The sequence below is a fragment of the Leiobunum rupestre genome, chromosome 6 (genome assembly GCF_980474605.1).
Source record: "Leiobunum rupestre chromosome 6, qqLeiRupe1.1.hap1, whole genome shotgun sequence".
NCBI classification, from domain to species: domain Eukaryota; kingdom Metazoa; phylum Arthropoda; class Arachnida; order Opiliones; family Sclerosomatidae; genus Leiobunum; species Leiobunum rupestre.
Window position 1 is genome coordinate 57,320,508 of NC_143389.1, and position 72,089 is coordinate 57,392,596.

The following is a 72,089-nucleotide window of genomic DNA, read 5'->3' on the forward strand; positions in this document are numbered from 1 at the left end:
CAAACTAATTACAAAAAATATATTTATAAAACTACCGCACTCTTAAAACCGAAATCACTTACGTAAAAATTAAAAACCAAGAAACCATGGGTTAAATTTCGGACATTTTAGCGCGCTTTTCGTAGAAAACGAGAGAGAAACGTATCCCAGACTACCTCCAGTGTTGCCAATGTTTGAGGAGCGAAAGTCCCACAATTTAGTTACAAAATTTTCACCCAAAACCCGAAAACGTTTTTAGCCACGCCCCCTCCCAAAACTCAGGGGAAAACATGCCAAATATTTTCTAGCGCGGGAAAAAAATTAAATTCAAAAAACAATTAAAAAATACAAATGTTTTAATTCAATTTAATTCACAAAAAGATATCTGACAAAAAGATAAGCTAGATAATGTTTTCGGAAATAGAGGTTTAAGAATTAAAGAAACTTGAATTTAACGATTAAATTAATCAATTTAATCAATTAGAAATAGCGAACTAGTTGGTCAAAATTATGGCGTTAAGAATAAATATTTTAAAACATATTTCTGGTAGATGGCGTTACTTTTACAATTTGAATCGCGAATTGCAATCGGGTATGGGTAGTATTACTTCCGTCTCTAAACGCGTCTCGGTGCACTACATACGTTCTTAGACCCCGCCACCGGTAGCTTACGTATCATCCCTCCTCCCCCTTTACGTATTAAACGTAGTAGATGCAGTCGCGCGTCATCGTTGACGTCACTGAACGTGTGAATGGCGGGCATTTTTGATCGAAGGGGGGCAGAAACCAAAAGGGGGTCGCGAATCGAGGCAGCTGTAACAACACTATATGATCTCTCCCGTCGCTTTCGTTCCAGTTTGAGCGGTCGTCATGGAAACCGTGACGCTCTCCGTTTCTCGCTCTCTCCGTTAGGCGGAGAAGCCAACGGCGCCGGGGGTACACGTATAGCCGTTCGAGGCAACTTCGGGCGAGCGTCGAGATAGATCGGGTTGCAGACGAACAACCTTGACCGAAAGCGCTGGCGGAGCGAGGGGAAGCGGTAGTAGCGCCGCCAAGCGGCGGATGCCATTGCGGCGCCGCGAACAGATAAATTCGTCACACTCTCTTCTCAGCCTCTACGTTCTTTCTCTCTCTCTCTCTCATCTCGCGGCGCGGATGAAACTTCTAGAAAGATTTGGAGCGTCCGGCGCATACAGTCGTTCGGCAGCGGAGATTCCAACACGCAGAGTTTTCTCATTTCAACGAGCTTAGGGGAAAAAAAACGAATAAAAATTTATAAAGGACATTAAGGAGAAAAATATATTAAACCCAGATTCGTGATTTTCCACCGGATAGCCGAACTGTATTTTAATATTATTATTTTTTCTTCGACGACTTCGATTTTTAACTTTACTTTTTTTTATTCTCGGATTATTTTCCCCGAATGGTTTCATTTCGATTTTTCTAAATTCGTTATTTTTGCGCGGGAAAATAACGGTCTGTAATTTAATTCGAATTAGTCAAGAAGTTGATAAACAGGAAATAAACAACTAAGAAAAAAGCAAGAGAAATCAAGATTTTTATTTCATCTTCCGATCATCCGTTGAAACGCCTCGCTATGACACAAGGCGCCGATTCACCTAGGAAAACTAGAACGGCCCAGAAGAAAACTGACCACTCCTGTAGTGGTCAAGAAGAAAAACTCGAATTGACTCTCAAAATTAAAGTAAGCTTTTTGTTTTATATTTAATTTTAAATTCTATACGTAGTTTATTTTTATTTGTGGGGTTATTTTGGTTGTTGGACGGCCAACTTGTTTTTATTTCACCTTGTTATTTCGGGCGCGACCTTTGACATTATGTTTTATTTTACGTGCTTTTTTTCCTGTCGTACGCGTGGGATAGTGACTTTGGGAAAAATCAGCGTGCTTGACATTTAATAATTTACCAAGGTATTCACTCTGGATATTTCGAAATTTCCATTAACATGAAATTTTATCCAAGATTATTTTTGACGGATTTTAAATTCAACGCTTTGTCACACAAATATTCTCCAATTTAAAATGTTTTTCCTAATTTCTACCGAGTCAATGTTAACGAAGTGAGGGTTAATTTTGATTATTTACTTTTAAATTAATTAAATTTTAGGTTTAGTTAAAACGTAGGTACTAAATTATTATTTTGTTTTGATAAAATAGCGTCGGTTATGGGAAATATCAGCCTATTTTAATTTAGAAAATGTTTAATTAGTCCACGAACTTACGATTTTATATAAAGGTATCAGGGTCACCGAGAGCGGGCCCGGGCCCCGGTGAAACAAGAATTCCGGGCCCCGAGAGAGCCGTTATTACATAACATACCTATATGTTTTTGCTTAGAAACCGTGGAAGGGTACAAATCCGGGCCCGCTTGTTAGCACGGGCCCTAGTAATTTGTACACTCAGCCCTTTATCTAGTCGGGCCTGAATGGTACTTCGAATAAATATATGAATTATGATGGCGAGTTATAACATAAACGGGAATTTTGATTATAGGAATATTTAAGAAAACTAATACCTAGTGACGTTAGCTTGATTTAATAAATATTTAATTCATTGAAATTGGTTCTTAAATTATACTTATATAACAGATGCTATTCAAGGCCTTATGAGAACAATTCTGAACAGCGGATCCCTCGCAACACTAACGCGAGTAAACGCAACATCACGTTCAATTTTTGGCGATAAAAATTTAATCAAACGCTAAACTGATCAATGTTGAGGTCACACGAAAAAATCTCTAATCAGACTGACTGTATGAAATGTCGATATGGTTTTCGGTGAATTGACTCAGTTATAGCTGTACCGGGTGTTGCGTTACCCCTTGGACCAGCCCGTGTTTCGGGAAATATTGCTTACAGGGACACGAAGCCTTTATTGGGAATAAATACTTACTGATTTATAATAATAATAATTTAATTCAATTCAAATTATTTTTATTTCCTGATGATTAACGTGTTTGCACACTTTTTACGGTACAATAGGGTTATAAACTTATATTATTTATATGTGGTTATACAAAAACCTTGTTTTTTGGGTCACAAAACGTAGAATACACATTTAGTATTTAGTTACGATCGTTTTAGAAATAAAATTATTACAATGACTGTTTAAATATTTAAAATAATAATAATAATCAGCTAAGCTAATACCCAAGGAGCCACACAGGCCTAAGTCCACTAGTGACTTGTGACATTTTTTCACGATTTTTAAAGAATATAAAATATTTACGTTTCAGAGGTGGAGCGCCATCTGGTAAGACTTGGGGTATATCAAAATCTACCTCTAATGGCGTTATACCCGCGAAATAATATTTTATCTTGTCATATGAGTATCGGTCGAAAAACTAGCCACTGGCTCATGGTCCAAGTGACCCCCCCCCTCCTCAGGGCGCCAAGAAAATTCCTTCCCCTCTGACGGAGCCTCTGGCTCGTTTGGCCTCTTCCAAGTAATTTAGCATTGCCAGACGTACGATAATTATCGTACACGTCGATAATTTCGAGCTAATTTTTGGTACGTACGATATTTTTCATGGCGTACTATATAGTACGCATTTTTCGATAATTCAACTTACGCGTACGATAATGTACGATTTTATTTTTTAAATTGACTGAAAACCAGTTAAAACTGCGACTTTTAAACATAAGTTTTCAATCGATCGAACTTTTAAGTGTTATTGAAAATTTTTATTTCACAAGTTAAACGACAATATTTCACACAAAATTAAAATTTAAAGTCGGTTTTCATTCGTACGATAATTTATTTCTGAAATCGATAATTTTTGTGCTCTGGTACGATCATTTGCGTTTTATGAACTGGCAACCCTGTACATTCCTTATCGAATCTGAAAGATTCTGATAAATTCGCGTATAAAATAACGTTTATTTCGGGCCGATTTCTCTCGTCGAATAGAATGTTCCAGTGGCAAGCGTTCGATAGATAAGCGGATTTTGGCGAAGGCGAAGAGGTAATTAAAACGGCCGACCTAATCGGGTTTTAGCTCATTAAGGCTCAGACAATTTAGCGAGTGAGCCGGATTAGATCACGCTAATCTTATCGGGATTAACTCTTTTTTTGTTCAACCGGATCCGAGAGACAAAATATAATTTTATTAACCGGTGTCGCAAATGAAACATTTCCCCGCAGCTGTTGTTGGCTTTACTCGCGTCGAACAACACGTTCGTTCCTATGACGTCAATCATCCCCCCCCTCCCGGTTTTAGCTACTGCTAAAAAAGAAGTATGTAAACAGAGAGGGGGGGGGGCTTATAATTGATATGGGACTTGTCAGTTAGGAAAATGTTGTAGGCGTTTATCTTAAACTTAGATAAAGATAAAAAAATATACCGACCAGTAATTTTTGAAGATTGGATTAAATTTTCCGCGTACGTAACTGCTGTGTTAAGCTAATTATTTTTACTCGGCGTTGAGTTTGCAAGTTCTTTCCCCACTGGTTTAAGGGGTTTTCCCCCGAGCTCTTCGGTTTCCTCTTTCCATAAAAACTTGTTGAGGTTAACGTTAATAGTGAGTGTAGGGAGCTGTTGGCTCGCGTGGCATGCAGGGCTTGCCACCACCCTCCTACGCATTCTAACCCGGCCACCTGAATTAAAGGCTTCAAAAGTCGCTGGATGACTTAGTCCTAGGGTGGTGCCTTGGGTATTAGCCTAGATTATTATTATTATCGGTTGGTAGACGAGCCCGATATATCGATTAATAGATTCGATTTATTTCTAAAGGGAACACAATGAATGTAATATTTTCCTAATGTATTTCTGGTTAGTTACCTAATAACGTGTATTTGAGTTATGGTTGTTCATACAATACCAGAAGCAAATGAACCGAACTTATCGAAATAGCGCTCAGAATCGGAGGGCGTTTTTATTTTCCTTATGAAAATGATGAAAAAATCGAGTCAAATGAAAGCTAATTTCCATCCCTGTATTTCGACGCCATAAATTGCACTTGGGAATTGTGGGTATAGCTATTTGTTTGTATAAAAAATGGTTTCATAAAAACAATAACGTTTTTTTTTCGGCCTATAGGAGCGCGCAAAATTTCAAATTCGAGGTCAAAATGTAACTTCATAAGGAAAACGCCTCCAACATGGGGAGTATAGCAATCTGATAACTTCGGTTCATTTACTTCTGACAATACCAAACAATACGTTATTATCGGAGAGACGGGACCATTTTTGAACTGTAGAAATTCGCTCCAAGTTTGGAGTTATTTTTAAGACACATCGGCTATTAGATTATTAGGCCACACTAAAATGATTTCACAAATATTAAAAGTTATTGACTCATTTAAATATCTAAATTATTGCAATTGATCCGTATCGTGGATTTGGTTGATTGCAATAATTAAGATATTTAAATGATTTAAAACCGAAACTCTCACAAATATTTTGGATTTATACAAAATATTTCTAAATTATCTTACTTATTTTAATTCAGTGGAAATGTGAAAGAATATACAAGGAATTACATCTAAATATGTAAACAATCGACTAAAGCGAATAATTTCCAAATTAATATATTTATTTCAATACAATTTTAAACGAATATACCCGCAGGTCTCACATAAATAAGGTATGAATTATGGTAATTAATTTCCAAATTAATTTGTCTATTTCAATACAATTTTAAACGAATATACACGCAAGTGTCACATAAATAAGGTATCAATTATGGTAATTAATTTACAAATTAATATATCTATTTCAATACAATTTTAAACGAATATACACGCAGGTCTCACATAAATAAGGTATGAATTATGGTAATTAATTTCTAAATTAATTTGTCTATTTAAATACAATTTTGAACGAATATACACGCAAGTGTCACATAAATAAGGTATCAATTATGGTAATTAATTTCCAAATTAATATATCTATTTCAATACAAATGTAAACGAATATACACGCAGGTCTCACATAAATAAGGTATCAATTATGGTAATTAATTTCCAAATTAATATATCTATTTCAATACAAATTTAAACGAATATACAGGCAGGTCTCAATCTTAGGTATCAATTACGGTAATAAATTTCCAAATTAATAATACTAATTTGGTAGAAAGTTAAACGAACACATACAAACAAATTAAACCTCAACAATGAAATGGAAGATTTTGAGAATATTGTTGGCTATTGCAACACCATTTGTAAGCGTAGTTTCGTGGAATCATTTCGCCCTTGGGATTTTGTGAATTGGACACGGTCAGTTCTATGAGATGCTTTTCCCCTGACTAAACCATGGATTTCGAAACTGGTAAAATCCAGTAAAAAGATGCTTATGGGTATTGAGGGGTCAGGTGCGTCTAAAAGTGTTTGAAGGCGCCTAGGCGTGGAGATGGAAAATGGTTTCAATTTACAATATTTTGTAGTTTAAAGGGAATATAACCTGCAAAGCAATCTTTATGGAAGACCCCTTCAATTTTTCAAATTTCCCTGTACAGTGGCGCCAAACATTTTTAGAGCGAAAGGCAAGAGCGGCCAGAGCTGCAAGCTTTGGTGTTCCACACCAAATACCTGTGGTTATATTCCCTTTAAAACTCGGTATTTTCGGTAAGTCACTTGGCTGATATGAAAACTTAGTCATCATTTCATATTTTCATAACGAAAATTCGCCCTCGTGTCATTGAATCATAAGATTTCATCTAGAACATCATCAACCAAAAATTAACCTTATTATCCTAATACAATTACCAGTAGTGGCGTTATCCATCATTTAAATTCACGATTTAGATCAAATCACGTGACTAATTTTAAATTTTAAATTGGCTTATAATAAAGGTTACCAATAGATGTCCCTCGAGCTCCTGAAGCCTAAAGTTCCGATTGAACTTGACGCGATTTTTTAGAGAGACGAGAGCAAACGATTTGGCGAGTAGTGTCACAGTGTGTTACACCATAAACCTATAATTAAGTCCCATAAGTTGTTCAGTTTGTGAGTGACGTAGAAATGTAGTCTTAATTACGTCACTATGATGACGAAGCAAAAACGCGTTTTTAGGCTAATAAATGCTTGTTCATTCTAGTAAACATTGAACACTCCGGAGGTAGAGAAACACGTTAAAACTAAATCTTTAATTGACCGTTGATTGAACCAATGGCGTAGCCAGGATTTTGTTTCGGGGGAGGGGGCTCATCATTGAAAAAAAAAGTAAAAAAAAATGGAACGTACGACCATACGTTTCGGGGGGGGGGGCGTGCCCCCTGTGCCCCCCTGGCTACGCCACTGAATTGAGCCCTGTCACCTACTAAACCACCTCTCATTAATTAATACATCTCAACTAATTAAAAGTTGTGTTGAGATAAAAAAAAACCTAAGATTATACAAAAGGAAACTGTATTCGGTTATTGGAATGAAAATCGAGGCGTGGGCGAACTTGATACGTTAGTTTCTCGGCAATCTAAGCGTGGGATATCCCGAAACCCCCCTCCAAATAAACACGAAAGTAGCGAGCGAATAACGCCCACGGATTCTTCTAAAAGGACTTGTCGCGAGTCGCGCTTTCCCGCAATACGCCGAATATTCCTAAAGATCAGAACGAGATGCAAAAACATGTTTACCACTCTTCTATAGATTAAGTGTATAACGACTGTAATAGGCGCTATTTGAATTCGCCTCGTTAATAAACAACGAATATTTCTGACGCGCTGTGGGATATACAGATTTACGTTGTAGCATAAGTAACATAATAACAATAAGTATGCCAATTTGGAAAAATTATCACCGAACTGATTTTCAGAGCTATACCAAGAATGTATACTGCAATCTCATTAGTTCTTAAAAATTACGTTTTTCGACGCGATTAACGCTGCTGCGAGGACGCAAAAAATAAGACCGCCTCCCCCCCCCCCCAATCCGGATGGTCAGTGTCGAAAAACGTTTTCTAGAAGTTGGAAGGGGCAAAGAGAAACGGAAAGGGGTCTGGAGAATGGTTTTGAATTTTAAAGGAGTGTAGCTTCTCCGAATACGTGTGTACTGTTTACTACTATGTAAATTGGCGGGATAAGACTGAAATTTAAACCCAGTTGAGGTTCTAAAAGCTTTATATGCTCTTAAAATGAGAATTTGAGCCTTTTGAAGATTTCAACTGACCAAAAAGTTGGTGGGGGCAATAACATTAGTTGCCCCCCCCCCGGCTCTTGCGGTGTCATACTTATCGTTATTATGTTACTTATTGTTGTAGGTAATGGCAAATATATAAGCCGCGACATTATTTATCGTCGTGGCAGAAAATGACAGCGGCGAAGGCAGGTACGTGTTTAACGCGACGAAGAATTATTGAAGCCGTTCCTGTAGTTAAGCGTTTTCAATATGACCGCCTCATAAGACTCAAAATGGCAGCAAACACCGTCTACGACTACGAAATACGCGGTATTTAGCTTTCAAACCACGAAATTGCGAACTTCTGGCTCGGTAAGCCGTGGATAAACAAACTACTGGACCCGTATCGCAACCAAAACCAGCCATTCCTAATATCGTTTGTCAGCGCTCCTACCGAGAGAATCGCGAAACGTTTCTACCCAAAAGATATTACACCTAACATAGTTCCATTATTATGTTATTATTCTTATATTAAAATATATTAGAGTATTATTATACTATAATATATTAATTATATTAAAATAATATTAGAGTATTATTATACTATAATATATTAATTATATTAAAATAATATTATAGTATTATTATATAAAATTAAAGTATATTATAGTATTATTATACATATTTTTCTTATTATTCAAGATTTAATCATATTATAGTGTACTATATTATATTATTATATAAATCTTTACAAAATCGGACACGGCGGCGCTTCTCTAAAAAGAACCAAGCGCGCTCTCTAGTTTCGGGTCCAATAACTTATTTGTCCAAGAAACAACTATAGTTTGCAATTAGTTCGCGTAGATAACGAATTAAAGCGTAAGCTTGTTTCTTAGGATTTTCAAAACAAGCCGGCCTCGTGTACATAACTGTTCGCGCTGTTTTCGGGAGAATCTTCAAGGCTACAACGAGCGGTTTGTGACCTTTTCGTTCCCAACTAATCGGGGTAAAAAGCGTACAATCGCGAGAGAGAGAAAGAGTTAGAGTGGCTTCTCGAAGGAGAAACAGTCGAAGAATGTAAAGGGATCAGTAGAAAAATAAATAGAAAAGAATAGAAGTGGAAAACACATTCCCGGACGGTGTGACAGCCCCCGACTCCGAACCGAGAGAACGGAGCCAAGAAACAGTGCCATACTTATACGTATACGTGCGCTACGGAGGATTTGTCCTTCGCGCCTTTCATTACGCGCTTACGAGAACAGCAACGTCGAAGAGCACGCTCTTGAAACCCTTCAGCCTCTCGAAGACGAAATACGCTTTAGAAATACGCGCTTTTTACCCGGGTTAACAAGGGTCGTATTCAAGTAACATCAGAAGTATATAAATAAACCTTAAGAAAGAAGTATACCTCTACCCATTCTGCTAATGTTACTCCCTCTGATTTTTCAAAATAAGCTAATAGTAATAACATAAGTAATATAATACCAATAAGTATGACACATTTTATTGTTTTAATGCTAAATTCCTGAAGTAACATCAGAAGTATATAAATAACCCTTACGTAAGAAGTATACCTCTACCCATTCTGCTAATGTTACTCCCTCTGATTTTTCAAAATAAGCTAATAGTAATAACATAAGTAATATAATACCAATAAGTATGACACATTTTATTGTTTTAATGCTAAATTCCTGAAGTAACATCAGAAGTATATAAATAACCCTTACGAAAGAAGTATACATCTAACCATTTCTTCGCTCGAAACACGTACCTTAGTTGGCTTCCACTGATTTTTCAAAAGAAGCTAATAATAATAACATAAGTCATATAATATCAATAAGCATGACACTTCCTATGGTTTTAATGTGAAATTCCTGACCGAACCAGTAATGGACCCGAGCTGAGTAGCGTGTTATCGTCCTTGGTAATAGTATATTTCGCTTTGAACATATTTAGACACTAGGGGGCTCTGTGCTGAGAACTAAACCTAGATTGGGAAATAGCTCTGGAAATAAGTTCGGCGATAATATATCCTAATTGACATACTTATTGTTATTAGGTTATTTAAGGTAGTTATGAAAATGAAAATGAAATAGTTTATTTAACGTGTTCAACAACAGTTACAAATTGAACCTACAAGGTTGAACACGGGAAGCGTGTGTATTAGAAATACATTTTTATAAAATCAGGAATACATTTTTATAAAATCAGGAATACATTTTTATAAAATCAGGAATACATTTTTATAAAATCAGGAATACATTTTTATAAAATCAGGAATACATTTTTATAAAATCAGGAATACATTTTTATAAAATCAGGAATACATTTTTATAAAATCAGGAATACATTTTTATAAAATCAGGAATACATTTTTATAAAATCAGGAATACATTTTTATAAAATCAGGAATACATTTTTATAAAATCAGGAATACATTTTTATAAAATCAGGAATACATTTTTATAAAATCAGGAATACATTTTTATAAAATCAGGAATACATTTTTATAAAATCAGGAATACATTTTTATAAAATCAGGAATACATTTTTATAAAATCAGGAATACATTTTTATAAAATCAGGAATACATTTTTATAAAATCAGGAATACATTTTTATAAAATCAGGAATACATTTTTATAAAATCAGGAATACATTTTTATAAAATCAGGAATACATTTTTATAAAATCAGGAATACATTTTTATAAAATCAGGAATACATTTTTATAAAATCAGGAATACATTTTTATAAAATCAGGAATACATTTTTATAAAATCAGGAATACATTTTTATAAAATCAGGAATACATTTTTATAAAATCAGGAATACATTTTTATAAAATCAGGAATACATTTTTATAAAATCAGGAATACATTTTTATAAAATCAGGAATACATTTTTATAAAATCAGGAATACATTTTTATAAAATCAGGAGTACATTTTTATAAAATCAGGAGTACATTTTTATAAAATCAGGAGTACATTTTTATAAAATCAGGAGTACATTTTTATAAAATCAGGAGTACATTTTTATAAAATCAGGAGTACATTTTTATAAGTTTTTGGTACAATAATCAGCTAAGCCATAGACAAAAGTCATCTAGCGGTTTTTAACGCCTTTAACTCAGGTGGCCGGGTTGGATTGCGTAGGAGGGTGGTGGCTACCCCTTCATACCTCGCGAGCCAACCACTCACTGTGCCACTATTACCGTTAATCTCAAGAAGAAAACGTAGTTCGGGACTAAATACGTCCTATAGGGACTATGTAATCAGTTGAATATGGTATTTATAGAAATATCCCTACAAAGTGTAATTTTTACAATTTACATCATAACCTTTGACCGCGCCTCGCTAGAATACGATTTTCTTCGAGTGATGACGTCACTCTGTATAATATTATACACTTATGCCATAGCTTATATATTCTTTTGGGATTAAAAACCGTTATATTCCACAGCTGAGTAACATGATCAAAGTCTGATAATATAATATCCCTTACCAGAAGTATATAAAATATTCTTACGAGAGAAGTATGTATCTCCCTATTCCACTAATGTTATTCGTTTGAAACATGCATCTTCGCCGGCTCCTGCTGATTTTTCAAAATACGAATGAAAAAATAGTTTCATTTTAATGACCTAGATGGAATATATTATAAACTTATGGTAACCGAGTTGGCATAGAAAGGTATAAAGCCGCGAATACGTGTACGGGGAACTTGTAGAAGTGTAGATTGTACAGAGTAAAGCTACTTCTAGACTCAGCTACAAGTTCCCCGTTCATAACTTGTCTATTGACGTCTGCCTTTTTAAATCAGCTGCCGATATTCTAAGCACCAAGGACATATTTAGGTCCTTAAAGGCCGTGAACTTCGTTATTCGGTTTACTCTGTCTTTCACTGGTAGTTGGCTGCTTGCATAGCTCATGTATCCTGCAGCGAGCCAGCTACCAGTGAAAGTCAGAGTAAACCGAACAACTATGTTGTCGGCCATTAAGAATTTAGATAATCAACATACGGCGCCATCTAGACGTTTCAAAACGGGGATGTTTTTTTATCCTGGTTCGAAAACGTATAATACTTGCAATATTGTACCAACAACCTATAAATGTACATATGTAGCATTTTGGTAACTGTTTTTTTTAAAGTGTTAAACTAAAGTTTTAGACTGATAAAAAATTAATTTAGTTGCAAATATTGATAACCTTTAAATTAAAAATATATTTATAGTAAATATAAGGCTTTTTAAAATAATATTATTAATTAAAGCGGGATTTGAATCTGGGTCATTCAGGAACAAAAAAATCCTAGAGGACGCTACGTGCGGATTTTAGGGCGGGGCTATATTGATAAGAGCATGGTAGCAGGAGCAAATGTTACAGTTCAAGGTTCTTAGGGACCTAAATAGATCTTGGTGACTTTCAAAACGATTAAAAAAGTTTCTTTGTATTTTTAACTTTTTGAAACATGACTATTCATGAAGCACAAACATGAAATAAAATAGTTAGTTTTCATATAAACCTAATTTTCGTTACTTACAATATTTCTAACACACAATAGATCAAAATAAAATTCAAATATACAACTAAACGCGTCATCTACTATTATACTTCTTTCTCTCTCGTTTCTATGGAATTTAAATAGTATCAGCTTCCGAGAAACTGCCTCAGATGACGCTAGGAGCGCCCCGAAGTGTAAAGTCTTACGTTCCTTAGACTTTGGAGTCTGTATGAAGATTTCCACCCAATTTTAAAAGTGTCTGCGGGCGCCCATGGATGGCGCCACGCTAAATACTTAAAATATTACAGCGTAAGTTGAAAGAAAAACAAGACCAACCTCTTCTTTATTAGAGTGGAGGTTAGCCTATTATTTAACTACTTTTGAAATATATATTATTTCCTAACCTAACACAACGCAAAAAAGTTAATTATACAGGTGGAAAATATTCATATTAATATTATACGTTGATATTAATGATGTTATTAATGTTAATCGACAATTTATCTATAAAAAAATACAAAAACTTTAACGGTGTTTTAATTTAGTCCAGAAAAAGGGCTTTACGATAAAAACAATGCCCTTGAATTGTTCAAGGTCAGCGTTAGACGAAAAAAGCAAGCGCAGAATCTAGTTTGCAGGATGAGTTGATAACGGTGAGAGAAGACACGTTGAAGGCTCGCGAGAATCACAGCGTAAAGGTAGAGACGGAGATGAGGAGAAGAGCTCCGGAGATTTATGCGAAGAATTATTTAAAAAAACGGACAGGCTTTCACCCTTTTCCGATAGAAAGGCTTAAAAACTAGTATTGAATTGAAACACGTTCGTGATCTAGGAGAAAATTGCCCGGGCCCAAAGGCGTTCTCAATTGCTGGCCTACAAGTAAAGGGGGTTTCAAGTGCGGGTTTCACCAAGAGTGCGTTCAAGTAAAATAAACATTTTCCAAGGGAATTTTAAGAATACAATCGATAAAATTAAAATAAAAGAAAATTCGAAATATTAAATAAAATTTGATAAATAAAATGAAATTTGATAAATAAAATGAAATTTGATAAATAAAATGAAATTTGATAGATAAAATTAAATTTGATAAATAAAATGAAATTCGATAAATTAAATGAAATTTGATAAATTAAATGAAATTTAATAAATTAAATTTAATTTAATAAATTAAATTTAATTTAATATATAAAATGAAATTTAATATATAAAATGAAATTTGATAAATTAAATGAAATTCGATAAATAAAATGAAATTTGATAAATTAAATGAAATTTGATAAATAAAATGAAATTTGATAAATAAAATGAAATTTGATAAATAAAATGAAATTTGATAAATAAAATGAAATTTGATAAATAAAATGAAATTTGATAAATAAAATGAAATTTGATAAATTAAATGAAATTTGATAAATAAAATGAAATTTGATAAATAAAATGAAATTTGATAAATAAAATGAAATTTGATAAATAAAATGAAATTTGATAAATAAAATGAAATTTGATAAATAAAATGAAATTTGATAAATAAAATGAAATTTGATAAATGAAATTAAATTTAATAAATTAAATTAATTATAATAAATAAAATGAAATTTGATAAATAAAATTAAATTTGATAGATAAAATTAAATTTGATAGATAAAATTAAATTTGATAGATAAAATTAAATTTGATAGATAAAATTAAATTTGGTAGATAAAATTAAATTTGATAGATAAAATTAAATTTGATAGATAAAATTAAATTTGATAGATAAAATGAAATTTGATAAATAAAATGAAATTTGATAAATAAAATGAAATTTGATAAATAAAATGAAATTTGATAAATAAAATGAAATTTGATAAATAAAATGAAATTTGATAAATAAAATGAAATTTGATAAATAAAATGAAATTTGATAAATAAAATGAAATTCGATAAATAAAATGAAATTCGATAAATTAAATTAAATTTAATAATTTAAATTAAATTTAATAAATAAAATGAAATTTAATATATAAAATGAAATTTAATATATAAAATGAAATTTGATAAATTAAATTAAATTTGATAAATAAAATGAAATTTGATAAATAAAATGAAATTTGATAAATAAAATGAAATTTGATAAATAAAATGAAATTTGATAAATAAAATTAAATTTGATAAATAAAATGAAATTTGATAAATAAAATGAAATTTGATAAATAAAATGAAATTTGATAAATAAAATGAAATTTGATAAATAAAATGAAATTTGATAAATAAAATGAAATTTGATAAATAAAATGAAATTTGATAAATAAAATGAAATTTAATAAATGAAATTAAATTTAATAAATTAAATTAAATATAATAAATAAAATGAAATTCGATAAATTAAATTAAATTTAATAATTTAAATTAAATTTAATAAATAAAATGAAATTTAATATATAAAATGAAATTTAATATATAAAATGAAATTTGATAAATTAAATTAAATTTGATAAATTAAATTAAATTTGATAAATAAAATGAAATTTGATAAATAAAATGAAATTTGATAAATAAAATGAAATTTGATAAATAAAATGAAATTTGATAAATAAAATGAAATTTGATAAATAAAATGAAATTTGATAAATAAAATGAAATTTGATAAATAAAATGAAATTTGATAAATAAAATGAAATTTGATAAATAAAATGAAATTTGATAAATGAAATTAAATTTAATAAATTAAATTAAATATAATAAATAAAATGAAATTCGATAAATTAAATTAAATTTAATAATTTAAATTAAATTTAATAAATAAAATGAAATTTAATATATAAAATGAAATTTAATATATAAAATGAAATTTGATAAATTAAATTAAATTTGATAAATAAAATGAAATTTGATAAATAAAATGAAATTTGATAAATAAAATGAAATTTGATAAATAAAATGAAATTTGATAAATAAAATGAAATTTGATAAATAAAATGAAATTTGATAAATAAAATTAAATTTGATAAATAAAATTAAATTTGATAAATAAAATTAAATTTGATAGATAAAATTAAATTTGATAGATAAAATTAAATTTGATAGATAAAATTAAATTTGATAGATAAAATTAAATTTGATAGATAAAATTAAATTTGGTAGATAAAATTAAATTTGATAGATAAAATTAAATTTGATAGATAAAATTAAATTTTATAGATAAAATTAAATTTGATAGATAAAATTAAATTTGATAGATAAAATTAAATTTGATAGATAAAATTAAATTTGGTAGATAAAATTAAATTTGGTAGATAAAATTAAATTTGATAGATAAAATTAAATTTGATAGATAAAATTAAATTTGATAGATAAAATTAAATTTGATAGATAAAATTAAATTTGATAGATAAAATTAAATTTGCAATAAGTATTAACATAAGTGTATAATATTGTATATTATTGTATATTATTGTATAATATTGTATAATATTGTATAATATTGTATATATAATATTGTATAATATTGTATAATATTGTATAATATTGTATAATATTGTATAATATTGTATAATATTGTATAATATTGTATAATATTGTATAATATTGTATAATATTGTATAATATTGTATAATATTGTATATATAATATTGTATAATATTGGAACAATATTATAGACTTATGGTATTAATAATATGTAAAATATTTTCTTTAAACTTAGTACTCTTAAAGATATTTATATTTGTTTCTATAGATAAACTATAAAATATAGGATCCTTTCGAATGGGTTATTTTTCTAAAGATATTTATAATACATAAAATCTTTAAAAAAATTAGGTATTATCTAAAGAGACGTTTCAGAATAACTTTCTTTAAAATATCTATAGATTACTTTTTTGAAGTATCTTAGAATTGCTGCTGAATATTTTAGTACTGGTATAATTGGCTAAACGGTATAAATACAAATAATTCGTTAGAGAAAGCATTCAGACAATTATTTTGGGATTAGTACCTTTTTTAGACACCAGATGTCACCTTCATTTTCCTTTTTGGATCAAATAAATATGGTTAACTAACTCTTATTAACTCTAAAATTCTGAATATTTTTACAAAATTTTAATATTCCTAAATCATTGCGGATATAGTGGAAATAAATATATTTAAAAGCACACAAAATTCTGAAGATTTTTACCCACATTTTAAATTTTAATTTTCCAAGTCCCAAGTCAAGTAAACAATAAACTTATTCGTATAAATGCTGATATATATTTTACTCATAGGCAGCTGTTTATTTTTATTTCAATTCTACGTTTACCATTTATTTGAAGTGGCGAATTTCGTACTAAATAACGCAACACCCTGGATAAGCGTTCGTAATGAAATATTTTTCAAGGTCACAACGATATATTCTAAGTCAAGGTCGCCTCCGCCTTAAGAAATAATAATAATGAAAAATATTAAGCTTGGGAGTAGGCCTTTTTAAGAATTTAAACCACGAATTCAAATTGAAAGTGGTCCTAATTTCTTATTTTTCCCCTCTTGATACCTTTCGACATTCTGAAGCGATTCTCTCGTCTGCAAGTACTCCACCCTCTCCGAGCGATACAGTTTTAGCAGACACTTTCAACATTTAAGTTTACATTTCTTTTATACGTATTAACCGTTATAATGTTATTAGCGAAGTTTCTCCACCCTTTTTTGGGTCCGGCCCAGACTACTTTTCAATTACAGGTTACATTTTAAACAAAAAAATCCTTGGAATCCGAATACTAATCCACCTAATTTTACCATGCCCAAACTAAATTTTCATACACTCGAAAATTTCAATAATAGGTAATATCAGAAGTTTATAATATATATCTTGGAATAAGTTTTTATCCTAGTAATAATAATTATCATCTAAGCTAATACCCAAGGCCCCACCTTAGGCCCAAGCGAGGGCCAGGTCACTTCCATTTTGGGTGCGTCTTAATCATAGTAAAATGATTAAATCATAGTAAAATGATTAAATCATAGTAAAACGATTAAATCATAGTAAAATGATTAAATCATAGTAAAATGATTAAATCATAGTAAAATGATTAAATCAGGGTAATCGTGATTAAATCAGGGTAATCAAGACTAGAAAATCTAATCACGATTTAAACGAGATTTAATCATTCTAATCATGATCTAATCTTTTAATCAGGATTTAATCATTTAAACGAGAATTTATCATTCTAATCATGATCTAATCTTTTTAATCAGGATTTAATCATTTAAACGAGATTTAATCATTCTAATCATGATCTAATCATTTTAATTAGATTTAATCATTTTAATTAGATTTAATCATATTAATCACGATTTAATAAATATAATCGGTCGAATCGAGAATTTATCATTAAAATCAAAACTAAAGTACGATTTAATCATACTAATCACGATATAATTTTTTTAATCAGGATTTAATCATTTTAAAAAGATTTAATCATTTTAATCAGATTTAATCATTTAATCATGATTAAACGTTATTTAATCAACTTAATCGTGATTAAATTGAATTTAATAAAAAAAATCACGATTAAATCGGATTTAATCTTTGGAGGGGTGCGTCATTAATCAAGTCAGCTAGCGACTTTTATTGCCTCTAAATCAGGTGGCCGGGTTACAATGCGTAGGAGGATGGTGGAAAGCATTTCATGACACGCGAGACAACAGCTCCCTACACTAACTATTACCGTTAACATCAACAGGTTTTTATGCAAAAAGGAAAACCCGACGAACTATAGGGGGAAAACCGCGTTACTTTTTACTATATTGCTAATGAATATTATTGGCTTGAAATATTAAACTTCTTCAGGCTTACGCTGATTTTTTTTAAAGTACCTTTCGGAATAAACAAATGTTGTGGAGGGAATCGGAAAACGGTTTTTGCAAGGATGATTTAGATCAACGTTATATATATTACTCCTTGTTTTTACCCTCGCTCGACTCTTGAGCTCGGTATGTCGTCTGCTACCGAGTGTAAGTATTTACAAAATACGGCGGATTAAAATTAATCCAAGCGATATTGTTAAATTTGTTATATCCAATGTTTAAAGTATAAAAGTATTTCGTTTACTTCACTAGTCACCAAAGGAGAGGATTTAAATATTTTAAGTAACGAAAATTTAGTACGGTTTCGATGATGGTTAACAGTTTATAGCCTTGTTAACTAAGGCTTATTATTTCATTGACAGTCACAGTAGTGTATCAGGTAAAGATTGTTGTTTATTATAAAATACTATCTAGCTAAAAATATCTAAGTATTAACAATACTTTCACAGAGTTGATATGAGTATTGCAATAATAATTCATTTATCATAAATATTAAATTTTCGTTCCATGGTTTAAAATATAATTAATTTAAAATATTAAAAGATCTGCTACTACATGGATCCATGTAGTAGCAGATCTTTTAATATTTTAAATTAATTAAATAATTCATTTAATTAGTATCCAAAATAAATTAAAATCAGTTTGAACTCCGATGTCACTAAGCCTCACCCGAGGTCCGTGTCAAATGTTTGAGGAAATCTTACCGGAAAATGCAAAAAGTACAGCTAACTTATTGTTTAGTTTTAGCGAAATTGGTGGTGTGTGACGTAGAAATATTTTATGGAAAGGCCTATTCGTTATTATAGTGATTATTTTAAAACTATTTCATCGAAAAAGACTTTGGACATGTTTCATTTCAATGGAGTCGATGGATACTTCTTTCGTAAGAGTATATTATGTACTTCTGCTAATATTTCCTCGTAAAAAAGACAATTGTAACCAAATCTTAATAAAAACTGCACAGACTGATTTTGACGAATAAAATTACTTGTAAAAATTAAGGTTTAAAATTAAAATTTTTACGTATCTAAATAAATTTCATCAACATTTCAGTCAGATTTTAAAACAGGAATATTATTAACAGCCCTGTAATTCCGAATCTGTAAAAAATACCGGTAGATAGATTACTGTCAATAAAATGAAATGGAATGAACCTTTGGTCGAACCTTTTATCAATTAGCATCACCGGCTATAAAGAATGTAAGCCGGAATCTTCTATCGAGTACAGTTATCTCTACCAAGCGAAATAATACGAAACCAGCTAATAGTTTATCCGAAAACCAGATGCTAATTTTTATTTTATACTTTTTTTTCCTCCAAAAATCTTTCAACTTTCTTTTGGCGGATTGGGGTCTGTTTCGAAACAACAAAACGACCTTGAAGTAACGGTTTTCTGGTTTAAAGAGAATAACACGCCACGTTGATAATCCGCTACACTGGCTCGAGCGTAATACAATCCCACCCCGAGCGGACCAGCTTTTCATTTTTATATTTCACGTCAAATGTCTCGATTTCTAAAAACGGTAGAAGACGCGCGATAAATTCGTAAGTAAGCGATACAGAAGAGCTCTCTTAAGTCCTTCTTTCCACGCTAATATCCGCTGGGAAACAATGAAAAAGAATTCAAGATAATAAAAGGGTTAAGAACCTATCTAGGATATTGTTTTGATGTCGAGGAAAAAACTCGAGCTTTTGTTTCAACAGTTTCCAGATAAATTATTCTTTGTTTGTTGATGGAAAAACAACGAAATAGACCTTTTTTATTGTTATCAGAAGCGTCTCTTTTACGATCGAAGTATTTATCTAACCAATAATGCTAATGTTATTGACTCGAAATATGTACCTTAAATACGTTTAAAAATTATTTCACCAGGTAATATACAGGGTGTTTCAAAAGGTGATGCCAAAAGTTTAAGGAGTTGTACGGGGTGAGTTGAGAAGTATGCCTGATTTTTCCCCATTTTCCTACGATGAGTTAATGGAGCGCCAGAGAGCTTCAAAGTGTGGCCTACTAGGCCCTGGAAGTAGGCTGCAACAAGCGCTAAACCAAGCAGCGGGGAAATGCGAACATTAAGGTTTGGGTACGTGTAATAGGTAAAAAAGGACTTTGTAAACAAATCGAGGTAACCAGCGTAAAAAAAGTAAACTTAAACAGTATTTAAAGTCCCTGCTGCTTTCTTTTGCGCTTGTTGCAGCCTACTTCCGGGGGCTAGTAGGCCACACTTTGAAGCTCTCTGGCACTCTTTTCACTTATCGTAGGAAAATGGGAAAAAAACAGGCATACTTCTCAACTCACCCCCTACAACTCCTCCAAATATTTGCATAAACTTTTGAAATACCCTGTATACTTTTTAATAATTGTAAATAATTATCTTGATTAGAATTTTGTCTGTAATCAAACAATTCTGTTGTAAATTTTTCTTTTTTCATCGTTATGTGGTGTGAATTTGATGCGTGAAAGAACACGTTTCATTTTAATGGCCTACATACTTATCTTGTAACAGAGATGTTATAGACTTCTGGTATAAAAGTAATGGAAAAGCCACCACTTTGTGTCTGTATCTAACTTTGGTTTGCTGAATAATTTCGTACCGTATCTTATATCAAATTGTTTAAGGCGCGGTAAATTTGACTATTGTACAATTGTTTCAGTAAACTAGGTTTTGGGGTGTTTATGTTGTTTGTAATTCCATATTGAAAAAAAAAATTATAAATGTGCTTTTTGGTTTAATTCGCTAAGATGGCGGTTACTGTTAGAAGAAGTAGATAGTAGTAAAACGAACTCATCCTGTCATGGCGGCTTCCGCGAATGTGGCGCCATCTCTAGATTCATCGCTAAACTATTAGACAGGTTAAGCCAGCGCTTAAAAACGCAGATTTTTCGGTACAATCTACAAATTCCCTACACGTTTCCAAGGATTAAATTACAAAACTCTTTGGATTCTAAAAACTGTCGTCTGCTAAATAGTGGTTCAACAATAAATCTAGAGATGGCGCTAGTGTTATTACAAAACTTCCTTTACTATAACAAGAATTTACTGTAGATGGAATCTCTAGTCTAGTTTTAACAACAAATGCATTGGGTTCGGTTTCATAAAATCCAACTAATACTCGTAAATTAAATGTTAAACCTAGACTTATTAACCTAGCAAATTAACTATTAAAAATTGGTTGGAAATGAGTTATTTTAATATAAACAGATAATTTTTCAAAGTAAAGCCCGCAAATTATTTGTTAACCCTAGGATTATTAAATCAAAATATATTTTTTAAATCTATTACTAGCAAATTAACTGTTAAACCTAGAATGGAATTGGTTTATTAAAATAAAAGGGATAATTTCTCAAACTGATACTCGCAAGCAAAATTACAGACCGCCCTGTATGTCATCATAAAATACAACAGTTCATTTGACATTTCGTAAGTAAAACCGCAAATCAAATGGCCGTTAACGACGCCTAACTGAACCCATTTCCACCAGGGTGCGCCCCAATCGGGTTCGATCTCCCTAAAATCGAATTCAACCTCTTTTTTTTTCCGGATAAATTCGTAAAAACTAGACTTTATAATTAAAGTTTTCTGTCATTAAAAATTACTTTCTTACGGGAGCGTAGTAAAAAAAAATAGAAAAATAAGTTATCTTTTAAGAAAAGCGAAATCTTAAGCGTTGCAATCTGGACGCTAAACGGTTTGCCCCAATTCTTTTCACTAACTCCGTTCCTGCGGATACTAGTTTCACGCTGTAGGAAAACCCGAGGCAGGGCGCGGACATTGAAAGCCAAGGATTTTCCACAGCATGGCCACAAAAAAAACCGAACTCTAGTTTTATTCCGTCTCTGTATCATAATCGGATTGGTATCGTTTGAAAAACCCCAGAGACTCGAGAGACCCTGAGTCCATTTTTTCCACCGCAAATTCGCCTTAAAAAGGCAACTTATGATTCGAGTTACGATGTGGATGTAATTGTATTTTTTTATAAATTAATTTCGAATAGAACGAATAAGAAATTGCTTACGGAGAAACCAACATTTAGATGTGCCTTTTTAATGATTTTATTTATACTAGTAATTTTAAAAATGTAATTTCTAAATACCGTTTCTTATATTGTTTATAAAGAAAAACTTAGATTTCTTTTTAATGCGTTTGATTTTACTAGATTTAAACCTTTTTGGTGCGAATAAATAAATAAATTTTAACTGATTTATTACAACAAACCCACTTCTAACACTATTCTAAGTAAAAAAATAAAAATATAAACAAAAGTTCAACTTAAAAAGAATAAGTAAAAAAAAAACAAAAAAATCGATTATATTTCGCTGGTTTTAAATAATTTAAAATTTTTAAATTGTAGACTGCTGGCGCCATCTAGTAAGGCTTTGGGTATTTAAAAATTGGCCTCCAATGGCGTTACGCGAAGAGATCCTTGAACTGTGTGTCTTTAATTTACGGTATAGTGCTGGTCAGTCTTTAGGCTTTGTTAAGTGTAAACAACGTCTGTAACTAAAAGACCAAACATAAATATGCCCAAGCCATCGTAACACCCAACCCACCCTAGGGCCCGAGGGCCCAACCCAATCACATTGTAGCATTCTGTGTGTGGACCTGAGAGCCCAACTTCCCGGATGGTATCCAAATATAAGAAAATGGCTCAGGGCTGAATTAATAAGCTTTTGTGGCTAAGATTTACGTATAGTAAAAGGGAAATGTGCAGTATTCATTGCTTTGTTTCGTACATGACGTTATTTGGGTTCGTTAACGGAATAAACAAGCTTCGTTTATATCAATTCAGTTTTTTTAAAGAAACTTTAAACTTGGTTTATTTATCTTAAATTAGTGACCCGATAATGAAGTTCCCACATACGTGCAAACGAACTTGGCGCTGTGTGTCACGCTGCCTGCTAAACTATCTCCGCCAGGTTTTATAAAGAGCAGCCGAGGAAAATTTTAAAGCTTTCTAAAGTGAAATTAAGGCTTACTTTAACCAAAATTAACAATGAATTATTAAATCTGAAAATAAAATAAAACGTAAAATTACGTATAATTTAATTAAAGGTATGTATTATCAAATTTGGGATAAATAACGGGTTTCTATTCGTATTTATCAACTTCAAACTAATCTGGATTTCATTCTTATAAAATATATCAAATTATCGCTATAGGTTTTACCATATATATAAAAAGTTATAGCTTTAACCAGTATGGCTGGCTGGTTCGTGTTCGTTCTTTCAAGATTCACAATAAAAAAAGCTTAATAAGTACTGTTCTATAATTATCCCATGGAAAGTGTAGACGAAGTCCTTTTATCGTGCGCCTCAGTATTACAGTGCCAACTTGTTCTCAGTCATTTCTTACATCACTTTCTCCAGCGAGTCGATCAAGGTTTTCATCTCAGTGTTATTCAATCGCTTCAAAATCTTTTAACACTCGTCGTTTACACTTACGCAACTATCATTTATAATATATAATGTACAATGCTATACTCAAAGTCACCGTTACCTTCGACCACTACCAAAGGCGGGGATTTTTCGGCATCCGCCGGAAATATTATATTATATAGTCCTTTAAATAAAGTGATATTTGTAAAATATTATTAGATTAGAATTAGTGAGATTTATTGTCTGTCTCTAATATGAAGTAAGAGCTTGTAAGGGCTTTTAATAAAATTATTAATTTAATAAAATGATTTTCCCCCTTAAAAAATAAATTTAAAGTAATAACATCCGCTTCTACATTAAAAATATCATGGCAACCCTGTTTTAAAAGCATTTACAACTAAGGATTAACGATTGGACTGAAAACGACTACTTTTTCTACGTAAATTAACACGATGATTTTTCCGCGCGAGCTTGAGTTCAAAGTCCGTAAGTTGCGAGATAATAAATTTTTTTATCTGCGGATGCTTCTATTTTAAAATTGAGCCATTTATTAAACGGATAATGAAGTTACTCGTATGTTTATGCTTTAGTTGACTCGGGTAACATTGATATCGAGTATAGCTTACAAAACCAAAACTAACTAGTAATTAGTTAAATAGTAATTAGGTCTTTTATAGACGTTTCTTTATTTCTGAAGACGCCGAACCGAAACCAGTATTTAAAAACAATTAGGGATTCCAACCTACATACATGAGTAATGAGAGGCGGACAGCTTATCTCTTCAAAACGAAAACATTTTTCAAGCTTTTCTTTTTGAACTATATAATAATAGAAAGAATGCTTTACTGACAACCTTGGCTTGGCAACCCGTAACAGCTGACTAAAACCCTCATGTTGACAATGGAATCCGGCAGCAATATAATCTCTGGTTCGTTTCGCCTCTCAAAACATTGTCATTTTAATATATTCGCTGGACCATTTGCTGCTAATGACTCCTAAAGGTGCACAGTTAAATCTCAGTGCGAAAGTCAAGCAAGTCTAAAATGTGTTATATTTAGATCCAAAAGTATTTTTACTTGGGGATATTTACTTTTTTAAATGGGGGGAAGTAAAAACGTCGACTTAAGTTTTGAGGAACCAATAAGATACCGGGTTGATTTGATGGACATTTAAGGGGAGGAGTTTACTCTTAGAGTCTGAGGGGCATTGGGAATTACGCTAAAAACAGGCATTATCACCATCGATTATCACTAATTACAGGAATTCATCCTCTACATGGAATGCATATCCTGCCGCATCGCGTATAGTAAGATCATAGAAACTACCACAGGAATAGAAGGCCCTGCCTTTGTACGTGCTTTACTAAGATGACACGGGCAAAAGGTTCTCCCTTCATTTCCGGTTATCTCTGGTCCAATCAAAAGTAGCTTTGGAAATGACGGCCAATTAGATTCAAGCGGAAATGAACGGAGAACCTTTTGCCCGTAACACTTTTCATCGACTCTTTCTATTCCTCTTGTAGTTTCTATGGTAAGATCACTCTGACGGCTTTGGCCCCGCCTACGATGGAAAAAAATCCCCTCTGCGCGCGCTCCCCTCTCACGTTGTTGTTTGATAAGTTAACATAGTGACGTCCAAAAAACCGTCCGCCACATCGAGACGAAAAAGTAGAGGTATGGATCGAGGGGTAAGACAGTCTCAGATAATCTGTACACCGAGTTCGTGGATTTAGCACTGTTAAATGTACATATTTTCAAGAGTTCGCGAGTTCCATTTAGCACTGTCAAAGGTACGGCAGTGTACACAGAGTTCGCAGAGTGTCTTACCCCTCGGTACGGATTCCTGCTAATTACAAATAAATAAATGAACTTGATTTATAACAATAAAAATTTAATACTAATAGAGCTATACTAATAAAGGTTAATAAAAAATAAGTTAAGTAAAATGTGAAAACATTTGAAAATTCGTATTTTGAACTTATTTCGAAAATAAGGTATCTCGACTTACTTGACTTTCGCTCTCAGGTAGACTTATACAAACGTATGCTTAGTGTAGCGTTGCAGTTGGGTTAGTTAGAAGCGCCAGATTTTCGGAAAACGGCTAGATGGTTAATGATTTAAAACACGAAAAAATTTGTTCTACTGTGTACGGTTTGTCATGATTTATATTAATATGAAGGAACCGTTTTAAAGTCTATTTATTACAATGACATTGAAGGAGTGCGTTTTTGACACTCTGCGCGAAGTGATATTATTACGCGAATGTTATAACGAGGCCTTGTCAGCGCTGATAAATTTGATCATGTCAAGGTATGAGAAAGCTGAAATAGCTGCGCCAATTATTTCCACATTTTTAAAACGATTTGCATACATGATTTCATTTTTTGGTTAAAGAGAATTGTTGTAAGCGTTTATTGACGTTACTTTCAAACGGAATCGTTTTTTAAAGGTCACAGAATCGTGATTAAAATGATTAAATAATGATTAAAATGATTAAATTGTGATTAAAATGATTGAATTGTGATTAAAATGATTGAATTGTGATTAAAATGATTAAATTGTGATTAAAATGATTGAATTGTGATTAAAATGATTGAATTGTGATTAAAATCATAAAATTGTTATTAATATGATTAAATTGTGATTAAAATTATTAAATTGTGATTAATATGATTAAATTGTGATTAAAATGATAAAAACGATTTCAAATTATTTGAAATTATTAAAAATGATTTGAAAATATTAAAAATGATTTGAATAGATTAAAAATTTGTGAAATTATTAAAAATGATTTGAAAAGATTAAAATTTATTGAAATTATTAAAAATGATTTGAAAAGATTAAAATTTATTGAAATTATGAAAAATGATTTGAAAAGATTAAAAATTATTGAAATTATTAAAAATCATTGAAATTATTATAAAAATGGTTAAACATTATGATTAAATATGATTTAAAGTATTAAATATGATTTAAAGTATTAAATATGATTTAAAGTATTAAATATGATTTAAAGTATTAAATATGATTTAAAGTATTAAATATGATTTAAAGTATTAAATATGATTTAAAGTATTAAATATGATTTAAAGTATTAAATATGATTTAAAGTATTAAATATGATTTAAAGTATTAAATATGATTTAAAGTATTAAATATGATTTAAAGTATTAAATATGATTTAAAGTATTAAATATGATTTAAAGTATTAAATATGATTTAAAGTATTAAATATGATTTAAAGTATTAAATATGATTTAAAGTATTAAATATGATTTAAAGTATTAAATATGATTTAAAGTATTAAATATGATTTAAAGTATTAAATATGATTTAAAGTATTAAATATGATTTAAAGTATTAAATATGATTTAAAGTATTAAATATGATTTAAAGTATTAAATATGATTTAAAGTATTAAATATGATTTAAAGTATTAAATATGATTTAAAGTATTAAATATGATTTAAAGTATTAAATATGATTTAAAGTATTAAATATGAGTTAAAGTATTAAATATGAGTTAAAGTATTAAATATGAGTTAAAGTATTAAATATGAGTTAAAGTATTAAATATGAGTTAAAGTATTAAATATGAGTTAATGTATTAAATATGATTTAAAGTATTAAATATGAGTTAAAGTATTAAATATGATTTAAAGTATTAAATATGATTTAAAGTATTAAATATGATTTAAAGTATTAAAAATCATATATAGTGATGTAAAACTCATTTTAATCAGGAATATTTTTTTAAATTGAAATCAAGAATATTTTTTAATCAAGAATATTTTAATACTTTTAATTCTGTTTATTTTTAATAATTTTAATCCAGTTTATTTGCTAATAGTTTTAATCCAATTTAAATTTTAATCCAATTTATATTTTAATAATCTTAAAACAATTTATTTTTCAATAATTTTAATCCAGTTTATTTTTTAATAATTGTAAACAAGAATAATTTTTAATCATTTGATTTATATTCATCATTTATTTTCTTTGTTAATTAATATTTTAATCATTTTAACCATCACTTATTTTTTAATTATTTTAATCAAGATTAACATTTTATTCATTTGATGATGAGTTTTATTCATTGAATTTTTGTAATTTTAATCATGACTTTTTTAATCATTTTAATAAAGATTAACCTTTTAATAATTTGACGATGAATATTATGACACAACAGCCAATAGCTCAGTGATCTACCACTCGTCTCGAAATGCAATCGAACTGCAAATTAAAAGAAAAAATATTAAAACGTCAGGCCACACGGTCAAGGTCACATTAGGGAGACATTTAATTAAAGGCCATTCCTTATTGAGTTCCGGTGTATATACGAAGTACCTCCACTACCTAACAATATTCAGATGAAAACATTTATTAAGTAAAATTTATTATTAGTCGAACAAATTGAGTGATTACAAGATGGGCAATCGTACAAAGTTCTAGTGAATGGTTTTGCTGGTGTTCGAAATACGATATTAAGAGCGCAGAAGCAATAATTTGGAGATAGAGAATTCCAAAAGAGACAACCTTTTCGAAAAGATTACGACCTCAAATGACGTCATATGATTAGAAACGCGAGAGAGGCAAACGGTAGAAAAAGATAACCCGAAGCCATATTGAATCATATTCAAAGATAGGAGTTCGTATGATACCGCGCCTAACAAATTTACATTAACGACATTTTTAACCGCAAAAAGTAATTATAAGTTACGCGATTTTTTTTCAAAAAGAAACTGGTTGTACTTCGCAATAAACCGCGTTAAATATACCGTTAAAAACGCCACTATTGTAAAACCCGTTTCACATTTAATGAGAGTTAATTACTCTACTAACAACGTTATTGTATAAGTTTATCAATGGATTCTCGAAATTACTCCTTCACTATACTTCGAAATTATTTCTAACATACACTCAAACTCAAAAGGAACAACGACTTTTACCTTATTTGGGGTGAAAAGTCTGTAGGAGCCTCTATTCCTACTATCTTATGCAAAATTCGAACGAGTGCGGCTTTTACAGTAGCGTTACTCCTAGATTAGACGAGTGTCTCAATCCCGATCCTGTACGCATCTCTGATTCGCTGTTTTTCTCGTCTACTTTCGTGGCGTCGTCTGCTTTTTGTGGTTATATAAACGATTTTTTAAAAACACGTTTTAATCTTGAATGAATAAGAACTTGACGTGTTAATATCTTAAACACCATTGAAATTTTCTCATGCATATTCAACTTTATTTTCTGTTCATTATAGTATCAAATGTGATAATTTTTGACTTTACTAAGTTCATGTCAATAAAATTTACAACTCTAAAAAATATTAGCTAAATTTAGGTTTGAAATTTTAGTATCAAAGGCTCAACCAAATCTGATGTTTACTAACTTTACCAAATGTGAGAATTTTTGACTTTACTAACTTGTAAGTTCATGTCAATAAAATTTACAATTCTAAAAAATATTTGCTAAATTTAGGTTTGAAATTGATGAAGACACTAATAGGCTAGTGTAGATGTAATATTTAAAACTATGATAATGATGTTAAAATATCTGTAAATTTTAATTTTTTAGTCTTTAACTGTCACAGTTTACTAATCTATTTTACAAAATGTACAACCCTGAATTTTAACTTTCCTAAATTTGTTTGAAATTGACAAAGTAGCTAATAGTGGAAAATGCAATATATTAAAAATTATATTATATTTTCCTAATATCTGTAAATATATGAATTTAGTCTTCCCTACACTGTCACAGTTTACTGACTTCGTTTTCTAGAAATTTTCACCCCTGAAATTGAAATTTAGCTACAATATAAATTTGTAAGTGAAGAAGTCCGCTAATAGCGGAAAATGCTATATTTTTAAGACATGATTCTGTACATATAATTTCTATTAGTCCTTCCTTAACTGTTAGAAATTATTGAGGTATGAACTCTTTTCAAATGACTGGTTAAAGACGATCTAGTATTAAATTCTTTAGAACAAAACCCGCAACAATAATTTTTATCCATCGTAGATCAATTAAATTAAAATCTTCGATAAACGCGACGGAGACTAAAATGCATATTCGTTAAACAGACGAAGCCACGAAAGCAGACGAGAAAAACAGCGAATCAGAGATGCGTACAGGATCGGGATTGAGACACTCGTCTAGATTAGTGGTTAAGGTGATTCCTTCATAGAAGATTCTACTAAAGTATGGGAAAACTACTAACATTATACAGTGTAGATTTGTCAGAGTGCGAAATAGGGAATTAAATTAAAATAATAACCTCCTATTTTCAAAAAAAATTATAATCCCTTTTGCTACATTGTGTTCCTCAGTTTTCTAAAGCAAATACCTTTAGAATTTTTTATTTAAGGTTAAATGTGCTAGTTTATTAAAATTAATTATACAAAGCTAGTTCGTTAAATTTACACATTTTTAAATTGATGATACCGAGCTACTTACATTGTTAGTTAAATTTGTAAATTTAAAATTTTGAAATAAGGTACTTCGTAAAATGTTAACATTTTTAAATTGAAAATAAGGTACTTCGTAAAACGTGTACAAGTTTAAATTGAAAATAAGGTACTTAGTTAAATTTGTACATTTATAAATTGAAAATAAGGTACTTACTTAAATTTGTACATTTATAAATTGAAAATAAGGTACTTAATTAAATTTGTACATTTATAAATTGAAAATAAGGTACTTAGTTAAATTTGTACATTTATAAATTGAAAATAAGCTACTTTGTAAAATGTGTACATTTACAAATTGACTATACCAAGCTACTTAGTTAAATTTGTACATTTTAAATTTTGAAATAAGGTACTTCGTAAAATGTTAACATTTTTAAATTGAAAATAAGGTACTTCGTAAAACGTGTACAAGTTTAAATTGAAAATAAGGTACTTAGTTAAATTTGTACATTTATAAATTGAAAATAAGGTACTTACTTAAATTTGTACATTTATAAATTGAAAATAAGGTACTTAATTAAATTTGTACATTTATAAATTGAAAATAAGGTACTTAGTTAAATTTGTACATTTATAAATTGAAAATAAGCTACTTTGTAAAATGTGTACATTTACAAATTGACTATACCAAGCTACTTAGTTAAATTTGTACATTTAAAATTTTGAAATAAGGTACTTCGTAAAATGTTAACATTTTTAAATTGAAAATAAGGTACTTCGTAAAACGTGTACAAGTTTAAATTGAAAATAAGGTACTTAGTTAAATTTGTACATTTATAAATTGAAAATAAGGTACTTACTTAAATTTGTACATTTATAAATTGAAAATAAGGTACTTAATTAAATTTGTACATTTATAAATTGAAAATAAGGTACTTAGTTAAATTTGTACATTTATAAATTGAAAATAAGCTACTTTGTAAAATGTGTACATTTACAAATTGACTATACCAAGCTACTTAGTTAAATTTGTACATTTTAAATTTTGAAATAAGGTACTTCGTAAAATGTTAACATTTTTAAATTGAAAATAAGGTACTTCGTAAAACGTGTACAAGTTTAAATTGAAAATAAGGTACTTAGTTAAATTTGTACATTTATAAATTGAAAATAAGGTACTTACTTAAATTTGTACATTTATAAATTGAAAATAAGGTACTTAATTAAATTTGTACATTTATAAATTGAAAATAAGGTACTTAGTTAAATTTGTACATTTATAAATTGAAAATAAGCTACTTTGTAAAATGTGTACATTTACAAATTGACTATACCAAGCTACTTAGTTAAATTTGTACATTTTAAATTGACGATACAAAGCTATTTCGTGAAATTTTTAAATTGATGTGTATCACCAATTTTATTACTATCTTTAGTGTGAGGTTTATCTTAGAAATCTTTGTACGAATAATTATTGCGATATTTTTATCGAATTACAAAACTAAATATTTACGTGATTTATCTAGTATTCTTGAAATTCATAATTGACCCCAGACCAGACAACCCCAATGTATGACTCCCCTTGGCTACAGAATTGGCCCATAATGAGGGGAACTACCTAAAATGAGCTAGAAAAGCAAGCGAATAATTTATCATTACAATCTCATTATTTTTCAATATTTATTTTTTTCGTAAATAAAATAAATTAAATTTCTTTAACAAAAATTGGCAGAACAAATACGAGTTGAATTTAGGGTGGGGTTCGATCTTGCCCTCGTAATGAGACAAAAACCCTGTTTGACGGTTAATGGGTGAACCCTACGGATGACGAAGAAGTAATTGCCTAAAACACACGAGTTAGAAAAACTTGTTTCTTTTTCACTGGCCAAAATCGGTACCGATAAAATAAAAAAGGCGATTTGTCGATTTCTTTAAAACCGCAGAAAATATCGTGATAACAAATCTTAGCTAAAATCGGGCCTCTTGAAATCGGTTGGAAAAATCTGCAGACGCCTCGTTACGACAGAATTAAGGAAAGCTTTGGGAAAAAGTTCCATAATCTGACGTAAAAAATAACTTAGATTTTGGTCCCTTTTTTTGATGTCTGCGCTACTAGCGATTGCGGAAAAAATCTACTGAAAAAATTAAACGTTGACTTGTCAATGGTTATGTCATTATTATACAAGTTGATTTTCTTCAATTGGTTATTTTAATTTTACTTTTTGTTTAATTTATGTTATTTTTATTTTACTTTTTGTTTAATTTATGTTATTTTTATTTTACTTTTTGTTTAATTTATGTTATTTTTATTTTATTTTATATTATATTATATTATTTTATATTATTTTAATTTTATATTATATTATATTAATTTTATATTATTTTAATTTTATATTATTTTTATTTTATTTTATATTATTATTTTTATTTTATATTATTTTTAATTTATAATATTTTTATTTTATATTATTTTTATTTTATATTATTATTATTTTATATTATGTTTATTTTATATTATTTTTATTTTATATTATTTTAATTTCATATTATTTTTATTTCATATTATTAATATTTTATATTACTTTTATTTTATATTATGTTTATTTTATATTATTTTTATTTATTTTATTTTATTTTATTTTTATTTTATTTTATTTTTATTTATTTTATATGATTTTCTATTTATTTTATTTTCTTTTCTTTTATATTGGGGCAATGAAAAGCGTGACCTTTCACTCGCTTTCCCATTGGCGGTAATAGCTTAAGCCCCCTAGTACTTAGTGGCGCCATCTAATCGGTGGCAGTTCTTAAAAATTCCCTCTATAAATATTTGCTAATTTTTAAAGATTTATTAGGAACATTACAAAAATGAAACAAATGTATTCACAAACGGGGTAAAAATAAATAACAGATTTAATCATAAATCATATTCCAGTAATATAGAATATGATTTAACGTAGTTTTTATGAAGAATACAACATAAAAATATAATCCATCATTGTCAGAAAATAGAGATATTAACTATTAAATAAAATAAAATCAATACAAATTGAATTTGGCCAAAAAAATTAAAACCATATTTTAGAAAACTTTAATCTAAAAATCTACCATTACATGTCTAAGGCAAACAATATTATTTGTACTTGGTTTTTTAATGGATTTTAAAAGCAGTCCATTTTAACAATGAATTAAATGTTAAATGTCTGGCTGCAAGCCAAACGTATGCCCCTTGGAAGGAATGGGGAACACTTTCCCGCAAATCACATCGCAACTGGGCCCAATCCTTTCAATAACTTTTAAAAGGAGTAATCTGCCAGTGACCTCAGCCGCGATATACAGAACAATATTTCTTTCACGTATACAATTAGGGAATATCATAAGTCACATAAAATACGTAAGTTCGACACTGAATGACAGTCTGTCGCTGAGTGATTGCGTAATTAATAAACTAGTAATAGCTCGAGGATAATTATCAGATCTTAGCAACTTTATGATTTATAATGTCATTGACGAATAAGACTTATATTAAAAAGTGAGCTTTGGGATAATATTGCGCGTCATACTTACGTTATTACGTTACTTTGGCTATAAATTAAGATTTTAAATTTTAGTAAAATACCAAATCGCTAAAAAATAACGTGTCATACTTACTTTATTATATTACTTCTGCTACAAATTAAGGTTTTAAATGTGAGAAAAAGTCAAACGGTCTATCATTAAAAAAATCATCCGTTGAATACTTACGCTTAATACGTTACTTATGGTAATACGTATAGACTAGATACCGAAATCCAAAACTGACTGAATACGGTGGTCTAAATATTTGGTAATTCTTATCCGTTAATGTTTCAAACGCCACCCCCCGATGTACACGAAACGTTTCCGATCGTTTGCGCAACCTCCCAAGAGAGCGCGTGAAATAATCACTACCACAAACAATTGAAATGCGAAAATTATACCGACTTCGAAAGGATAAAAGTAAAATCGATCCGAAGCGCGCTCGGTAATCAGTCCACAGTGGAATTTCGCAAATCGTTGGAAGCTACCTAGTTTATTTTTTTGGTAAACTATTTGCAATCGCCAGGCTATTGAGTGATTTATTTTTTCCCCTCAAACTGACACTCGATAAACGGTCCTAATGGCCAAAGGATATAGAAAATGACCCTGCTTTTAAAGAAGTTAACAGACCACTCCCGTACCAACGCGGACAGTGCAACAATTATTACGGAATTGCACCAACCAAAAAACCAACATATTTTTAAAGAATTTTCTATTGACTAGAACAAGCTGGCCAAAGGGGATTATCTAAAACTTTATCAAGACTCGTTCATTCACTCAGTTACATCCTGTGGTTTATTATTTACTACAACTGGGACTATATTGAATAAATCTTTCTTATCAAATCAGACAATTTGACAAATTCTATCACTATTCGGCGACTATGTAAAGGATGATATCAAAAAAATTATCCCCTGATCTAAGCTTACAGAAATCAATACCTCTACTTGGAATGCTTATCGCGCCAGATTTTCGTGGCAGGGGACTCGAGCGCGCGCAAAGGGATTTTTTTATCGTAGGCGGGGCCAAAGACGTCAGAGTGATCTTACCATACGCGATACGCCAGGATAAAGATTCCAAGTAGAGGTATGGATTCCTGAAGCTTTTTATTAAATTTAAAAATAAAACATTATTTGATATGAGGTCATAATTTTGTTGATGCGAAACGATGCTACACTTTGATCTTAGCTATAGGATGATGCCAAAAAATACTACACATTGATCTAAGCCAGACGACGAAGAAGTTTACTATTAAATTTAAAAATAAAACGTTATTTTATATTTAGTTTTATATTTCGTTCATTCGAAAGAATGCTACACTTTGATCTTAGCTACAGGGTGAATAAAATTATTAGTGAATAACGAAGTCATCTATTTTGTACAAATCAAAAGATTCTAGAGGTTTTCAAAAACTCTTTAATGTAATTACACCAAAAATGTACATCCTACTATACAACCTACTTCAGGCTAACCTTAGCGCCGCACTGGTCAAGCATAGACTAAGAAAGGTTTGGGCCTTTGGGTCAAGTCCACTGGATAAAAAATAACTTGAATAAAATTATATACAACCACAATAACATCATAGCACCGCATCATATCATTCGGGGGGAAAATATGTAAAAATGAAAATCTAAAAATTAGCCATCAACGAAAGCACCGATTTCGGAAAAAAAAGGGAACTACTAATTTATTAAAGTAAGAAAAAATAATCAAGTACATTTTGCACTTGGCCTAGTTTTCCCTTTTAGCTACAGCCACACCCAAAAATACAGGACTCTACTTGTCACATCACTTCCCCCCCCCCCTCGTCCCGTCCGTATATCGAACACAATTAAGGGTATACGTTACTTTTCTACGTTGTGAATAATAAATGAATATAAAATAATAAAACAGAGCGTGCGATAGTTGAGCGAGATATATCCATTTAGCAGTCTGTGTAACCTTGTCAAGGACGTCCGAGCCTCTCGTGTCTGCCAGACTTCGCCGAGGATCATATTTTCCCCATCCGTTAGGATGCAAAGCTTAATTGGAAAAAATATATATAAAAAACCGCTGTTTTAATTCGTTCTATACAAGTAAATGAGGTTTTGTAGATGTAAATCAATTTGGAAAACGGTGAGAGGGAAACAAACATTTAGACGTTCCATTTTAATGTTTTTATTTATACTAGATGGCGCCAATTTAAACTATTTAAGGGAATCACAGTATGTTTTTATTTATACTAGATGGCGCCAATTTAAACTATTTAAGGGAATCACAGTAGGTTTTTATTTATATTAGATGGTACTATTTAAAACCTTTTAAGGAAATCACAAATTTAGAGCGAAGTCCTCAGAGGTTCGATTTGAATGTTTTTATTTATAATAGATGGCGCCAATTTAAGCTTTTTAAAGAAATCACAGTATTAAACGAAGCCTTTGGATGTTCAATTTTACTGCTTTTATTGATACTAGATGGCACCAATTTACACTTTTTACCGGGAAGGGATTCGGGAATCACGCATTTAGAGTCTTTAGATGTTCGACTTTAATATTTTTATTTATACACTAGATGGCGTTAATTTACTTTTTTTTATAGAAAGTGAATACATGCTGATTCATTGCAACAAACTACTTCTAGTTATTTTTAAAGCGGTGTTTTATAAAGAAACTATAAACAAAAGTCGGCATAAAAAGAAACATGAAAAATCTAAAGGGCCACGCCGGCGTTTAAAAAATCTAGATGAAAATCCAATAGCTCCTCCTTTTCCGGTCCATCAGGTTCCGGAATCTTTCCAGGCCTATTTCCTGAGCTTGTATTATAGCCCCTTTACTATTTTGGACGGTATTTAGATTATTTAAAGCTGCTAAGTTTCAGACTGTCAGCGCCATCTGGTTAGGCTCGCGGTATTCGAAAAGCGTCCTCTAATGGCGTAGCCCCCGTGAAAGTATCTTTTCCTCTCGACAAACGAGTACCGGTCTGTTGAGAAAGCGGCCGAAGTTAAGCGTCAACGCTGCGACGATGTAGATAAGGCCGTTCGTTTGTCTCTTTCTGGAATACTAATTAATGTCAAATCGAAAATCTGTCTACGGAGGTTTTAGCACGAATTGTCCATTATTAACAACGCCCTCGCGGAAATCGCTTCCGGCGTACGCGTTGGCGGATATTCCGTAACGTCTTCAGTCTTTCCGCGAGATATAGCGGTTGTTTCGGGTTCCTTCGGAGGTTTCGACTCCGGGGAGGATTATCTCCCTTTTCGAGGGCTATGTAAAATCGCGGATTAGCAAACGATGGCACGCGGCCTGCAACGGGGGTTCGGTCTAGGCGCACTCAACCAACAGTGTACGCAACGCGTAACGGGAAGTGTCGCCGAAAATTAGGGCAACAGGCGCGACGTAAACTTCTATCGATCCGAAAGTGATCCTATAGACGATGGCAAACGGAAACCGCGTTTTAAAATATTAAGCGGTTGTTTTGGAATGAATTTTTAAAGATCGACTCCCTTCGCTCCAGGGAGGCAGATACCAATGTACTAGCGTCTACAACCGCTGTGACTGCGGGACCCACGTGACTGAGCTCGTGCCAGCAGCGCGCGCTTTATGTTCACCTTAATATGTATAAGTTTGTTTATTGCGTCTTCCGCCGACTGCCACCTATAGAGCAACAAACACAGCCCCCCACACACGGAGAACGCAACGCGTCAAAAGTCGTGCATTTTCTTGTGTACAATTTCCATTGGTTAGACGCTTTAGCGCCTGCTGCCATCGGAAGGGGAAAATTCGGAAATTGTCTTTCCCCCCGCCCGTAAAACGTTCAGCGTAAAGGCTCGTCCAATGAAATTTGTACACAACACGGCGTTAGCGTATTTACAGACTAACTGCGTTCTCCTTGTGTTTGCTGCTCCTAGGTGGCACTGTTAGTAATCACGTTAAAATGAAATTGGAACTGATTTTGTAACCATTTTAATTAATACCGGAAATAATTATTTAGGTGGGGGGGGGGGGGGGTGGCTTATGTAATTTAATGCACTCATAACCGGTAATTGGATTTCGCTTTGAATTTGATGAAATATAAAAAGCAGAAAACATTGTGGATTTAAAAATACATTTTTGTACATTTTTTAAAACGACAATTTTTGGTTTTTTTAAATTTTATCAAACTTATTCATGGTGCAAAGGTTTAATTTAATATTGGTGGTACGATTTTATAAAATCGTGATCTTATTTAAGGCGTTCCTATTAAGAATGTAACTTTTCAATACTATTTACGTGGAAGTTTTCTATAAAAATTGCGAATTTGAACCTTTTTTTCACATCGAGTTCAGATTTGTCCTTCAATAAGTAGTTGATATTTGGATAGGTTTACATCATTGACGTTCCTAAGAAGTGATTATTCTTAAATACGGTTGCTGGATGTTGAGCTTCAATATATTACCAGAAGACTAAACTTATTCACGTAAGTGTGTCAATTGCCTACCTTCTTAAATGTTTACTGAGAGTCATATGCTAAAATATATTGTTGTCGAACCTCTTTGGCTCGTGGTCGTAGTGAGGACACACGAGAGGGGGACGGTTATGGTGATTTTTGAAGTCTTTGTGGGATTATTTTTCGTACTAAGTGCAGAAAAGGGTAAAAAGATATTTTTAAATTTAAGCCAGAAATGCCTTCCCTGATACATAAACCTAATTTAACCGAACCTAACGCTAATCTTTAAGTCACTAGATGACTTGGGTCTGTGTGGTTCCTGGGGTAAGCTTGGCTTTTTTTGCTGAACTGCGCGTGTTTCCATAACGTTAATCTTGGCCACAGCCCAGGTAATTAAACAAAAACAAGGCGAAAACCTAGGCCTAGCAATGGAATCGAGAATTAGCCTTTTCAGTGTATACAGCGCCACGTACCCGCCAACGCGAGAAGCTCGTGAATAGCTGGATTTTCTATTAAGTCGACATTTTGTGATTTTAGCGAATGCTAAGCAGACGAAAATCCAGCAGTTTATGCAGTTCTCGCGTTAGCCGCTACGAGGCTCTATTTAAACTGAAAAGGCTTATTTCGTAAGTCACTATAAAATAAACAAAATAACGTAAACCGCAGCTGATGAAATATAAAATGATTTTTCTCCGCGTCACGAGCTTAAGGTTTTTAGTACTTTATTGGCACGCGCGTTTCGCGCGTGGACTTCAAATTCCAAAATCTTGATCGATTCGAGGGCGCGCTCTCTATCTTCAATAACTATTGCTAGTGACGTAGAAAAAACATTTACACGTGACCTCCCGTATTTTATAGAAACACCGGTGCTTCTGCTATTTCTGTAATTATTTCGACCATACTGACACACTTACGGAAGATGATGATAGACTTATGTTATTAGCATATAAATGGGCTTCTTTCTCGACCGTAGACGAGAGTTAGAAATGGCAGAAAGATAATATACCCCAACCCAAATTATTCCGTTCCCCCGAAACCCGGTTACCTTCACCACAGCCGGTTTCCTTCACCACAGCCGGTTTCCCCCCAACGGGCCAAATTTTCCCTCTCTCGCCCTGCATTGCTCGCCCCCCACTTTCGCGAAAGTATACCTTATATACTATGTTTAATTTCTCCTCATTCCCCAAATCATTTCACGACTATATGATCGCCTGTTTTCATTGTGCAGCCGAAAAAGCAGATTCTAGGTTCATCCTGAGCCCATTCTCAACTCGCTCTCTATTTTATCCTCAAGGACTTCTCGTTTGCTCAAATATTTTACTCCGATTTCTAATTGAGCCCCCCCCCCCCCGCGCAAGAATGACGTTGTTATTTGGACGTGAAAAGGTCAAAGAAGATACCAAGTTGAACCTCTTTTTTTGTCACCGCCAAAAATTTATTTTTATTTTTCAAAATTCGATTTAACTGACAAGGAGACTACCCGAGGTGGTTATCACCGATTTTGTTGAAACTCAGGGGTTAGGTAGACCTTATGGTAGTATGAAAATTGGCAAAGGGTAAAGTTGCAATGGGCTTTAGTTTTCCCATGGCAACCGAAAATGTTTTTGATCTCTTAAAACCAAAAAACTCCATTTTTAAAAAAGTATGGGATTTTCTCGGTTTCACAGGGTACTTAATTACTTAAAAAATTTGAAAAAATTAAATTTTCGAAACTTACCCAAAAAGATGAATTTGACCTATTTTGGGTAAAATTGATCAATGATTTTGGCTAAAATTGATCAATGTTGGTTAAAATTTAACAAAATTTGTGTAACCGAGAAAATCCCATGCTTTTTTAAATGGAGAGGTCAAAAACATTTTGGGTTGCCATAGGAAAGCTAAAGGCCATTGCAACTTTTCCAGAAGTAAATGAACGGAAGTTATCGAAATTACGCTCAGAATCGGAGAGAATTTTCCTTATGAAAATTATGAGAAAATCGGGTCAAATAAAAGCTAATTTCCATCCCCGTCTTTTGACGCGATAAATTGCACTTGGGAATTGTGGGTATAGATATTTCTAATGTATAAAAAATGATTTCATTAAAACAAAAACGTTTTGTTTTTTGGTAACTCCGGTTCATTTACTTCTGGTAGACCTTAAAATAAATTGATTAAAAATAATTTATTGGTTGAAGGGCTCGAGCTTTTTAAGAAGGGCTAATCCAATTATCTAGGAAATATTCAAACAAATTAAATTGAAATTATCCAAAACAACGTGGCTCGATTTTCAAATCTGAAATGTTTGATAAACGTGCGACGACATTGTCACGTTTCGAATTTAAGAAACTTCATAAAAACCAAGTACCATATTTACGTGACTAATTTTTTTTATTTAATTTATTTACTTTAAATTAAATCAAATACATAAAATAAATTAAATAAATTGAATACATTAAAGTAAATAAAATAAAGTAAATAAAATACACCAAATAAATTACTTATTACTTAAAAATATATTTACTTTACTTTACTTTAATTTATTTACTTCCATTTCATATAATTTATTTACTTCCATTTCATTTATTTACTTTAATGTATTCAATTTATTTATTTATGTATTATATTATATTTACTTTAAATTATAAAATTTATTAATGTATTATATTATATTTACTTTAATGTATTCAATTTGACTTATTTACCTTAATGTATTCAATTTGACTTATTTACCTTAATTTATTCAATTTGACTTATTTACCTTAATGTATTCAATTTGACTTATTTACCTTAATTTATTCAATTTGACTTATTTACCTTAATTTATTCAATTTGACTTATTTACCTTAATTTATTCAATTTGACTTATTTACCTTAATTTATTCAATTTGACTTATTTACCTTAATTTATTCAATTTGACTTATTTACCTTAATTTATTCAATTTGACTTATTTACCTTAATTTATTCAATTTGACTTATTTACCTTAATTTATTCAATTTGACTTATTTACCTTAATTTATTCAATTTGACTTATTTACCTTAATTTATTCAATTTGACTTATTTACCTTAATTTATACCTAACATAGTGATTAAACCTATAAAGATCAAAATTTTCAAAAAATAAGCAGATTAAAATCGAAATTTGCAACATGGGCGATTTGGAATGGGTTTTTCCAATTTTGCAGTTAAAAGACTTCGCTTTTATTCAATAGAAAAAACCAAAGTATTTGCACTCCACGAAAAAAGAAAAACCGTGAACAATTTTGATGAATGGACTTTTAGGATAGAAAATGTTCTCTCTCGAGCAAAAAGAGAAGAGAAGAGCGGCATCCTTTTAAAAATGGCGGACCACGAGTGGTTCCCCCCCCCCCTCCACCACCCCCAGCGTGCCCATCACGTGATCGAGAAGTGAAGATTCTTAACGGATGAGAGCTGTTTTGACAATTTAGCCAAAGGCGCGAGGAATTAATTCCGCAGACTTTCCCTTCCTCCGTTGCCTTTGGCTTTATATCTGGTCACGTTCGGAGTGATAGCCCGGGATAAAAAGCGAAATTCGGGTATCAAAATTTACGAAAAAAATCAAGTTTATTCCCGTTAGGCAAACTACCTGTATTTTTTATCGAGGAAAGGAGGGTCGAGTTAAAACCGCTAGATTAGATTTTGGCCCGGTGTCGCGTCTCTAGGTTGATCTATATTCTGAGTGGGTCCCGGGGTATCATCCCAGTTTCAAGGTCGAATGGTAAAATATAATTTAATGGTTTAAGGTGGTTGGAAAGAAGGATTGCTGAAATGCCTACAAACCCCTTTCTACACCGGCACTCCCAAATATTTGACGTTTAAATTTTTATATTAAAATTTATTGCCGGCATTTATCTAGGGTTAAATATCGAAGTACACAACTCTATCTATTTATTTTTAAATCTTCTTATTTTCAGGGTTTTCCGATTTTAAATATTATTTAAATTTCTGTTAAATAATTTATTTTTAATGCCGTGAATTTATGAAAATTTTCAGAAACCGTTTCCATAGTAAGTAATAATTAAAACTAATTAAGATTGTCATTTTAGTTTACATTACTAATGCAAGCAAATTGTTCACCAATTTTCCAGGAAAAATTAATAAAAATAAAAATTCGATTGTAATTTTAAATAATTTATTTAAATGTTGTGTATTTATGAAAATTTATAAAATTTCTGTTCCGTAGTAATGCCAAATAGGAGCAAACTAAATTACAAGTAATTTAAATAAATTACGATTAATTGAAATTTTAGTTTGATGAATAATTTGCGTGCATTAGTAATGTAATTTTCCAGGAAAAAAAGGACATAAAATGTTGGAAAAATCAATCAAATAAAAATATGATTTAAACTATCCGCAACTTATTTATAATCAGTTAGCCAGAAAATATACTTAAAATGTTTAAAAATCAATAAAAATAATTTTGTTTTAAATTTTATTTATAAAATAAAAACCAAAATAATAGCCCTGTTTAATTTGGTTAGAGAAGTCGGAGTGGACTGCCCATGTGTCCATTTGAAACATTATTCGTTGGGGCCCCGTGATTACGTCTTTCCCGTCGTGCATCGGAGCTTCTATCGTTAAGTCGACTTTCGAAGGGATGTTTTACCGCGCTAAATTTAGAAAATTCCCCGCCTTAAATTGAATATTTCTAGAGGTTTCACGAAGAACATATTTAGGTTACTTAGCACGTACGGCTCGACCAGTTTATGGCAGCGAGAAGTAATAATAATAATAATAATAATCAGCTAGGCTAATACCCAAGGCACCACCTTAGGCCTAAGTCATCATGCGACTTTTGAAGCCCTTAAATCAGGTGGCCGGGTTACAATGCGTAGGAGGGTGGTGGCAAGCCCTGCATGCCACGACATCGAGCCAACAGCTCCCTACACTAACTATTACCGTTAACCTAGACAAGTTTTTATGGAAGGGGAAACCGAAGAACTCGGGGGAAAACCCCTTAAACCAGTGGGGAGAGAACTTGCAAACTCAACGCAGAAGGAGTTGTTCCGAGTTTTTACTACCTAGGCTACATCGCAATTCAAATTGAAACAGTATGCTATCTTTCGGCGACTTGTTTTATAGGGCGTCTATCTAGTTTTCGGCTTACCCTGTCTGGTTATCTGGCTGAACAGAATGTATGCCAAGCTGCCAATCAACTTTCAATGACACTTTGTCAGTCGCATTTAAAATATTATTTCTTGACAAAATATTCACTATTTTCCTATTTATGATTGATGAACTCGTTCAATTAGGTTTTATTAAATTTGCCCGAGTTAAATTAATTTAACTTAAAGGCCTAGGTTTTCTTCCGCCGGTCACCCTTTAAATTTACTTTCCGTCCAAACAAATACCCTGGTGGTAGGCCAACAGCAGAAAACGTTGGCCTACCACCAGGGTATTTGTTTAGACGGAAAGTAAATTTCAAGGGTGACAGGCAGAAGAAAACCTAGGCCTATAACCGTAACTAATTATTTTTTTGTGAAAAGATGAAACCGTTCTTAGGACCGTTACTAGATGGCGGAATAAAATTGGCAAATAGATAATTTTTGTTTGAGAGCAGAGCTTAGGTAGTAGATGCTAACGGGCTCTGAAGGTACACCCGTACTTTCTCCGTACCATAAATATGTTCTCGGTTTAATGACGCAAGTCTTCTAGGCTTTAATCGAATGTTTGAATATTAATTTCCTCCTGTTTATCCATTAAATCTAAAAGATCCGGGCTCTCGCGATTACAGCAGGAAAAACTTCCCACGATTACGCTAGACGGCGCTAAAAACTAGGGCGTGGTGAACAATTCAAAATATAGTGATCTTCCGAATAGGGCTTCCAGTTTGTGAGCCATTTTATTTTCCCTTTTTTTTTTGGAAATTTTGAGGTTATTGTGGTACTATTTTCCGTGTTGAGTGAAGAAATTTAAATTTGGTTTAAAGAAATACTAAAAATTATTCTACATTTTCCAAAAAGTATGTTTTTAAAATATTTTTGGGATATTTATACAAAATATCTCTCATAAATTTCAGTAACTAGCGCCAGTTATCCCTAGACTATGGTGGAAGAAATTTGAAATTAGGTTATCCACCAGAAATATGAAACTTATATTCCCTTTAAGATTTCTGTGAGAAATAGTAATTTTCAAATATTATCAAAAGTTAATAAAATTACGTGATACTTTTGTGGGGATGTGTATGAATATTTTTTGGGTTTTTTAACTGAAAGCCAGTCGCGGATTAGTAAAAGCTACTTGAAACGTAAAACCGGATTTTCGTAAACATTTTGTAGAATATGAAGTGTAATACTTTTAATAGAATGTAATAAAATTATGCTACAACCCATAGTGCGTTTGTACTTATAGGAACCTTGGCTACAGCCAAATTGAAATTGTTGGCTTAAGAAAGTACTTGATGTTCCGCGATTATCATTTTTAATGTAGAAAAAAATGTTAAGTAGTTTTCTAAGAGAATGAGTAGTTAATTTGTAGTTAAACTCAGATTTAACCGCATTCAAGGGGTTCCAATTAATTGATAATATATCTACACGCGATTAAATTAAAATTAATCGCGCCGTGGCAAAAAAAATTTCCCCATCGAATCGATAATTATGTTGGTCGAAGGCAATGTAGAACGGCCCCTTTTGTGTCCAGACACAAACAAAAATCCATAAAGGACGTTTTCTCGCCGCAGACATTGCGACGCTCTGTCGCGAGAAACAAAAAAACCGTTCGTCTGCAAAGGCTTCAAAAGGGACAAAAGGATGTGCCCCCCCCCCCCCTGGCAGCAGTCTTCTCCTTTCATCCTCGCCGCTACGGGGGTCAGTGTGACTGGCGGCACCAGTCGGCTGTGACACCTAAATGTAATACAAATTGACATCCCCACCTCCACGACATTGAAGGTTCATCACGTTTTCCGCCAGGTGCATAGCTCAATCATACCTACAAAACCCTCCTCGCACGGTCATAAGTAACGTAAGAAGCGTAAGTATGACACTGAAATATTTCTCTTAATGATTGTCTGTCACAGCGATTTAGTAATCGGAAGTTTCTGAACATGAAATTGGTTACTTCCTGCTCCCTTCGTGGCGTTTGCTGCCAGGTTCCGTTTCAAAGATAACTAAGACCGAAAACACGTTTGGTATTAAATTTTAAAAATAAATACCTCCAGTTAAGTTCAGTGAAGAAGCGACTGTTAATAATAGCCAATTTTATATTACTATACAATAATTCGTCGCAGGGGCCCCAGAGGTCCTAAAACCCCTATATTTTCAGAAACGTTCTATAAAATCCTATAATTTTGATATTTTGCCAATTTCTAATCCTGCCACTCAGTGAAATTGCTAAATTTAGCTATTGGATTCATTCCTATACGAAGTCATTCTTGTCTATACTTTTGTTATTGTTAACATGGTTAGCTACTAGTATACTTGTATGATAAAATAGTTCCTATTTTTTAAGTGAAAATCAAAGATTTATCTCACCAAATATAGATTTGGTTTTTAAATGCATAAAGTTAGTAAATGAAAGCATATATAGTCCTATACAGTCCTATAATTTTGAACAAAGATCTATACAATCCTATATTTTTAGAAAAATAATCCTATTTTGCTATAAATAATTTTAAGATTATAGGGGGAGGGGGGGGGCTGTTATCGTAATTTTACTTTAGAAACGGTTCAATTTTTACTAAGCCTTGGTGGCGGTGAGTTCTCGAGCATCGATACCTAATGGTTTTGCAAATTTGCATATTTAGTTAAAATGATATATACAGCGATTTAGTCAAGACTAAATCATTGCGTATTTAATTAAATAAAATAAAATTGAACGAAGTGTCTCTCCTTTTTTATAACCATTATCATTGTCAAAAGTAACATATTAATTATAAGTATGACAAATAGCCTAGAACATCACCGAACTATTTTCAGTTATTGCGCATTCCAGGTTTAATTCAGCACAGAGCCCCCTAGTGTCTAAAATATGCCCAAATAGAAATATACGAAAGCCAAGGACGATAATATACTACTTACTAGGAGACCTCCCGAGGTATTTCTCCCCGATTTGTTTCAAACTCGGGCGTTGAGTAGACTTTCATGTACCTTAAAAGCTCCTATAGGGAAAATTTTCAACGGCCATTCGTTTTGTGACGGCAACCAAAAATGTTTTTCACAACTCAAGTTTAAACTTTATCTACGTAAAAATCGCGGTTAGTAAACCCTTACGATGTTATCGATTTTACCTAATCGTTTTGCTCTACCCATTTTTATCAATTTTACCCAATGGTTTTTGCCAAAATTTTATTAGTTAGTTTAGAAAATTTTCATTGAAACAATAGGAAGTGTCATACTTATGTATTTTGGGTTACTTATGATATTACGCGAATAATAGATTGCTTTCGTCTGATACGATTTAGAAAACTTGTAAAGTCGCAGCTGTAGTGTTAATAGTGGCCGCCATGACAGTTACCGTTTTTTATCAATAGGCAAATTACATTGGTGACGTAGTGAGTTTCGAATTGAAAGCACTCTGTAATTCGCTTAGAAAAATTGTCTGAAAATCCGTACTTCATGATAGCCGATTATAGGTGAATAATTTCATTATCGATAAAACCAGAAGTTAATAAAATTAGCCCATTATAGGTAAATAATTTAATTATCGATAAAACCAAAAGTAAATAACACCTACGCGTGAAGTACCCATTCAAGCTCTAAAAGTTAAAGACGTACCTTCATAGTTCTAGGGAGTAGTTACTGAAGTAATCAGGCTTACAAACCGTAGGTAATCAAGGGATATCACTTATAAGAAAATCATTGGTATTCACTAGAAATCACGTAATGTTTGGCGTCATATGGTAATAAGGGCGCTACAAAACGTTTTAAGAGTTGCAGCCTGCAAAGTTAATTGTTTCAACGAAAATAGAGAATAACAAGGAGATGAATACCATAGTAAGATATATAGAATCTGCGCTACGATATATATATGAAAAACAAATCCCTGAAAAGCTACTCAAAACACTACTAGAAATTAGTTTCGTCTCTCACGCGCCGGCGATGGTCGTGTCTCGCTTTATTTAAATAAAATAGCTATTGTATTGCATATGGTCGGAAGTAAATGAACGGAAGTTATCGAAATAGCGCTCAGAATCGGAGAGAGTTTTCCTTATGAAAATTATGAGAAAATCGGGTCAAATAAAAGCTAATTTCCATCCCCGTCTTTTGACGCGATAAATTGCACTTGGGAATTGTGGGTATAGATATTTATATGTATAAATAATGGTTTCATAAAAACCAAACCTTTTTAAACCAAACGAGTCCCAAATAGGACGAAACCGGTCTACCGTTGGAATTTCTGGCGATTTTATTTTATTTTATTTAGTTTTACACTCGTGATCTATTTGGTCCGAGTTTCGCGTCTTTTTGTTTGCTCGAAGACCGATCGGTACGAACTATTTGTAAGTTTTTAAATTTCTTCAAATTTGTTTAGGGTTTAGCTTTATTATCCCTTTTCATAATGGACTAATCTACTTATTCGCTAATTTTATCGTCACTTTTTTTTCGGCCTAGAAGCGCGCAAAATTTCCAATTCGAGGTAAAAATGTAACTTCATAAGAAAACGCCTCCAACATGGGGAGTATAGCAGTCTGATAACTTCGGTTCATTTACTTCTGATATGGTAGATAAAATAACGTTACCAGTACACAATCAATCATTATTAATACATTAATTAATTCGAAATTACGCGAAATGAGCGCAAAAACAAATTAATCCTGAACCGTAACCATCTTTAATATTCAATGTTTAAAACGGGTGAAATATCGAAGGCAACGGGGCAAAAAATAGGAGGGTGGAGAGTCCGAGAAAAAATTACCAGAATTGGCGCGGGTGGGACGTCACGCCAAGGGGGGGGAGTCAAAGAAGATGAGAGTGAATCTTCTGGAAAGAACGAGAAAGTAGCGGACGCTAGTGAAAGGGGGAATACAACGGCGGGGGGAATACAACGGCGGGGGGAATACAACGGCGGGGGGAATACAACGGCGGGGGGAATACAACGGCGGGGGGAATACAACGGCGGGGGGAATACAACGGCGGGGGGAATACAACGGCGGGGGGAATACAACGGCGGGGGGAATACAACGGCGGGGGAACGCAACGAAAAGGAAAGCGGGGGGGGGGGGTGAAAAATACATAGGTAGAAAAATACAGACTTTAAATTTGGCCTAGAATTTCGCGAAAGGCCACCGGGGATCAGCGCCACTCGTTCAGCCAGATTTCTTCAAAAGGCCAAATTAATATTAAAAAACCTCTTTTTTTATTTACTGGTTTCAACGCGCGTTGGTTGAGGCATTCGCTTCATTTCGGTTTCAGTTGTAGAACGGCGTTCGACGGAGTTAGTTACGTCGCTCCGAAGCTCTGTCTCTGGCGCGCGCAGTAGTGACGTTCCCCTCAGACTTGGGTCGCGGAACCGATCGAAAAGCCTCCGACATTTCGCTTTAGTCCAGTGCGCGGGGCTCGCAGCCCTCGGTCCGTCTAAACAGCTGTTCACGAATTATATATTTTTTGTTTCGTTCTAGTTAAAGTCGGCGCTCGAATTTATTTCAATTGTAGGCGCGCGCGCGAAGTCAAAGGTGTTCTTTTTTCTGAATTCGGAATATTTATTATTCAAATAAGTGGTCAAATAAACCTCGTCCATGGCTGCGCTACTACGTATGGATTACGTTTTAATAGGCTAGTTTTCGCTGGACTGTGTTACGAATCTAGTTGTCGGCGATTTCTAAAAGAAAAATCAATTTATTCGCGGCGACGACGTCTTAAAAACGTTTGAATTTAAAATATTCCCTCGTGTTCGAGAAATTCGCAAAAAGGATATCGACATAAAAATGAATTTAAATTATCAAAGAGTAAATATTAATTTTTCTATATTTTTTTTAATTGTGAAATTTGTTAGATTTAGCGTATTTTTAACTTTTGGTGTTTTATTGAGGGGTATTACTGAATGATTATATATAAATAATTTGAGTTGTTCTATATATAAATAATTTGAGTTGTTCTATTGTAGGGTGGAGGGGTTGGTAATTTTCGGGGATTCTTTGAGGGTTTGGTACAATTTATTGGGTTTAAATAATTGTGATTTTGGATTTTTTTTAAATTTCTTTAGGCGTTTAAGGTTTTTTTTTTGCGGGAGGTACCAATTTCCTTTTATCGTAGGTTTGATACAATTATTGGGTTTAAATACTGTTGGGATAAAGGTGTTTTGCTTGGCCGTATTTATTGGGATGAGGTTGAAATTACCTTAATTTTGAGGAAATATTATATTGCTATATTTTAGGGTGAAGTGTTTTGGCGCTAACATATTGTTAGGCAATTGTTGGGTAATGATTAGATTAAATAATTTTTAGGTATTTTATGTTAAATTGCTCTGTTAGTGTAGTAGTTTAATTTTTACGTATTTCTCGAATCTCGAAAGGCCGACATTAATAATATTTGGCTAATTATTGGATTAAATTAATTTTGTCTTAATTTTTATTATTTTAACTATTTTTCGGACCTTTAAAAAATGAAAATGAAATTCCAAACTATTAGAAAACTACGAACGTAGATAAAATTTATCTCCTAGGAGATTTATTTTTCGGATTTATCAAAAATGCGTCAAATGAATCATCGGTGGTCTTAAAAAAAGTTTAGATAAATTGTCAATTTCTAAATTCTCTAAGGAAGAAACGCCGTCGCTCGACGTTATCTAATCGTTAGAATAACAAGCCACTTTTCCAGGAAATTTCACGCTTTTGCCTTCGCTTCATTTGAATAATATTAATTTTAACAAACCTCAACGTAGCCACCAAGACCAAGTAGACAAATATGCTGAAATTAACGTTTTTTATAGGCTCTTAAGCCTAACTTTTACGAATCGGTTTGGAGATAAATTAACAAATGTTAATGATAATTTGTTTATTTACGAATAATTATTTTTTTACGAAATGGTAAAGATATGTATATAATATTTTAAAATTTGTTATTCGTGCAAATCGACGCGGTCTTTGATAAAAAATGAAGATATTTGAAATATGGTTTTCGCAACTAATGGTGGCTCAGGAAGGGGAAGATGGCGAGGGTGGAATATCCGGGTGTTAATTAAGGAAATCGTTATTCTAAAGGGATGGAGGCTAAAGTGTTTAATTTTCGAGATAACTAGGGGGTTTTCAACCGGTTAAGTTGAACGTTTTCACTTAATAGAAAAAGGTCGAGGTGCGACACATTTTTAACCTTGGTTTTATAAAAAGTGCTAGCTTTCTGTCTTGGCTAGCTCTTCAACTCGCTCTCTCGTCACCGAGGTAACTGTATTTAGCCAGAGTGTAGGCTAGACTAGCGAACAAGCTAGCGCGTCTACGAGCCGCGACCAAACGGCGACACCGTTGGGAATCGAATCATTTCACTATGAAAGCGCGTCGAGCGCCTTTTACTTACGAGAACTATATATTGGCCGTTTCAATTTCGATACGGTTCATTCAATTTAAACGTTAGAAAGTTGAAATTTTTTTAAAGGAAGGGTTTGTTATTGTCTATGGATTTTATATAAATATTTTATAGGATTAAATTTTGGATTTCATCCGTATTTTTCACGGGGTTTAATTCCGTCAGTTATAACGTAATTTTGATAAAAATGCTGAATTATCTGTAAGGAATTTCTATAATTTCAATGGGGTAAAAATCAAAGATCTGGGATTTTGTAATATACGATTTTCACGTTCACCGAAATATTTCATTAATGTTGTCCACTAAATTTTAAATACGGTCAATGCGAACCGTTTTTAAATGTTTTTTTTAGATTTTCCCCTAAATTTTAAAGGAATTTTGTTCAACGTCGAAATTGTTAATAACGGTAATACGAACGCTTTTAAATGCAGGATTTTCTTGTATCGATTTCCTACATAAATTATTTTTGAGTAAATCTATGTATTTGTATTTTTCGGTTTTAACCTACGTTTTTTAGGGATTTTATTCGGAATTTAAATATTTAACACCGTTAATACGAACTATTTTTACTGTTGGATTCCCTTTAAGGATTTTTCAAAATAATTCTATGGGATTGGAACTAAGATTTTAGGATTTTCCAAATCAATTCTTTGGGATAGGAACTGTGATTTTTCTATATGAATTCTATGGGATCGGAACTGGGATTTTTGGAGTTTTCTATATCAATTCTATGGGATCGGAACTGGGATTTTTGGAGTTTTCTATATCAATTCTATGGGATCGGAACTGGGATTTTTGGAGTTTTCTATATGAATTCTATGGGATCGGAACTGGGATTTTTGGAGTTTTCTATATCAATTCTATGGGATCGGAACTGGTATTTTTGGATTTTTCTATATCAATTTTATGGGATCGGAACTGGGATTTTTCTATATCAATTCTATGGGATCGGAACTGGTATTTTTGGATTTTTACGTAATTTGGTCAGTTTTCTAATTTTTAACCCCACTAAATGAGAACATTAAATTTAGGTTACTGAATAATCTCTTGGATCCGCCGGCTACCTTGAACCTTCGTCTCAAGGTCACCGTTTATTTCGACTATGGCGGAAAAGCCAGATAATCCAAAGTAACGCAATATGGGATAGGAGCTCAAAAAGATTTGGGTGAACGCCAGAATAATCGACTTTGGCTGCTTTGAATACGCGTTAGAGTTTAGACAATGGGTATCCAGTCCGTTATACATTCATTCGCTTCCTGCAAAATTATGAAGGAGAATCGAAGGGGTTTTTTGCTTCTTAAGGGCGGTAATTAACAAATCGCCATTTTGAACGGTATCATTATTACCGAACCGGTAAATGAGACGAGCGAAGACTGGGGTGGGAACAGGTGTCTAAATTGGGCTCTTTTGTAGCCGCCGCAATGAGTCTGTTTAAACAATAGAAACTAGTTTGTTCTTGTTTTAACCATTGTTTTTATCGGAAGTTGATCAAACCCGTGACCCCGATACAAATATGTTAGAGAATTTAAAGGGCTCCAACGTAAAGAGGCGTGGCCAAAACGTTGTCTCGTAATTGAGATCGATAACAATCCCTTTAGAATATCTTGTTTTCTATTCACTTACATCTTTAGGCATAATTAGAGGCTAATATTAAATGAAAGTTGACAGCTGGGTAAACGTGATTGTGGGGTGGTCGGGTTACCGTCGTATTTGGGTCCTCAGCAATGGTGCGTGTGACGTGGAAACAAAAGCAAAACATTATTCGGGATACAGTCGATAAATAATGGCGCGCGTTTCTGACTGAAGATTAATTTTATTTGGTTTCGGAAATAAATCGGGGACTCTTTTTACAATGTGGAAGAGAGGATCTAAAAATATTAATATTCGGCTAGGCCAATACCCAAAGCGGCACCAGCTTAGGTCCAAGACGGCTTAGCGACTTTTAATGCTTCTAAATCAGGTGGCCGGGTTACAATGCGTAGGAGGGCGATGGAAGGCCCTTCATGGTACGCGAGCCCATAGACAAAATATGCATAGACTGGAAGGCTCTATGGAGTTAAATGTTTCAGTTACTTTCAATGGCTGACTGGTATTCGAGGCGTTAATATTTTCAAACAAGACGTTGCGGATACCAATGAAGCTAAGCAGGGTATATATAAACGGTGTGTAGATTGTTGACATCAGATTTATCTGTACCGGAGATCAAATATTCGATTAAAAAAATAAGTTTAATCGATTAACATTGTTGACATTTATTTTTGGTATCTATATTTCGTCTGATTCAATAGGTAATTATTTTTCATTCATTATTATTTCCTGACAGACAACTTTAGGAAACACCTAGTATTTTTCTGTCTTAGAAATGATATAGTACCAGATAGTCAGCTTGTTTATTTCACGCCTCGAAAACAAGACGTAGCGTACAAATTTTATCGATAGCCTTCCAGTCTATGTAGATATTTTGTCTATGCGCGAGCCAATAGACTCTTAAACGCGCTTTCCCAATCGACCGCCATTACCTTACAGTCTACGGGGAGGGTGATGAAAAAAACCGATTTTGGGGGGATGAAATTTCTGCGGTAGACGGCTTGCTCGTTGGTTGTCTCATAGAGAATTCCTTCTTTCTCTATGGTTGTCTATACGATAATGGCGGCGCCCAGTAAACGTTTCTAAATAGTGTATAGCTCTCCATTTACTATTACCGTTAACCTCGACACGTTTCATGGATATGGGAGTACGCGTAACAACGTGGAAAACCCCTTTAACCATTGGGGAGATAATTCACTAAACTGGAAGTGGTTGTACCTCTTATTGTTTTTGCGGGTCTTTAAATGAGTTTTGGGCCATTTTTTAAAGCTAGCAAAATATGGTGTTGAACTTTCAAAATCTCAACTTCTATGATTTCTATAATAAGTTTCGGTAGAATTTTAAGAAAGTTGAAAAGGTTTCACAAATTTTCAGTAGTTTGGGGTCCTTTTCTTAGGATTGAGGGGGGGGGGGGTCAAGACAAGGCCGATTAGAAAAAAAGGCTGGTATAAACTTCCGAATTCCGCGCAGTCTGATGGCTGGGCGCTAAATTGGAATCCTGATTTGTGTTTGTACATAAATCGTATGGATTTCTCCAGTAACCGGAATCCATACCTCTACTTGGAATGCTTATCGCGGAAGATTTTCGTCTCGATGTGGTGTTTTGGAAGTCACTATGTTAACTTAACAACAACGTGAGAGGGGAGCGCGCGCAGAGGGGATTTTGTCTCTCGTATAGGTGGGGCCAAAGCCGTCAGAGTGATCTTACCATACGCGATACGCCAGGAAAATCATTCCAAATAGAGGTATGGATTCCTGCCGGTATAATGGCTCTCTGTAGGCCTCGAAATCGTTGCTTCACTTGGCCCCTAAAAGTCAATAGCGTCGCTAGTGGCACGTGTTGAGGGTCTTTGCGGCTTTAATTCATTTAAGCCTACTCTGACGAGGTTCGAATTGATACTAAACGTTTTTGGTTTTCTCTTTCTAGGACGAAATAATCTGTAAAAGCTCTAGAATGCGATCCTCTCGCGGCTCATTGACGGACTGCAGCAGCGCCTGCACCTCGTCCTCGTCCAGCAGCAGCAGCAGCCCGTCTTCGCCGTCGTCGCCGTCGTCGTCCGTGGTCTCCTCCCGCTCCACCTCGCCGGAGCCTCGCCACGCCACGATGGTCGGCGCTGGTCAAGCCCAGCTCCGCAACGGCTCCACCACTCGCCAGAAGGCGAGGCTCTATCCTTCCTCCGTCGTCGGCGCGGACAGCCCCGAACGCGTCGGATTCGACGAGTGTCCGCCGACGCCCGAAAACTCCCCCAATCGTTTCGCCCAGTTGACTTACGAGCAGGTGGTCAAGTTGGAGAGCGTCTTGGAAGAAGTGGTCCCCGTGCACGGCCGGGGCAACTTCCCGACGCTAGAGGTCAAGCTGAAAGACCTGGTTCGCGTGGTTCGAACGCGGTTGGAGAAGGACTCGATTCGCGTCCGCGACATCCGGCTGAACGGGGGCGCCGCGATCAGCATCCTGTCTTCGGAGAGCACGCCTTACAACGATCTCGACGTCATTTTCTCGGTCGACCTTTCCGGGCCGCGCGCCTTCGACAAGGTCAAGACCGCCGTCCTGGACTCGCTACTGGACTTTATGCCCGAGGGCGTTTGCAAGAAGCGCATCGGTGGCTGCATCCTGAAGGAAGCCTACGTTCACAAGATGGTCAAGGTTCCTCCGCGCGAGCCTGGCAAAGGGGTGCCGGTCCAGCACCACCCCAACGGCGACCGATGGTCGCTGATCTCGCTCAGCAACAACCGCGGACGCAACGTCGAGCTCAAGTTCGTTGACACGATGAGGCGGCAGTTCGAATTCAGCGTAGACTCTTTCCAAATCATATTGGATTCGCTGCTGACCTTCTACGGTTGCGCCGGCCAAGTGCCCGAACCCACGGAACATTTCTACCCGACGGTGGTCGGCGAGAGCGTGTACGGCGACTTCGACGAAGCCCTCTTCCACCTGGAGGAGAAGCTGATCTCGACGCGGCGCCCCGAAGAGATTCGCGGCGGCGGACTCCTCAAGTACTGCCACCTGCTGGTCAAGGGCTACAGCCCGGCCAAACCGGCCCAAATCAAACGCCTCGAACGCTACATGTGCTCCCGTTTCTTCATCGACTTCGGCGACCTTCAGCAGCAGAAGAACAAGCTGGAGGCCTACTTGACCAACCACTTCGTCGGGGACGTTCAACTGCGCTGCGAGTACCTGGCCACCCTGTACGCCGTCGTCGACGAATCCACCATCTGCCTGATGGGGCACGAGAGGCGACAGACCCTGAGCCTCATCCAGGACCTCTGCTTCCGCGTCTACTATTTCGACCAGCAGCGTCGCTTGATGGCCGCCAGGAGCGCGACAACGACGAACCCGGATGAGGCCAACAAAGCGCTGACCTTCAGCCCGGCCGCCGCCGCCCTGGTCACCGGCGGGAGCAGGTTCGTCCTCAACGGAGCCATCTTCTACACCCCTTACATGCCAACCACCGGCTACTGCGCCGCCGCCACGTCACCCGCCACCGCCCCCGCCACGGATGGCGCCACCAACTACGGAGTTTGCGCCTGCGGATGGCTCAACTGCAGGTAATACCCGCCCTCTGGCGTCGAGCCTTCTCTCCCGGGCGAGACGTTTGCAAACGCTTACGTAAGAACGAAAATCAGGGAAATAAAACTGATCGACATTTTGTGGGGTTACATTTTTGATTTGATCAGTTTTCATAACCTAAAAAAGTAAAAAATCAAAACTAAAAAAAAAACAATTCCCTTGAGAAAAAAAACTTTTAACGAAAAAAAAACGAATAAAAAAAATGACGCATTACTCCGTTGAAAAATGAAACAAAATATTGTTGTCTGAGCACCTCTTTCCGATGTTTAGAAAAGGATGTACTTTTAAAACAAAAATTGTGTTTCTAATATTTTCTTGGAAAAATATAAAAAACAACCCGAAAACATTTAAAATTTGCTCGATAGCTTAGTCGCCCCCTCCCTTTTCCGTATTTTTGTGGGGGTGGTTAAATTCAATGTTTCGGTAGAACCCTGAGTTTGAGCTGAATAACATTTTGGCCAGAAGATAAAAAATAAAAATGGGAAAGCCACGAAAATTATCCCCTTTTATTCTTATTAAAGTAGAGAAGCGTTATAAATCGAACGAAATTTAAAAAACTTGAAACGAGACAATCCCCAATTTTTTTTTAATTAACTGTTTTTTATTTTGTTCCAAAAAAAGTGAAGCGGGAGGTAAAAAAAACATACTCGCGAAAATGAAACCGTGAATTTTTGGTTTTCTTTTTTTTAAGTTCAATTCGAAAAAAAATTCACGTGTTCGAACGAAAAAATCGACTGGTTAATCTAAAAATGATCATATAGTTAATCAAAGTTTCCGTGTGTTTTCTTCTTGAATTTTTTCTCCACCCTATTTTTTAACTTTTTCTCTCCCTCCCTCTCGTTAATACTTTTTATATATATAATTATAACGTACTGGTTAGATTAAATTTATAATCAACTATAGTATACAAATCGTAGTTTAACGCGGTAAACGAATATTAACGTAAGTGTGCGAGAAGTTAGCTGAGAGCCTGGTTCGCCGTGTGATAACGCGTACTGTACCGTCACGGTTATTTCGATCGAACTCTCGGGTAACTGTCGATTTCATCTTAAAAATATATCTAAGATTATAAAACAAAATAACAACCCTTTTCATCTATTTTAAAACATAATTCACGAAGAAAAACAAAATTGATCATTTTTCGAAAATCAACAAAAATAGTTAACCGTTGTAATTTGATATTCATGGGAAAAAAAGGTGTCAAATATTGAATGGTTGTCAATAATTTCTATTGTAAATCATTAAGTATAAAAGGGTAAAAAAAAAGTATATTATTTCTTAGCAATATAAGTCTTGTATATTGTAAAAGTTTCATTTCCTATGTTCATTTTTCGTTACATCGTAGCAGAAAGGCCTGAAATGATTTCGGCCTAAAAAAAATTTTAGTACCTTTTTTTCGGGTTTATGGCGCTAAAAAAACCAACCAAATGTTAACATTCCTATGCAAAACTATGGAAAAATATATAAAACTTTAAAAAAATATATCCGATAATGTTTTGTTTATTGAGACTTTAAAAAGAATGACTATGAAAGTTAATAAAACGAATATTAAGATATTAAAAAGAAGAAATTATATTGAAAACTGAAACGATTTAAGAAAAATATCCAAAATGTGAAATGTATTTTGAACTAATTAAATTGAAGAAATACCCCTATAAAAAAAAACTTTTATTTATCATTTCTCGAAACAACGATGTTTTATTGGCCAAGGGGGGAAATAAGTGTTTATGTTGCGAGCTTTATGTCCAGCGTATTTGGTAACAGGGTAAAAAAGCAAAAAAAAACCAAAAAAATACGTGAAGTTTTAAGAAAATGTGATTATTTTTTGTTATAACAAAAAAAATGCCTGATACCTTACGTAAACCAATTATATTCTTAAAACAAATTATGGGCAATAAAAATTAGTGGAGCTTTTAGTCCTCATTAAATTTGTTTTTATTTATTAAGTTTTCTTTAGCGGAAATTCTTCGCCTATTCAGAGCCGGAAAGAAATGTTTTGCTGTTAAATAATTCACTTAATAATTTTGCTCTTATCAACACTACGCGGGGATTATTAAGAATTGAACGTTTCTTATTGGTCTGAATTTTTTGTTGTATAAATTTCTTCCGCTGCTTCAAATTTGATTGGATAATTGACAGGGTTCATACAAACCTGGAGAACCTGGAAATCCAAAAGAATAAGGGAGATATCAGGGAAATTTTAAATATTTAACGAAAACCTAGATATATCAGGGAAATTCGTTGGAGTCTGGAAGCGCCTCAATAATATAATTTTTTTCGATTAAACGAAAACATACAGCGCTTTAGCACCTGGAAATATCAGGGAAATTTCCAGGAGAAAACGTGGAAATATCAGGGAAATTAATTTTCCAAATGTTGTATGAACTCTGCTTGAAATTTTCGGGAATTGTTGGTCAGAGCCATAAAAGTTTGACGCCAGTTTCGAAATTCTTGTTATTGTGTGCTGGCTCGAAGCGTCCGAAGCATACGTCATAACTAAGACCCGCCATGACATCAATTTCACGTCACAGATCACGAGGCAAAACGACACACGATTCTGCGAAATAATCACGTGACCACCATGGGCGCCAAAATGTCATGACAGACCTGTACGCGTTACCATGGCAACGAACACAAGCCACTTCAATTCGTTCTTCAATTTTACTACTGGCCATATTTGACTACACTAGGTGGTTCCGAATAGTTTATGGGCCGGAGTAATTATCATACTCGAAACAGGCGAATAAAACGTTTTAGGGTAAAAAGAGTACACTTTTAGTCCGAGAACGGGCGAAAAGAAACTACCTATTGTTTCCATAGACCAGCCTTACGAGTAGGTTACTAGAATTCTAGTAGCTTGCTAGTTGAATCTACGAGACAACTATCGGTGGACGTGGCAAGATACGTTTCATAGCTGAATCGAGGATAGACTACACGATTGAAGCAACAAAATATTATAGTGAAATCGTACGAAACAAATTGTAGAGGTTTTACTTTTTTCAAAATATAGATGACAGAATGACACCAAAACCTGTACAACAAAAAAGGTATATAAATTTATTTATTGCTCAAATTTAAACCTTTTCTGGAAAATTCTAGCGTTAAACGCAATATTTTTAGTTTTGGCTAACTCGTCCAAATTAAATAACTTCCAAAGTAATTTAATAATTTCTTTAGCAGGCAGCTGTCTAAACGAAAAGAATGTATATACTTATGATTTGAAAAACAAAAAGACTTGGAAATATTTCCTGTTTTAAAGGATTCGCGGAAAATGTTTCGATTGTTTCAGATGGGAGAAATTCGAAGAACCTGACGTAGTGACATTTTTGATTGTTCGGTAATGGGGGAAAACGGCCAACGCAATATTTCATGTTATTTTCTTATTAGTTTGGCCAATGGGGATGTCTACCGCTACATCTTATTAAAAAACGTTACGTCACTAGTAAAAATAGTTCAAACCGGAACCAAAACAAAACCACTGATTTCGAAAAGCGAAACGGCTAAAATCTGTAAATCAATTTGTACCCAAGTTTAAATCTAAAATATTTGCGGAAATAGCATTGGCCTATGGTAGCACCCGAGGGGTCGGACACTTGCCATTATTTTGTAGGGGATTTCAGGATTTCGTAGAGATTTTGGCGATTTTACCCTTACATTTTGAAGTGATTTTGGGATTTCAATGTTAATTTACCATAGAGAGAGTTAAAAGATTTTGCGATTTTAGACTAAGTGTACGGGATTTTGGTAAATGTCCGACCGCTCGGTAGCACCCTACCGAATTTAATAGCGAAAGTTCGTCAGCCTTTTATTCGTAAGCGTAAGAAACATCGAATTCTTAATTCATTGTTGATATTAAAGGAAATTTTACTTTCAATTCGCATCCCAACAATATTACGATTAGCAGCGACGCAAATGTTTAAAGCCATAGGCGGGAGTGGCCAAAATTGGAACTATTTTACGTCCGAGATAATAGTTTATAATCCCTTTAATGCTTATTTGAAACCGAAATCTGACTATAAAACCGCGTAACAATGTGAAATTCCTTTAAAAATTGGGATAATTTATTTGTCGCTCAAAAATATTTTAATACCAGGATATTGCGAAATAAACCTTTTGTATGTTAGGTAGATAAAATACTCACGCGATTAAGTAATTCTCGCTGTCTTTGCGCGAATGACAAACACCCCCGTCGAAACGGCGGAAGTTTTCCCAAATGTGATAAACTGGATTTAATTTTATTTCCCCCGAATCTCTCATCAAGGTCACTGGAATCGTAAACAAAACGAAGAGAATTGCCTCGACCATACCCCCCACCCGTGTCGTGTCTTTTTCGTGTCCACTTTAAAGTGAAATCGTGCTGCGCTGACTATCATCGCGGTGCCGCCATTATTCGTTCTCAATTTCATTTAAGATAACGTATAATTTTGTAAAAGTATAAATATATAAAAAAATGGTTTTATAAACTTTTTTTTATTTCGGGTTAAAAAGTTGGCTTCCTATATTCATTTTGTGGTTTTGAGCTTTCGTCGGCTGCTTCCTGGTTGAAATAGTTCGGGTTCTCCTCCCCTCGCCGCCGTTACTTTATGGGGCCTAGCGTTAAGATATTAAAAAAAACAAGTTGGAACAGACGTTATGGTCGTTACGCTTTTCAGCATAGGCTTAACTTTATTTTATTTATACTGGTGGGGTGGCGGAGTGGTTAGTACTTTCGTCGCGCAGCAAGAGGAGCCGGGTTCGATCCCAGCTTGTGGCACTGGGGAACGACTCCTCCCGCGTTGAGTTTGCAAGTTCTCTCCCCACTGGTTTAAGGGGTTTTTCCCCCGAGCTCTTCGGATTCCCCTTCCATAAAAACTTGTTGAGATTAACGGTATTAGTTAGTTTAGAGAGCTGTTGGCTCGCGTGGCATGGAGGGCTGGTTCCTACGCATTGATGTCTAAGGTGGTGCCTTGGGTATTAGCCTAGCTGATTATTATTATTATTATATATATCTATACAGAAAAAAGTATTTGGTTAAATAATATCCTCTTCATACGAATCTATTAAAACAAATTTAATTTTAAACCGGATTTGATAACTGTAGCTTTATAATTTCTAGGCTTAAAGTCGCAACCGAGGGGCTAACCACTTCAGAAATCGGGTGTACAAAACAGGGAGAATTCCAAAAAAAATACGAAAATATATTCGGAAATACAAAGAAAGTATATGGAAATCGAAAATATGGTGTATATATTATACTTCGTAGAGTATATTATTTATAATTGTCATAGAAAAAGATATTTAAAAACGTTGGTTAATATTTTTAAAAGTTATAATTATTGTCAAAATTTTAAAAAGCTCTTTTGAAACCTAGTTAAAACCAAAGTTACTGTTTATGGACGCTAGTTACGTTAAAAACAATTAGCGCGTGTTAGGAGGATATTTTATTATTTAAAAAATACTCCCTTTAATAAAACTTTACTCGGTTTTAGAAGAAAAGCAGCTAATTATATTCCCGAAAACCAATATAGATCAGATGCCACAATTAAAATAAAAGCAACAACAACGACAACCGCAACTGCAATTTCATTACCTTCCAAAACCCGAAAGACATATAAAAGGGGTAAAACGTAAAAAAATGCTCCGAAGAGATGCGCGTTTTCGAGCTATTAATGCATCCAGCAGATGAAAGCTTAATTTCTCCCGTTTCTGGGCCACGGCGAGCGAAAAGCAAGCGGAAAACTACGATGGAAAGTAGTAATTCATCTTCTCCTGCATCCACTAAATCTTTAAAGGCCGGTTTACGAAAATGAAAAGTGATTACGCAAAGAAACACGAAACATTCCATCGAGACGATGCGTCGTTAAAAAATAACGAAAAAAGAGAGGAACCCATTTTCCGGGCGCGTGCGATCGACCTTTTATTTATTATAACGACACGGATTGAACGCGCTTAGAAAAAAAACAAGTTGGCAAGCCAAAATATACCTCTCCTCGGAAGAGTTTTTAATTTTCAGTGAAGCGTAATTGTATCCGTGGTTCTGCTGTAGAACGCTCACCTGTCGTGCAAGAGAGCTCGGGTTCGAATCCCGGCCGATTAAAAAATTATACTACACCCAATGACAAAAAGAGGGCGCTTTTGGAAAAACTTTTCCCTGATTCTAAGAAACTGGGTACGCAGTCATTACCCTTTGCCTGACAGACAGACAGAACCACCCACCCACAGACAGACAGACAGACACGGTGATTGTATAGCCCCTCCTAGGGTACAAAGTCCCCTCGGAGAGGTAAAAATAGAGAACTCTACCTCAATTTCGCATTCTCTTAACCTCCCCCCCTGACATAAAAAAATCAAACCTGCATACAACCAATAACGACCATGTGTCGGACCACTAAATTGAAATTAAAAAGTGTATTGTAAGAAAAAAACAGGTGGTTTAATTCATAATAAAAATGTGTTAATCGTCTTTAAGATTAATAACGTCTCGTGCCAGTTTATTAAAATCTTATTAGCCCAATTTCCCCTGATTCGTATTACAAGAGTAATTTATTGATTTAATTTGTAATTAGATAATATTTAACTGACGATTCGTGCGTGTCAAATATTTTCATAATGTATTCGTTCTTTTACACATTGCGGGGTATAAGATCAAATTAAGTTATAAATTGATAGATTTTTTTATAAATCATTGACTTAAATAAAATAATGTATTTCAATGAAAAATTTTAAATGTGGCAAAAAATAGGTTCTTAAAGAATTTCAATACAAAATCTGGGCAAATATTAAATAGTATTCAAATATCATTAGAATTTCATTTTACTGTAGTTTGCATGAGCGATAGAAACAATGTAGTCCATCAATTGTACTGAAAAAGAGGCATTAAATGTTAAAAAATCTGATTTAAGTAAAAATATTTTTAAATAAAAATAGATTTAAATAAAAATAAGTTTAAATAAAAGTAGATTTAAATAAAAATAGGTTTAAATAAAAGTAGATTTAAATAAAAATAGATTCAAATAAAAATAGATTTAAATAAAAATAGATTTAATTAAAAATTTATTTAAATAAAAATAGATTTAAATAAAAATTGATTTAAATAAAAATAGATTTAAATAAAAATTGATTTAAATAAAAATAGATTTAAATAAAAATAGATTTAAATAAAAATAGATTTAAATAAAAATAGATTTAAATAAAAATAGATTTAAATAAAAATAGATTTAAATAAAAATAGATTTAAATAAAAATAGATTTAAATAAAAATAGATTTAAATAAAAATAGATTTAAATAAAAATAGATTTAAATAAAAATAGATTTAAATAAAAATAGATTTAAATAAAAATAGATTTAAATAAAAATAGATTTAAATAAAAATAGATTTAAATAAAAATAGATTTAAATAAAAATAGATTTAAATAAAAATAGATTTAAATAAAAATAGATTTAAATAAAGATAGATTTAAATGAAAAATAGATTTAAGTGAAAAATATATTTAAATGAAAAATATATTTAAATGAAAAATAGATTTAAATAAAAATATATTTAAATGAAAAATAGATTTAAATAAAATATAGATAAATTTAAATATAAATTAATTTAAATAAAAAATAGATTTAAATAAAACACTGATTTAAATTAAAAATTGATTTAAATAAAAATATTTACATTAAAAATAGATATAAATAATTAGATTTTAATAAAAAAAGATTTAAATAATTAGATTTAAAAAATAGATTTAAATAAAAATAGATTGAAATAAAAAATATATTTAAATAAAAATAGATTTAAATCAAAAAACAGATTGAAATAAAAATAGATTGAAATAAAATATAGTATGAAATAAAAAACCAATTTGAATAAAATATCGTTTAGTTTGATCTTTATAAAAAATAATTAAAAGGATAAATTAAAAAAGGATAGTTTGTAGAAAGTGTATGATGTCAGATTTCCCCCGCAATGCAGGCGTGCTATGCGGGTTCCCATTTCAAGTGTAAAAAGAAAGTAATCTAGTAAGGAAATCAAAATCTTCGTTTCCTCGTCGCCTACACCCGTAAATGCCAGCCATCTATTTTCGGGCTCTATTACCAATGTCTTTTTCTCACACAGAATGAGACAAGTGTGCTTGTAGAAAATAAAGCTATATTGGAAATAAGACTACATCTTTTCAACGGTAGGTTTTTTCCTGACTATAATTTCTCCAAAAAGAATGACGATTTATCAGTAAATCAATTGCTGTATACGTTTTGTAGTAATACTGTAACATACTGTTTGGGAAAAGTAATTATAACTACTGTGAAATATTTGGTTTCCTAAAAAATGACGTCGTTTAAAATAATCTTTTATGAAATTTATTAAGAGAAGATTAAGTGTAGTATCTTTTTGTATGGACCAAATAGATGATTTCGTATAAAATAAATATTTTTTAGAAATTTAGCAATAAGCTTCTTCGTCGTTTGGCTAAGATCAAAGTGTAGTATCTTTTCGTATCAACCGAAGAGATGATTTCGTATAAAATAAATATTTTTTTTCGAAGTTTAGTAATAAGGTTTTTCGTCGTTCTCTAAGATCAAAGTGTAGTATCTTTTTGTATCAACCGAATAGATTATTAAACCAGAGGTAGAAAAACGCGTAGGGAGGTACGTGAAGGGTAAACAGTCAATGCACAATAAAGCTACTCCGGCACGTACCCCGTCCGCTTTTAATACCGCAGGCTTAATCTACAGTTAAAATAGAAACTGGATCCAGGCAATTTTATATATTTCAATTACGAATTTTTTTTTTGTATTTACGAAATTAAAATGGCGAGACATTAAATGACTCCAAACACCTGTTATTCAATTTATAGCGAACTCATTATGCTAATGCGTTACGAGTTGAACTGATTAAATTATCTAAGGCAAATTTGTTTTTGCCTAAGAGTGTATTTTTGTCTTATCCGTATCGCTTGTTTTGATTCTGTGGCACGAAAACACGGATGTGTTTCATTTCGAAACAAAACAGTTGAATTTGCGTCTTTAATCCTAATTAAATAGTTCAATACACTATGATGAGATATTTGCAATGTAGTTATGATAATTTACACCCGATTTCTGCTTGTGAAATATTTCTAATTTTTCTCATTCCATTTCTCTAATTTTGGATTTCCCGATATTTCCTTATATTTCTTTTGATATTTCTCGGTATTTCCTATATTTCTCCGTATTTACGATATTTACGATATTCAGATGTTTACAAGATTTCGGGTATTTACAAGATTTCGGATATTTACCAGATATCGGATATTTACCAGATATCGGATATTTACCATATATCGGATATTTACAAGATATCGGATATTTACCAGATATCGAATATTTACAAGATTTCTTATATTTACCAGATTTCGGATATTTACCAGATATCGGATATTTACAAGATTTCTTATATTTACCAGATATCGGATATTTACAAGATATCGGATATTTACCAGATATCGGATATTGACAAGATTTCTTATATTTACCAGATATCGGATATTGACAAGATATCGGATATTTACATGATATCGGATATTTACCAGATATCGGATATTTACAAGATTTCTTATATTTACCAGATTTCGGATATTTACCAGATATCGGATATTTACAAGATTTCTTATATTTACCAGATATCGGATATTGACAAGATATCGGATATTTACATGACATCGGATATTTACAAGATATCGGATATTTACCAGATATCGGATATTTACAAGATTTCTTATATTTACCAGATTTCGGATATTTACAAGATATCGGATATTTACAAGATTTCTTATATTTACCAGATATCGGATATTGACAAGATATCGGATATTTACATGATATCGGATATTTACCAGATATCGGATATTTACAAGATTTCGGATATTTACATGATATCGGATATTTACAAGATATCGGATATTTACAACATTTCGGATGTTTCTCAATATTTCCCAATATTTTCCGTTATTTCCAGAAATATCCCAATATTTCTCAGAATTTGTTGTTATTTATACAATTTTCAATACTTCATCTGTATTTCTAGATTTCCAGAAATAATTATTTCGATTTATCGCTAATTATTTAGATTTATCGCTAATTGTACCCCAGAGATTTTTTAAAGTGGCTAGCCCCATGATTGGAAAAACAATATTTCAAAGTGTATTTTCCCCTCCGAGGGACAAGGACTAGTCAAGAGGCCTTCAGATGTCCCACTAAGGGAATCATGTCATCCATTTTGAAATATGCAGTCTCACCAATCTAGATCGTTTTCGTGGCAGTTCCGATAGGCGTCGACCCGATGTGAGATACGATTAATTCGAAATATTAGTCTGGACACCTTAATGATTTTGGAGAGGACGTGAAAACTTAAGTGGCATTCCTCGGAGACATTGTGCACGTGGCCAAAAACACTTAATAGGCCACTAACGCCAGAAGTATATAACTACGTTTCATATAAGTGTGTCAGTTACATTTTCGATTTCCACACCTCTTTTGAATCCAATTCAAATAATTTTAATCAAATGGGAATTAGGTTGAATTTCATAGATTGTAATTAAATAAAGTATAGCGCATTTTGGATTGAAAATTTTTATCATGGTTAAATTTGCATCTTATCTAGAGCTTAGCGCCGATTTCCTTTGGGTGGCAGCGCGGCGTGCCGATTTTTCAAAAATCCTAGGCGGCGTTGAAACTTTTCGGCGCGGTGGCGAAAAGGGGCAAAAGTGTATCCCCTTTTGAAATTTGGAGAAAACAATTCCCAAATGTTACGTAGAAAAACTCGGCGGCTGGATCAAAATTTATCGGCGGCGCGCTGAAAAGGAAATGATTCGGCGGCGGCGGTTCAGCGCTAGAGAAAATATCGGCGGCGCTAGGCTCTATTTGCATCTGCCTAATTTTTTATATAATTTTTAATGTAAATTTTTCACTGAGAGCTCTTTCTAGAAAGATTGGAAATTTTTGGTTAACTTCAGACTAATTGAAGTATATGATTTGTTTTTTCTTCAAAAACGGACTTGAAAACTCAGACGATGCCGGGAGTAGTGGCGTACTCCTGTAATCAAAAGCGTCCGGGAGGCAGACTTTGTGGATGGCCGTGTGAGGATGACCACCAATCCCCCAACGGGTTGTCGGAATACTTCCGCCACGGGTGTCCCCACCCCTGTCCCCACGTATCCCCCCGTTGGCGTGGCCGTTACACATATCTCGCCCTGATTAATCAGGTGGACGAGCGGACTGAATTTGTCCCACACGTTACAATCCCGAATAAAAAAAACTAAAAAAACTCAGACGATGCTTGCATAGGTATCTATTTCAAACAAGCAACATTAGCAGTGTGAGGAAATGGACACTTCTGTTGGCGCAGCGTTTTTCACCAGTGTCGCCCAGATAAAGTTACAAATGAAAGATGATCTGGCTCGCTTCATTTAAGGAATACAATATCTCAAAACATCCGTGAGGAAACTACCTATTCATTTCTGTAACCTTTCAGATATTTTATAAAAAATAAAAGAGAGTGAAACAAAATGGCTTGGCCATATTCCAATATTATCCAGCTAGTCAGAAAATTGGAAGACGGTTCCAACGAAGAGCCCATAAATCTGCCAAATAACACAAACGTTGATTGGCGCTCGTTGATCGGTCGTTTGCTGGCTGTACCCAGCCCCCAAAAAATAATAAAATATTCGTTTAGCATTTAAACTACTATCGTTGCTTCTGTTGCCCTTTTTTACCAAAAAATATTATCATAAGTAACTTAACGTTTTAAGTATGACACTCAAGTAAGTTTTATACTACTTCCTTTCTTCACAGTGACATCAAGAATATATCGAAATAGCACCACCAATAGCAGCTTCGTGAACTATAATTTCGAAAATTTATTGTTTACGATTTTGAGGCCAAAGCTTAGCAGGGCCGGCTCAAGTAATTTTTTTCACCCGGGCAAGGGGGATTTTTGGCGCCCCTGTTATTTGGAAACTAAATTAAACTACCCCCCTCGTAAAAAACATTACCATGTCCTTGTTATAAATTTACGGTTTTTATAACAATAAATAAACCCATTAATCACTTTCTAAATACTTTGTGTAAACATATTTAATACCTTCTTTATGATACATGGTCATTTTACATGGAGCTTGAAACACTAGGTAAGGTGGCAAGTAAATTAATTATAATGTCCATACTGAATAGTATCAGCGCCAAAAAACACTTCCAATTCAGCGACCGTGTCAGCCTGACGTCCCGATGGTCTCCACTGACTATCCTCTACGCCAACGTGGAATCGCTCTGCAATAAGCCTTCCGGAGTTATCTCTCAACTCTCCGCCCTGATATTTTCGCGTTAACTGCGACCAAACTGGATTCCTCGATACATTCCTCGGAAATATTTAGCTCTGACTGTCGTATACCGTCACGACCGAAATCGACATGGTGGTGGTGTCCTGATCGCGGTCGCCAATAGCATAAAGTCTTATCCAGTGTGCTGCGAGAATACCGTTGAGGCGGTTGTGGTGCAACTTACTATGGGCTCCAAATGTGTGAGGGTCGCTTGCGTCTATCGTCCCCCCTCATCCAATAAGTCTTATTCAACGCCTTACTTGAAAAGCTGTCCCAGGGTGTCTCTGATATCCTAGTAGTTGGCGTTTTCTACCATAAATCCATAGACTGGGATCTGTTACAAACATCTTTAACTCTCGATTTGAAGTTCTTGTGCACTGTGCTCTCGTGCAACTACACGCAGCAAGTTCTTAGTGCTACCAGAACTACGTCTTCCTGTGAAAGCATTCTCGACTTAGCGCTCTCGTCTCCCGCAGGAGTTGTTGGCGACGTGATACACAGCCCAGGTCTCGGGGACCACGAATTTTTTAAATTCACTCTGCCGGCTCTCCCCTCACCACCTAGGCTGCCCCCGCCCCGCACCTGCCGAGCGATACTGAAGCTATCTCCGCTGAGCTCCAGTTACTGTGCTTCCTAAACCAGGATATATGTGACAAGTGGGACCTCCTCCTTCACCACCCTCTTGGAGCTCCATAGTGTTATTACTCGAGCCCAGCACGGCTTCCGCCGCGGTTACAGTACCGAAAGCCAGCTCCTCTCCAGCGTGGACGCTTGGTGCACCGGTCTGGAGACCGCCCCCCAAGTGGATGTGGTCTTCCTAGACTTCAGAAAGCCATTTGACACGGTGCCTCATCAGCTTCTTTTTTCGAAACTACATGGCTACGGCGTACGCGGCCCCACTCTACGGTGGCTAGCCTCCTACCTGGAAGGGCATGTGTTCCGTGTAGTCCTTCCTGGTGCCGGGTCAGATTGGTATCCCGTCACTTCAGGCGTACCACAGGGCTCAGTACTTTACTTTTTCTCTTCACAATTTATGCCAATGACGTAGGCTCTGGTGTATTCTCTCGTTTGTCCATTTACGCCAACGACGTCGCCCTGTCTCGAGCAATTTGCTGCCCTGGCGATCACGACACCCTGCAGCTGGACCTCGACCAAATCATGCTCTGGAGCTGCCACTGGAAGCTGAAAATAAACTTCAAAAAATGCAAAGTGCTAAGCCTTCACCGCTCAGGATTTAAACCCACCTCCTTTGGGTACCAAGTTCAAGGCACGGCCATCGATCACGTTCAAGAGTTCAAGTATCTCGGTGTTAAGTTAACTGCCACGCTCTCCTGGGATGTCCACGTTTCTAAGACGGTCTCTAGGGCCCACCGAGCTCTTGGCTTCCTCATCCGAGCTCTCGGCTTCCTCATCCGAGCTCTCGGCTTCCTCATCCTAACCCTCCACGGCTACTCCTTTCCCACGAAAGCATCGGCCATAAAAACCTACGTCACTCCGATTTTGGAGTACTGCTCAGCCGTGTGGTCCCCACACACCGCGGCGGAAACCCACAAACTCGATATGGTTCAACGAAAGGCCATCCGTTTTGCCACATCGGACGGGTACTCGTGGGACATCAGTATCTCACAAGTACTTAAGAATGTTAACTGGCGCACTCTCGCGTCGCGTCGCCGCATCAAACGTCTTGTGGCGATCAACTCCATCATCCATAAAGCGAATGGGGCGCTTTCATCAATCGCGCGTACAATATCATTGTGGATGCGTGCCCCCCACGGTTTGAAAACCGACCAATCCTATGTTATTCCCTATCTTTGGAACTAGCCATCGAAAACGGTTTAAATGCATTTTAGAAGATGGAATGCCGGTTCATAAGAGCCTAAAAAACTAATAGAATTCTTGAAGATGGCCTTCTAGTTTATTAAGTATCGCCCAATCACTTTTTCTTCTTCATATTATATACTCTGGTTTATAACGAAAATACCAGGAAAATGCTGTATCCGTCGAAACAACCCACTGTAATTTTATGGATTATTTACTATTGTAAAATAAATAGTAGAGAAAAAACGTTCATCGATGATGATGGATATTTTCGTTGGGAAAACGATTTTTATTTCTAATTAGCTAAGGATTTTTCGAATTATGCTATGCTTTCTTTAAAATTTTTATAAACAAATCCAATTCTTGGTAAACCAAAAAGGCGCGCCACTCAATTTCGGCGCGCCTCCCAAACTGGTGCCCGGCCCTTCAGCCGCCCCTGAAGCTTAGAGAAAATTAAAACGATAATTAAAACAAAATAATGTCTTTTGTAGTCATTGAATTTGCTGATTATTTCAAAAAGGTAAGAATTTTGATCAATAAATCAATTTAAATTCGTTTCATTGCTGTATAGGTCTTGGTGCAATTCTCTACTCACTTTTGGAATAACGAAAATAAAACATTTGTGTGTAGATAAGCGGCTGTAAAATATTAAGTTTGGTACAGATGACTTTTTTTATAAAATATTTGTTTTTGAAATTTAAAAATAAACTTTTTAGTCCTTTGGTCAACATCAAAGGGTAATATTTTTCTCATCAAAGAAATATACGAATTTTTAAAAATAATTTGTTTGAAATGGAATAATAAACTTCATCGTCGTTTGGCTAAGATTAATATGTAGTATATTTTCGCATAAGCTGTTGAATATATATCACCATGTTAACCATTAAAATAGGATCGATCTATACGATAAATACTCTCTCGAACCAATCTAAATAGTAGAATAAAAAATCATTTGAATGATATGAAGTTGCGAGGAATTCACGTACGCCATCGTGAAATTTCAGGAACACTAACATATCCTTAAACTTATCTACTAAGATCAGCGATATTTTCCATATAAACCAGAAAAACTTCCCGGTCCACACGGAAATTTCTAATAAATATGATAACTTCAAATAAAAGTCAATAAAGATATCGCTCCAGGGATGTTATGGGTGCGATAAAAGGCGACGTAATTGGAGGCGTATTATCAAGTGTTAAGAACTAATACCCAACTAACAAAGATCAACCGAAGACATGAAAACAAGACGATCCCAATCTTTAGCTGCCATTGAGATCTGGATAAACGTACGTCTTGGCACCTAAAGTGGTAAATTATATATCCTCAATAAATTTCTAAGAAATAATTTATGGAGTATTATAAAAATATTTCGTAGTCGCTTCTGTAGACAAACAGTATGAAATAGACCTGGAATACATGTAGCGTGGGTGATTTTTCTAAAGGTTTTTGCTTTAGAAAAAGTTAATTGCTGTATAAAAAGGTAAATGCTTTTATTTTTTAAAATAAGGTAATTGTTTTGAAATAAGGTAATTGATTTGAAATAAGGTAATTGTTTTGAAATAAGGTAATTGTTTTGAAATAAGGTAATTGTTTTGAAATAAGGTAAATTTTTAAGATAAATAATGTAATTGCTTTAGAATAAATTTAGTGCAATCAAAGAATATAAAGCCCCAGGAATGGAAGGATTGATATTATTGGCCGCGTGTTTTTGCTGCGCTAGAAACTTCCGGCAAAGCAAATCAGAGTAACCGGAAACGGCTAGAGCAACCCGGTCTCTCTTTAAAAACGAGAGGCGCAAAATTTCCACTAGACGGAGCTACACCTTCCATTCCTGGGGCTTTATATTCTTTGGTGCAATTGCACTATTGAAAAAACCATTTTCAATAATTTTTTACAGTTCTCTTTGAAGGTTATTTTAGAAATATTTATAAAATAGCATTAGAATAATCTAGGATGGGTGATTTTTCTGGAGATATTGGCTTTAGAAAAATACTTATTACTTTAGAATATATTTCGAGTAATTATACTCTTGAAAATGAACTTTAAACAGTTTTTCTATTTCGTTAAAAATATATTTAGATTACTCTAAAGAAATCTTTAGAATTACTTTAGAAAATGTTTGAGAGCTCTTCTACTCCACGCATCATATTTAGTTTGTTTTAATTTTATAGAAGATGTTTTTCTGATAATATAATATTAAACATTCACTGATGTAATAACTTA

The 72,089-nt window shown here is 33.5% G+C and overlaps 1 protein-coding gene across 3 annotated transcripts; it reads left to right on the forward strand.

Annotated features, from left to right (window-relative positions):
* Positions 1–1,084: 1,084 nt before the first annotated feature.
* LOC149942733 (terminal nucleotidyltransferase 5C) lies at positions 1,085–57,654 on the forward strand. Of its 3 annotated transcripts, none has more exons than XM_090179793.1 (2): positions 1,085–1,684; positions 54,086–57,654. In XM_090179793.1, the coding sequence occupies exons 1-2, from the start codon at positions 1,577–1,579 to the stop codon at positions 55,706–55,708; spliced, it is 1,731 nt and encodes a 576-aa protein (XP_090035919.1). In that variant the 5' UTR covers positions 1,085–1,576; the 3' UTR covers positions 55,709–57,654. The 3 variants fall into 3 exon arrangements, with proteins under 3 accessions (XP_090035919.1, XP_090035921.1, XP_090035920.1); XM_090179795.1 differs by lacking the exon at positions 1,085–1,684 and adding an exon at positions 37,927–38,145; XM_090179794.1 differs by lacking the exon at positions 1,085–1,684 and adding an exon at positions 48,461–48,998.
* The last annotated feature ends 14,435 nt before the right edge of the window (positions 57,655–72,089 follow it).

What these genes read in the sequence shown, in the direction of transcription:
- LOC149942733 (XM_090179793.1), top strand. Translation starts at nt 1,577, where the DNA reads ATGACACAAGGCGCCGATTCACCTAGGAAAACTAGAACGGCCCAGAAG. An exon ending in AATTGACTCTCAAAATTAAA is followed by an intron (nt 1,685 to 54,085) that starts GTAAGCTTTTTG and finishes TTCTCTTTCTAG; the next exon opens with GACGAAATAATCTGTAAAAG.